The 60,948-nt window shown below is 47.8% G+C and overlaps 6 protein-coding genes across 12 annotated transcripts; 2 read left to right on the top strand and 4 right to left on the bottom strand.

The window, feature by feature from the left end:
• Positions 1-204: 204 nt before the first annotated feature.
• Positions 205-5,407, top strand: LOC130515828 (reticulon-4-interacting protein 1 homolog, mitochondrial-like). 3 transcript variants are annotated; one of them, XR_008947274.1, is made up of 10 exons: positions 205-834; positions 906-1,057; positions 1,451-1,519; positions 1,932-2,056; positions 2,175-2,223; positions 2,306-2,442; positions 2,907-3,090; positions 3,408-3,574; positions 3,960-4,055; positions 4,480-4,779. XR_008947274.1 is itself a non-coding variant. In XM_057016348.1 (9 exons), exons 1-9 carry the CDS (start codon positions 537-539, stop codon positions 4,492-4,494), a joined length of 1,125 nt encoding a protein of 374 aa, XP_056872328.1. In that variant the 5' UTR covers positions 207-536; the 3' UTR covers positions 4,495-4,779. The 3 variants fall into 3 exon arrangements, 2 of the variants coding, with proteins under 2 accessions (XP_056872328.1, XP_056872327.1); XM_057016348.1 differs by lacking the exon at positions 3,408-3,574 and having other exon boundaries at positions 207-834; XM_057016347.1 differs by lacking the exons at positions 3,408-3,574; positions 4,480-4,779 and adding an exon at positions 4,846-5,407 and having other exon boundaries at positions 209-834.
• Positions 5,328-14,835, bottom strand: LOC130515826 (beta/gamma crystallin domain-containing protein 1-like). The gene is made up of 20 exons (XM_057016344.1): positions 13,627-14,835; positions 13,329-13,493; positions 12,544-12,582; positions 12,101-12,219; positions 11,634-11,790; positions 11,366-11,505; positions 10,660-10,786; positions 10,379-10,414; positions 10,086-10,222; positions 9,872-9,995; positions 9,124-9,266; positions 8,345-8,471; positions 7,652-7,681; positions 7,467-7,579; positions 7,204-7,333; positions 6,986-7,125; positions 6,458-6,581; positions 6,184-6,342; positions 5,934-6,096; positions 5,328-5,753 (listed from the first exon to the last, which is right to left on the bottom strand). Exons 1-20 carry the CDS (start codon positions 14,833-14,835, stop codon positions 5,665-5,667), a joined length of 3,471 nt encoding a protein of 1,156 aa, XP_056872324.1. The 3' UTR covers positions 5,328-5,664.
• A 534-nt stretch (positions 14,836-15,369) lies between these two features.
• LOC130515827 (uncharacterized protein DDB_G0284459-like) lies at positions 15,370-20,336 on the bottom strand. 2 transcript variants are annotated; one of them, XM_057016345.1, is made up of 4 exons: positions 18,989-19,173; positions 18,801-18,872; positions 17,183-18,534; positions 15,370-16,757 (listed from the first exon to the last, which is right to left on the bottom strand). In XM_057016345.1, exons 2-4 carry the CDS (start codon positions 18,846-18,848, stop codon positions 15,371-15,373), a joined length of 2,787 nt encoding a protein of 928 aa, XP_056872325.1. In that variant the 5' UTR covers positions 18,849-18,872; positions 18,989-19,173; the 3' UTR covers position 15,370. The 2 variants fall into 2 exon arrangements, with proteins under 2 accessions (XP_056872325.1, XP_056872326.1); XM_057016346.1 differs by lacking the exons at positions 18,801-18,872; positions 18,989-19,173 and adding an exon at positions 20,095-20,336.
• Positions 20,337-21,650: 1,314 nt separating this feature from the next.
• Positions 21,651-23,781, bottom strand: LOC130515830 (melanocortin-2 receptor accessory protein 2B-like). The gene is made up of 3 exons (XM_057016349.1): positions 23,424-23,781; positions 22,981-23,080; positions 21,651-22,623 (listed from the first exon to the last, which is right to left on the bottom strand). Exons 1-3 carry the CDS (start codon positions 23,539-23,541, stop codon positions 22,155-22,157), a joined length of 687 nt encoding a protein of 228 aa, XP_056872329.1. The 5' UTR covers positions 23,542-23,781; the 3' UTR covers positions 21,651-22,154.
• Positions 23,782-31,468: 7,687 nt separating this feature from the next.
• On the top strand, positions 31,469-32,715 carry ripply2 (ripply transcriptional repressor 2). Its single transcript, XM_057016740.1, has 3 exons — positions 31,469-32,116; positions 32,201-32,271; positions 32,357-32,715. The coding sequence occupies exons 1-3, from the start codon at positions 31,994-31,996 to the stop codon at positions 32,517-32,519; spliced, it is 357 nt and encodes a 118-aa protein (XP_056872720.1). The 5' UTR covers positions 31,469-31,993; the 3' UTR covers positions 32,520-32,715.
• Positions 32,716-48,116: 15,401 nt separating this feature from the next.
• Positions 48,117-58,400, bottom strand: LOC130516387 (single-minded homolog 1-like). Of its 4 annotated transcripts, XM_057017436.1 has the most exons (12): positions 58,242-58,400; positions 57,204-57,615; positions 55,689-55,771; positions 55,518-55,607; positions 55,302-55,410; positions 54,894-54,979; positions 54,444-54,643; positions 54,261-54,367; positions 53,974-54,121; positions 51,889-52,045; positions 51,407-51,791; positions 48,117-50,950 (listed from the first exon to the last, which is right to left on the bottom strand). In XM_057017436.1, the coding sequence occupies exons 2-12, from the start codon at positions 57,376-57,378 to the stop codon at positions 50,208-50,210; spliced, it is 2,283 nt and encodes a 760-aa protein (XP_056873416.1). In that variant the 5' UTR covers positions 57,379-57,615; positions 58,242-58,400; the 3' UTR covers positions 48,117-50,207. The 4 variants fall into 4 exon arrangements, with proteins under 4 accessions (XP_056873416.1, XP_056873414.1, XP_056873415.1 ...); XM_057017434.1 differs by having other exon boundaries at positions 55,518-55,771; XM_057017435.1 differs by lacking the exon at positions 58,242-58,400 and adding an exon at positions 58,074-58,230 and having other exon boundaries at positions 55,518-55,771.
• Between the last annotated feature and the right edge of the window lie 2,548 nt (positions 58,401-60,948).

Here is a 60,948-nt window from a genome sequence, read left to right as displayed (position 1 = left end):
TGAGAGCAGAGCCCTCAAATTTTACCCAATAAATCTCAAACCTCTCAGAAATTTAGAAACAATTCCAAACAAATGAGTAAAAGGGAGAGAAATCAATCCAAACCACATTAAATGTCTCTTATAATCACAGGAAGTGACTGCAGGTCACGTGGAGACCACTCTCTTTTTCTATTGGCCAGAATATTTCAGTGCTGGACTCTAATTGGCTGTCGTGAAAGGTCAAAGGTTTGTTATGTATTCCTTCAGCTGTGTGCTGCTAGCTGTGCTATCTGCTCCTGTCACTGCGGTTGTTGTTTCCAGCCTAATATTACACTAGTGTTATCGTGCACAAAAGTGCTCATAGAAGGTAAACGTTCTGTTCATGTGCCAGGCTCTTCTGACGATCCTACCATGTTAGAATTTAAAGAACTCCGACGTTAGCGCAGTAGCCACTTAGCTAGGTAGCAGGTCCCATCGTTAGCAGTGAGCGGTGCGCTGCTAAATGTCACGTTTGATTTATAACTGACCTTGGGAAGCACAACAGTCGGCTTTACGAAATGGGTTCTGTTCGAGTCATATCGACGAGGCTGCTGTGTGCGACCAAGGCGAAAGCAGCAGCCGCAGGTCCCACCGGGACATTAGCCCGAGCATGGAGCGTGTGCCTGGGGAGAGGCGTGTGCAGCTCACCGTGGAGGCTGCAGAGCTCCATGTCAGCCTGGCTCGTTGATCAGTACGGTTCCAATGAAGTGCTGAAGTTCTCAGACGAAACCCCAGCCCCCACCGTCAACTCACCCAATGAAGTGATGGTTAAAGTGCACGCAACTAGCCTGAACCCTCTTGACATAGCCATGAGGGGTAAGTGGAAACGAAAAGAAATGCACTCTTCGAGATCTCTTGATACACCCCTGTGCCCTCCCTGGTTTTAGGTGGTTATGGTGCTAAGCTGCTGAATTTAAGAAGGGATCCGCTCTCTGTGGTGAATAGTGACCGTGAGTTCCCACTGATCCTGGGTCGGGATGTGTCGGGGGTCGTTGTAGACTGTGGTTCTGAGGTCACGCATTTTTTTCCAGGAGATGAGGTAGGACCTGCACTGAAATGTATCTTTACAGGCCGGCGGTAAATGCACGGCAACCTCTGCTGTCCACGGCGTCGGCCTTTTTGTCTTGACTGATGAATTAAGCTGGCAGGAAAATATATTTGTGGCGTCGTGCGGATAAAGAGTAACATCCAAACCCGGAGTGCTAATCTTGTCACGTAGAGGACAGTAAATCTAAACGTAAACGTCAGGCCAGGAAGCACAAGACTCATCAAAATTCATACCTCCCCACATTGATAATGAGCTTATTTTTCTGCTCGGTCATCCTGTTGTTGGGAGGTTTTCATCCCTGTCTTCAGCGCCATCACCTGGATGGTTCAGGTAACAGGCGTTTCACGGTGGATGCGCACGTTTACTGTCATGCATTCTTTCCAGGTGTGGGCTGCTGTGCCTCCATGGAAACAAGGCAGCCTGGCAGAGTTTGTTACTCTGACCGAGTTTGAGGTGAGCAGCGCCGTCGCATTCATGGTTTCGCCTCGTTTAATCCGTCACGATTTCTCTTTATCCCAGATGAAACCAAGGACAGAAATCATCATTGTGAACTAGCGTGACCGCCTTCTCAAACTTTGTTCTTAGTCACATTTATTGAGCGTTTCGCTGGGTAAACTGGGCGACCTGCATCACCAACGAATCAGAGTAGGGGCAATATGGGTGTCTTTGTTAGCTAAAGTGAACTGTCCCTTTAAAACAGTTTGTTTTTAGTAACTTGGAGCTCGGAAGACGCGCTCCGGTCCAGAAGTGTGGAGAAAGTCATAAGACCGTTAAGTCTTATGACAAATTAGCGTCTGGTTTGGCTGTTCTGACTCCGCTAACCAGTCTGAGCCTGTCATACTGGAGGTGTTTCATTCATTTCCAGGTATCTCATAAACCCAAATCCATAAGTCACACGGAGGCGGCGTCCATCCCTTACGTCGCCAGCACCGCTCTGTCGGCGCTCGTCAACGCTGCGGGTCTCTGCAAAGACCGCTGCGCTGACAAAAGGCAAGTGTGGTTAAACTAACAACCATCAGATGAACCTTAATGCTTTTGCAGTTCCTTCGGTTTGTCTCCAGGTTCCTTCCCCGTTTTCACCGGAGTTCTTTTTTTTTCCCGCCCTCAGAGTCCTGATCGCTGGAGGGTCGGGTGGGATTGGAACCTTCTCTATTCAGGTGAGCTGCAGGAGGACCTGAGTTAAACTCGGGAGTGTGAGGTTTCTCAGAGGTGAGTGTGTGTTTGTTTCTCTGCTGGCAGTTACTGAAAGCCTGGGGCGCGCACGTTACCGTGACCTGCTCCCAGAACGCCGAAGGCCTCGTGAGGGGGCTGGGCGCCGACGAGGTGGTCAACTACATGGCGGAGGATGCTGAGGAGCACCTGGAAACGATGGAGAAGTAGGTGCTGCTGCTAAAGAAAGACCGTTGCCTATAAAAACACCGACACCGGCAAACCATAGAGGGTGTCGGGCGTCTTGACGATGTGTGGGTTGAATTTAAAAACGAGCTTCCTCTAACGAGGTCCTGGAGTCTCTGCCAGTTAAGGTGCTCGTGAAAATGAATCATCCAGCAGTTTGTACAGTCTGTACTTCCAGCCAAACGTAGTTATCATCTTCCTGCCAGCGTGACACAGCTGCTCGTGGACTACCGCTCTAGTTTCCATGGAAACTGGGTCTTAAAGCCCGAGTGGACGCTGGTGCACTGTTCCTCTCACCTTGGTGCACAAACTGTTAAATCCTGGCTGTGGTTAGAAGACAAGATGTGACGCTAACACTCCCTCTTTAAATCACCTGACGAGACTTTGACTGGCTAACGTGCTCGTGTGTGTGTTCCCCACATCATCCTGTGTCGGCTCCCTCCAGGTTTGACGTGGTTTTGGACAGCGTGGGCGGGGACACGGAGCAGTGGGCCATGGGCCTGCTGAAGCCCTGGTCTGGAGCGAAGTACGTCACGCTGGTTACGCCGTTGCTCCACGACACAGATTCCCTGGGCCTGCTGAACGGAACATTTCATGCCGGACTCAGCCTGCACAACACGGCCTTCCAGGTAGTTCCGCTGCTGTTCAGGCTGCAAGCGCAGTCTGGGCCATTTTTAAGTTTAGGTTTCTTTTGAAAAACAACTCAGCACTGAGGCTGTGACACTTCCTGCAGATAGCGCTTTCAGAGCACGGTGAATAACAGCCGCTGGCGGGGCCGCTCTTTTCGAGATATCCTGAGCTTTGCAGCGGCTGCTGGGATCTCGGCTGCCAGCGTGGGTGGATGAGTGTGTGCTGCTGAACCAGCACTATGTGGTGTTTGTGCAGATTGTAGCCGACTGCCCCCCCTCCCCATCCAAATAGCCGTGTTTGTGTGTTTCTTGCCAAGCCTCTGGGGCCCTTTTGTCCAGGGCAGCAGACAGGTGGCCAGTCTGTCAGCAGTCACACCCTGTGTTGAAGAAGTCAGATGCGACTGAGCCCCCTAGTGGTCACACCCTGAAACTGCACCCCTATCAAATATCCGGCAGTGTTGAATTTCAAGATGAGTTTGTGGAGGTTCTTGTCTTTCTTTCTGTTCTTTCTCTGTGCACTTCACGTGCTTTGCATCAGCCTTTTATCGTGGGGTTCCTTTTTTAACTAACAACTGGGGAAAAAAACCCACCTTTTTCAGCAGTTTATATTCATCTTATCTGTTTTGGAAAGATAGACTAAGATAGTTGTAGTTAAATGTATATTTGTGTATGTCCATTTGAAGTTTAAGTAAAATAGGTTACCTAAAGTAGACTCCGCAAACTTTGGGATCCAATATAAATGCATGAACCACAATTTTCTTATTAAATAAATACTCCCGCAGCACTTATATGACGTTTTGTCTGGGCTCATCACTGTTCCTCACAGCTGTGAAACATAGATCGGCTCATTTTCTCACTGTGCTTCTCAGAGTGCGATATCGAGTGGAGTCTTCTACCGGTGGGGGTTTTATGCTCCAGACGGGCCTGCCCTGGATGAGGTCAGAGAGCTGGTGGATGCAGGGAAGGTAAGCGCCCCGCTCTGTTGCCGTTCTTGTCATTCAGAACCATTTGTGCTGACTAACTAGGGGAGAAACCTCTTGTACGCAGATCAGTCACAGCCTGGGGGGTGTGTGTGTGTGTGGGGGGGGGTGCTGCCATGAATTCCATACATGCCAAAACTCAATTATTTGTGAGGGGGTTAGCGCTCATGTGCTGGCTGGCTGGTTTGCTCAGGCACCAGGAGATGGTGAATGGAGCTTTAAACACATCGGCCCTTTTGTCTCGGGGCTTACAGTTAAGGTCAGACTCAGGATCAGTCAGCAGCAGCATCCACAACACACACACACACACTCACACACTCACACTCTCTGTCGCTAATCGTACCAATCTCAGCCCAAAGCGTGGCTGGTTTCCAGCGTGACGTGGTTGCGTTGCCCTTTCATTGTTAAGGACGAGAGATGCTGACCAGGATAACGAGCCCGGCGGCTGGTGCGGGACCAGCGCAGGATTGTCCAGCCTCATCACATTCTGTCCCCCTCCCACGGTTTTCACATGGCAGCTGTGAGAGCAGAGATGGGGGGCGTTAGCAGCCCGTGTGTTCAAAACTCACTAATCCCTCTGACATATCCTTTCCTGGTATTAAAAGTAGCGGAAGCAGCGTCCTAATGATGCTTTCGATTATCAGGCTGTCACTAATTCTGTTGAGTAAAAAAATGACCCAGCCCATTAAAGCAAATCACCAACGTCGGATATAGCGAAGGCTTCGTTTTCTCCAAATATTCCTGATGTTTTTCTGCTGGCTCATCGCCATCTTAGATCCTGCCAGTGGTGGAGGCCCAGTTCCCGTTCGCTCAGGTGCCCCAGGCTTTTCAGAAGCTAGAGGAGGGTCACGCCAGGGGGAAGACGGTGGTCAGGGTGGCGGAGGAGGACGAAGAGGGCCAGAGCGAAGAGATGGGCCAGTCTGACGGAGAATATCAGCAGGAGGCGGAACACAAGTAACAGTCGGGTGGTGGGAGTGGTCACAGGCGGCGAGGAGGCCTGGAGCTTTCACCGATGCCAAGATGCTGTCTCTTCTGGGCTCCCTTAATGATTTCCAAAGGTGCTGCAGACACGTCCCTGCATATTAATGTTATTAATCTGTGTTGAGGCCGTAGGAAGACGACGGCTCCCTCCTCACATTTGCACCGCCGTTTGTTGTGAACACGCGTTATTTCTGTCCCAGTGGAGATGTCACACATGGAGAGGAAACCAAATATTCCAAAAGATGCTTGCGGGTGTAAAAGAAATGTACATCAACATATTGACAAAAATACTTTTATTATACCGAAAAACGAGGAAGTTGGGTTCTGGGGTCTTGATTAAACAAATGACATATCAAGTGTTTGTCGCTTCCTGGTAGTTGATGGAGAGTGTTACGACGCAAGGTTGCATTTAAAAGCAGCACCTATTAATACTGTTTTTATTAAATTAAAACAAAAGAGCTAGAAATACTGAAAATCTAGAAACAACTGAAGCACTATGTTCAATCTGTAGGTATGTACACAGGAATCTGTCCAAGGATCTCTTGGGAATCTGTAGGTTTCCGCCTAATGTCAGTCTCATCTGGGGGGATCCAGTCCTGCTGATGGAATATTTTCATAAAACATCCACATCCCAAAGTTGCTGCTGTCTGGATGGATCCAGCGTGTTCAGAATCACCAGGTTTTTGTCATAGTGATGGCCCCCTGCACAAAAACACGGTAATAAGACCGTTATTACATATTAGAACGCTGGCACCATTTTGTCCACAAGGTGTCAGTAATGAGCAGCTCTGGAAAAATATCTCCCAATCAACAGCCGATCAGTATTCAGATGGAACAATGCTGCTAAATAATCTGATGCTTTCTTTAAAGAAGGATGGTCACCTTTAATATCCAGGACCAGGTTGTGGGTGGGGGTGTAGCGGAGGAAGCCCTCGGAGGTGAGGCTCCAGAGGTGGGCCTGGGCGTCCAGCTCTGGAGCGAGGCCGACGCGGCTTCCCGCCATGACCATGCTGCCGCTGGGACCCAGGCAGAACTCCTCCAGCAGCTGGAGGCAGAGATCGTTATTCAGGAAAAACGGTCCACTTGCGCTGTTTACGCCCAAACCCGACGAGGCGCCGGCGGCTCTGCTTACCTTGCTGTGAAGGGATCCGTTCTGGTAGAACCAGATCTGCTCCAACTCGCCGTTTTCCTCCATTTCCTGGATGCGCATCATTTTGATGTCGTCCAAGTCGCCCGCCAGCGCCATCACGAGCCCCGAGTGTCTGTTCCTCAGGCGGAAGTGGACCTGCTTCTGCTCAGGAAACACGGTTCAGACGCCAGCTCATGTCATCGGTCAGTACCCATCAGAACTAACAATAGAACATAAATAACTGATCAACAGGGGTACAGAGCCCCCCCACCCCTACCTGAGGAAGAGGGCGGAGCGATCCGATCTTCAGCCAGCTGCTGAACTTGTACCAGTCATGCACCTCCCCGGGCCTCAGCACAATCTGAGCCCCCCTGTAGTTGATTCCCTCATGCACCACCCAGCTGGGGACAAGGACACAGCAAACTGAGCCAGGGTTCAACAGCTCGGCCCCGGCACACAGGAAACGGGCCCGTGCTCGCGTCAAACATCCGCCTCTGTTGTAGCGGCGGTTCGCCGCCGCTCTGGTGTGAGCTCCCGCCTGTCCAGCAGGAATGTCCCACCTTGGAGACGGCTCCCACTCACTGTGGACCCTTTATTTCCTCCACACACACTCGCACTCCGACTCCGAATGTCACACATCAGCAGCTCCTCGTGGATCAGGGCTGAAGGCCTCAGCGGCTGCCGGTTACTCCCGGCAACCACCTTTCCCACAGGGATTACAGCCAGAACAACTGCATTTCCAATAATCCCAAACTCGGCCCGATTCCCGCCAGACGTTCACCCAATGACTCCGTGCTGTACTCACATGCCTCCTTCCACCAGCACAGACTGGACCCTGCTGCAGCCCCCTGTCAGCGGGAGGTTGACGCTCCCCTCGGTCAGGACCACCCTCTTGCCCCGCAGGCCGCAGCGCTCAAACAGAGTGAGGGAGGGCAGAGAGAACTCCTGGAAGAACCCAGACAGTTGCTCACTAAGCGGCAAAGAAATCTTACCTACATGAAGAGAGTATTCAAAGGCCCCTACAAAGCCGACGGTCTGCAGCGACTGGATGGACGCCCCGTGGACGCAGCCCATCGACTTCAGGTCGGGGTAGCTGCCCTCTTCCAGCACGTACAACCTGCTGCTGAAGTCTGCTCCCTCAAACGCCAGCCAGCTGGAAGCCAAGGACATAAAAAAGGCTGAGTCCTGTGTGCCGCGTGCATGACAATGGGAATTTATCCCGCTGAGTCATTTAGAGCCTCAACATGAGCTCTGCTGCCAGATTTAGAGAAGGCGGCCAACAGTACCTGCCACTCCAGACCTTGCAGGATGCCACACAGAAGCCGTCCTGCAGGGACGCCACGCTGTCCTCCAGAACCACGCTGGAGCCTTGAAAGCCCGGCTCGGAGAAAAGATGCACCTGAGGCACACAGATGAATTCTCAATCCTGGAATCTTCCTCACCGGCGACGGGACTGAAACTGGACACCTACCTTAAACTTGGCTGTGGTCTTGAAATCACTCTGGAAGGCAAGAAAAGCGCCATTAAACTCGCCAAATGACATCCAAACATGACTCACTGGTTTAAAACCCGCATTTTAATCCAAAAGCTGTATTTTCTAAATGACTCCTGATTAATTTCTGATGGCTTCAACAAAAATCCCTTTTTGTTTAATGAAAACGGGACTTTCAGTCTGTTCACCCCCACGTCTGTATCGTGTTTACCGTCTCGCTTTAGCTCCTTCCTGTTGTCCCGCCCCAATTTCCTGCGTTCCTCCGAAATGAGTCGGGGAAAATAAAATTTCACTGCCTTCAAAGTTGCCCATAGTTGCCTGACTGTTGTGCAACAAACTGTATTTCTTATAACTCCCACGTCTGTTTACCATCTTCTGCTTTGGAGGCGAAACGGGAATTCTTTGGTGATGACTCACGGTTGTGACTGAGTCTCATGACAAGCATTTTCCCAATGCTTTCATGCTGCCCGGTTATTACTGATCCGCCTTAAAAAGCCTCCTGTACCGTTTCAGCTAGCTGGCGTGATTAGCCAACCGCAGGCTAACACAGGAAGTGGGAATAAAAAGCACGACAATGTTGCACAACTATAAATCACCGCGCGCTGAAAGTAACGTGATGATGTTAAACTAGTTGGAGGCGTGGCGAGGTTCCGCCGCTCTCGCTGCTCTTACCAGCACCACAGGCATGGCTGAGGCAATTCTGGGCTGCAGCGCCCCCCAGTCCTCGGGGCATCCGTACAAGCCTCGCTCAATGACGTAGGATTCGCCGCAAAAGCCCGGCTCCTCAAATACCACCCAGCTGTGGGAGAGAAGAGACAGTAGAGACTCTTCACTTTTCTGCAGACGGCTGTGGATGCGCACACACACACACACACACACACACACACACACACACACACACTAACAACTGACTAACACATCTGTGCTTCCTTTAATTGTGGCTCGCTCGTGCGACCCGCTCACTACACTCTGACTCTACATGCTAACGCTACACTCGTGCTAATACGGGGGTGGCAGCCAGGCACGGGTGAGGCTCAGGCTGCAGCCAAAATACCTCCTCTGAGTCCTGCCCCCAGGGTGAAATGTTCCGCTTTGACACTACTCATCCGTCTCTCCCTCAGGTTGCATCAATGCGCCTGCTGTCGCTTTGCTATTCATTTTAGCTCTTTTTATTCCACTTTTGGGCCCCGACCTTTTGTCTGGACCTTTTAATTTTGGCGCGCAGTAGCACGTCAGACAGAACTCAGCTTATGTGTTTTAATTGCAAAGCTGTGAGGGACTGTGACGTAAGACGCCAGCAGACAGCCGTAGGGAGCAGCGGGCTGAATGTTAATCAACTTGGTCATTTGTCTTGATGTGTCAGGACGGGCGCGGCAGCTCTCGGCTCAGAATACTGATTTCAAAAGAAGAGATCTGAAATAGTGAGTCGCTGCTCCTTGTCGTTCACTCACACGCCACCGATGACATCGAGCGACTGCGTCTTCGTGCCGTAGCCGGTTTCCTCCATGTTCGGGACCGGCACCGTGATGTCGATGTCCATGCCGCCGAAATCTCTGTCTCTGAACATTTTGAGGTGCGGAGAGAAGAAATCCTGCTGCAGAAAATAATAAGAATTTAAAAAAATAAATGAAGTGAGCAGGTTCACGGTTATTCTGGCAAAAATAGGGCCAAGAGCTGGATGTAATGAGCAGGCTGTGACCCACTTGAGGACCAGTTAGGAACAGGAACTGAAACAACAGCTGCAGCCTTTGCTGAGCTGCAGCCACAGAGATTCAATAGATAAAGAGTTAAATATATTTTTGAACATGACCATATCATTTTCTGGCTTTATATTAAATAGTGGCCAAAAAAAAATCCATGTGGGCCTTTTAATTTGTGTTTGATGGAGAATCAGAGGGCTAACACCGGGCTAACACCAGGCTAACACCGGGCTATCACCGGGCTAACACCGGCTAACACCGGGCTAACACCGGGCTATCACCGGGCTAACACCGGGCTAACACCGCGACTCTGCTCTTCTCTGCTCCTCTCTGAGCTTGTATTTGGGTTCTTTTTCCATCCTGACATCCACCCTCCTTGAGCGGAAAATGCCAACCTCTTCTTTCCCTCTCGGAGCCCTTCATGAACCCTCAGCTGAAGCCGAAACACGGCCGATCACTTCTGCCACATCTCGTTTTACGAGCGTTCCGCCGTACTCACAGAAAGAACTGGCTGCAGCGACTTCAGCCCCTCCGAGCCTCCCCAGTCGCTGCCGTCCCAGTATTCTCCTTCCTCCAGGATGTGCTGCTGTCCCTCAAACCTGGGTTCGCTGTAGCCCACCCAGCTGGAAGCAACACAGAACGGCGGTTAGACCCACGTTTCCAAACTTCAAGTTCTCAAGTTCTCCCTCCTGGAACTTCAAGTAGAGACTCACAGTCCTCCGATGATCTTTAAGGATCCCGCTGACTTCGGTTTCTTTGGATCTGCATCGTTGCTTTCAGGAAAACTGAAAATGTTGCCATCGACCTCCATGCAGGAGCCCTGGAAGCCGGGCTTTTCATACACCACAGCCTGCAACACAGAAGAGCACATTCTCATTTGGCCAGAGGAACAAGTGGTTCAGGAAACGGCCCTAATGTGCTTTAGAAAGATGGTTTGGAAATGGAGCAACTACAAGACTTGATTTAATTTGAAGGGGTCATTTTCAAAGACAATTTTCAATCATACCTTGATTTCACTGGCGTTCTCCACTTTAAACCCCCCCTGCAACAGAGATAATTTTGCATCAGTTGGCAGCAAGATTGTGACTTATAGCTGATAAAGTTCTCGTATTTCCTGTAAAACAATAGCGGATGTACGTTGATAGGGGATAAACAAAGATTAGGGCAGCAAACGCAGTGCACGAAAGTCTATGGCGTCGCCTTTAACTCCGAATTTAAGCAGGCTGCGATGCTGATCTTTAGCAGATGCTATGCTAATGCACATTACTAAAAATGGTAAATTCTCACCATTTTAAGAGGTCTTAGAGATCCGACGAACGGTGAAGAGAAGCCCCAGGACTCTGGGAAAGGGTACTCTCCCTTCTCCAGCACAGCTAGCATGCCCTGGAAGCCGGGGTCACTGAACACCAGCCAGCTGAGGGAAGGAGAAACATCCACAGACTGAATTGAACTCCTTAACTCCGGTGGTTTAGTTTGAAATGCTGCAACGTGACCTTCAAAGCTTCACTGTTACATTAACCAAAACAAAGTTCAATCATCTTGAGAGCACGTCAGCCCAGAGAGCTTTCTCATTAACCTTCGCTTTTACTGTCTCGCTGCTTTTCTCGCCCTCATTTTTAGCTCAATTCCAATTACTATCAGGAAAAATGGGAGGAAGGAGCTGAAACATGTAGGGTTGGCGTCGCTGCAGGGCGCCGGCGGCGCTGCTGCTCGGCCATTATTGAGAATCCAGCTGGCGTTGGTGTGTGTGGCAGAAACAGGGACGGGGCTGGGAGCGGATGATTTACGGGTGATTCTCTCCCTTCCCAAAGGTGTTTCCCAACCTTTAACTGTCACCGTCTGATATCTGACCCTCCAGCTCTCTAAAGTCTGACGTGCACCAACAGGACAAACATTCCTGAACCTGATGACAGACAGAGGAACGCCGAGGAAGGGGCGAACGCTTCATCTTTGAGGCCCATTTAGAAAGAGAACTGCCTGGCGACACACTTACACCCCGGAATACACCTGGATCGAAGCAGTGCTCAGTGGGATGCCGAACGTGCCCGTCTCGATGGTGTCGTCGTGGTAGGACGTGATCCTGCCCCGGCCCTCCGGCTCGGTAAACAGATCCATGCAGGGGATGCTGTAATCCTGCAGAGAGGGCGGAACAAACACAGCGGTTGGTCTCCCATCATCCCTCTGCACGGCGACAGGTTCTGCGTTGTGCTCAGGACGGCTGCCGCCCGGTCGAGTCGCGGTAACGGCGGGTTTGTATTCACCCAGACGGCGAGGCGGATGGAGCCGATCAGCATCGGCGAGGCGTCCTGCGGCTCCGTCCCGGCGCCGCTCTCTGCCCACACGTTGTCCAGTTCGATGCCCCCCTCCTCCAAGGCAATGGTGCGTCCCTGGAAGTCTGGCTTCTCATAGAGCATCCAGCTGAAGTCAAAAGACAAATAAATCAAACACATCATCTTGCATCTTTTATTCATCCACGGCTAAAGATAAAAATCCCCCCTGTCTGCGCCCTGACTTCCAAGCCCCACTCGGAAAATCCAAATAATGGGATGAAAGTAGCTCGTTTAACCGTGTTGGAAGGAGCAGAACTCATTGAGAGAGGTGCGTTCAGAGTTTTAGGAGCACCGGGGTCACGAAAGCCTGGTTGTGTTTGGTTGTATTTTGCTACCCTCAGATGCATTCAGGAGCCTCTGGGGGGGAACACGAGAGCTTCCTATAGCGGGTCACTCACCATCCTCGGACCACCTTCACGGAGATGAGAGCGGAGAGCTGCAGGCAGGTGGCGTCGGCCATGTCTCGGTAGATCTCGTACGCCTGGCCGCTGAACTGAGCTCTCTCAAACAGGACGATCTGGAGGAGGACGCCGTAATGAGGAACACACACATAGAACTTCACTGTCATATAAAAGGGAAGAATTCTATCCGGGTTCTGGTCAAGACAGCAGAGCCCAGTCGGCACAAGACTGGGGACAAACTGAATAAAGTCCAGGAAAGAGGCGGCGAGACTTGAACAAGTACGTCTAATGAAGTTCGACAGTCTTGGAGAAACTGTTCAGGATGGTAAAAATAACTGCATCCAGCTGAGGGGCAGATCTGTTTGCCCCCAAGAGCAGCGTATGAGAAACAGATGTCTCCTCCTCCCGGGCCTCTCTGGGCCCAGACAGGCCAAACGTACCTTTCCAGGGCGCTTGTGAAATCCTCTGGCCGTCCTTTTCTGCAACAGAGAAGCACGGCGTTACGGTCTTTACACACACACACACACGCACACACACACACACACATTGTTGTTCTTCTTTTGTGAGGACTTTAATAGACTTAACCAACCCTCTAACCTTAACCCAAGCTTAAAACCATGACTTAACCCTAAAAATGTCCTCACAATGCTAGTAGAATGTAAATTTTGGTGCTCAATATGTAGCAGGTACAAGATCCCACCCACAAAAAACACAGATTAACAAGGGAATGAAAGAGAAACTGAAGAAAAGCACCACCAACAACAACAAAGGGCAGAGAAGAAAACCTGAAAAGATCATTAATGACCTTAAAAGCTTGTCAAATTAAGTCATTTACACTTGGACTAGAAAAGATTAAAGGTCTGTCTTTGTTGTCTGCAGAGACACGGCGCTAAGCTCCGCATATTTTGCTGTCTTATGAGGTTTCTCAGCGTTTAAGGCGCCATAAATATCTGAAATCTCAGGTTCCTCTGTCACGCAGAGCCAACAATCATCCATGTTGGATTCACTGCATCTTCAGCAGGTTCTTCTGGGTTCTGCTGTGGTTGTGAGTTCTGCAGATCAATCTCTTTGGATTTTGCCTAAATCATAATCCAAAATTTGAGCATCAGATGCATCCAGAAAGAACGGCACGCTTTGGTGTCGCGGTTCCCAAAAGAACAGATGCAGAACTTTAGATAACCAACAAATACCCTGCCCTTTAAAAGTGTGTGTGCTGCCCACTTACACTCTGAGTGAGTGTGTGCTGAGGCTGCCCCGCCGCAGGATCCTTCAGGTCGAGCGTGGCTTTCCCAGGAAAAGATGGCGGCTCGGCAGGATGAATCCCTGGACTTGTTCGTACAGGCGCTTCTGTCCCTGCAGCCGGGGGCTGAGTGGGCATGTTTCCAAGAACCTGGAGCAAAATTCCCCGTTCAGATGTTAAACAATCAGATCTCTTCATTTTTACTCGAATCTTTAGCGATTCACTCCACAGGACAGCTTCCTCAACGCTCGGCTTTTACCGGGAAGGCGTAGAAAAGACTGACCTTGTTGAGTTGCTCCTGTTCTCGCACGTCCGGGGCTGGTTTTGGAGCTTCCTGCGGGAGGTACTTCTCTAAATATTCGGGCAGCTTGATGTCAGTGAAGGAGGGAAGTGGAGGGCCTGTGTCATTAAGCAGAGCTGGGACTTCCTCTCTCTGGCTCAGGGCAGGGCTCTGCTGATCAGAGGTTGGACTCGGTGGGGGGGGCTGAGATAAAGGTGGAGATCTTGGCTGAGGCGCGTTGCTAGGTGACACCTCCCCAGAGTTCGTACCCTCCGCCTGTGGCTGAACCCCATTCTTCTTTCCTTTCATGAGAGAGGAAGTCAGGCTGCTTAAGACGCAGCTTCCCTCCAAGCGAGACTTCATTTTGACCTTTTCCTCCTTCTCTTCAGTAGCTTCCTCTTCATCTTTGATGGGGGTTTTAAGGCGAGACTGAGTATCCAAGCTACTGAGCAGGAAGCTTCTGTCTGACAGACTGGCCCTGAAAGGCTTCAGGCCCGATTTAGATTCCATATTATGTAATTTATTTAATGTGCTTGTTGCTGCCTCTAGGGTGTACTTCGGCTTCCTCAAGCCAAACTTAAACTCTTCTGGGTCAAAGGTCTTCTCATAGCGGTCCTCTTTGATGGCGGGCAGGGCAAAAGGTGGCTGTGGTGGCCCCAGAGGGTTGTGTTTACGTGGGGGGAGCGAGAAAGGTGCACAGAGCTTCTTGATTTTCTCAACAAAATCATCGTCGTCAAACTCGCCGGAAGTGTCGAGCAGATTGCTCTCGCTCCCCGAAGAGTTCAGTTTGGGCGCCGCCACCCTCAGCCTCTGTTTGGGGAGGTCCACGTCCAGCCAGCTGGAGGGGGCGTCCTGCCTGTCAGAATCCTCCTGGCTCTTCCCCCAAGAGAAACTGAGCTTCTTCTTCGGAGAAGGCTGCGCTGAGCCTGGGATTAGCTTGTTAGCCTGTGGAGAAGCGGCGAGGTTTGGAGTTTGCCTGGGCTTGCCCTGACTCACTTCTGCTTTTCCAGCGAAGGGCTGGGGTTGCTGGGAGATATCACCCCTGGCAACAGGTGAAAGTTCGACTGCTGTGGAATTTCCTGTCAGATTGCTATCAGCCGGCTGCGGCTCCATGCTCCCTACACCTTTGGGTGGCGTGGCGATGATGTCGCCCTTTTGCCCCTCTGCGTTTCTGGGCTGTCCCGGAGGAACAATCGCCCCCTCCCCAGGCATGTTGCTGTCTGAGGGCGCCGATTCGACGGCTGAAGTGATTTCCCCATCAGCACGGCCAGCTCCCCCGTTGCTCACAGACTCGGGGCAGAAATAAGAGCAGGCTCTTCAACAGATGAGTCCCCCTCCGCCGCACCGTCAGCTGGAGCCGTTATCAGCGGCAGAGCGACGTGATTAACTTCAACAGTCTCTTTCTCCACGGCCGAGGTTGCCCCGGCAGCAGGCTTTTCGGGGGATAACTCGGCATCATTAGCTCCATGTGGGCGTGAGTCACCGGGTGAATTATCCATTTGTTCCACATGTGCAGAATCCGTCTCTGCTTCTGCTGCTTTCCCCGCAGACTCTGGAGTTGTTCCAGTTCCTTCTCTCGTTGCACGTTTCTCTGCCTTTAAGAGCTTTCTATCACCTTTGGTCCCACCTACGGGCTCATTATTCCGCCCCCCAGCTTTACCTCCACGTGAATTTTCCATCTCTGTCTCTCCGTCATGCTGTGCGGGCAGCATCGATTTTGCACGTCCAGGGGATTTGGCAGTCAGTGCTATTTGGTCAGATTTTGTTCCTCTTTCATCCGACTCGCCGGCATTTTTGCCATCGCCGCCCTCGGCGCCGCCTCGTCTCTCTGACGAGCTCTTCCCCTCCTCTGAAAGTGACTGTGACAGCTTCTCCTCTGTCTCCTTCTGTGTCGTTCCAGTCTGATTGGCTTGATTGCTCGAGTCTGATTTGTCCTCTTCTTAGAGTGACAAATCTGCTTCGGGTTTTTGTGACGCTCCTGTGTGTTCCCTACATCATTTTTAGTCGTTTCCATTATTTCCCCTTTATGTTTTTCTTCTGAGGGAACTTTTTCACATCTGGAATGAACTGGTGGCTCCTGCTTCCTTTTAATGAGCGGCAAAGAGGAGGGGGGGGCTGGAGGTTCTCTGCTGCCCTTGGAGGCCTCTCCGTCTTCCTGCGTGACAAGAACCCTGTTCCCTCCAGCCTCCTTGTCAACACAGCTCTTTGTGCCATCACTGCAAGCAGCGGTATCAGGTTCACCTTTGTTGACAGATGGTTGAAGCTCCTGTCTGCTAGAGTTTTCCTTTCTGACTGAGGAATGTTCCTCTTGTTTTACTGGTACCTTGATGTTTTTGTGGGACTGTCCATCTAATGAACTTCCTTGTCCATCATCTGGAGGATGGAAGACAAACGCTGTATCTTGGTCTTGATTTATAGCGGTGGTTTCACCATTAGGTGTGGTGGAAGTTGTATGTTCTTTGCTTTTCCTTCGTTTAGAGCGGGAGGTTGCTCTGCTCGGACCTTTGGACTCTGGGCTGATGTTATTGATCATTTCTTCAGGCTCATCCGGCCCTTTAGCTGCAACAACAGCTTCCTTTTTCGAACTCTGGTCCACTGTTTGGACAGCTACGGTATTATCTACCCTTGCTGGTTGCTCCACAGGAATGGTAATTTCCCCCTCTGGGGGAACAGCATCCAGTCCATCTGGTTTCAACGCTATCTTTGACATTGTGTTTGTTCGTGTCTGTTCTTTAACATCCAGTTTGTCTAGTCCATGTGACTTAATGGCACCAGATGCCACCTGTGGGGGGGTTTGTGCAGACGTTCCTGTGACTGCTGGCTGTGGCGGCAGGGCTGCCATGAAGGTCCCCGCTCGCTCCTTGATGGTCTCCAGCCTGTCCCTGCAGGGCGATGCAGAACTAGACCTTGCCTTAAGCTGACGGTCAACAGGTCTGGAACTCTGGTCCGACTGCTCGAAACTGGCTTTCAGCCTCGTGTGGGCCTTCCTCACCGGAGAGGCATCGGCGCTCCTCGGGGTTTGAAAAGACCTTTTATCAACCCCCCCTGCTGGACGCTCAAACATGCTGATCTTATCTGCAATCCGGCCAGGAACTGGTTTAAAATCTTTACTTGTTTTCTTCAAGTCGTGGTGCCTGTGAGATAAAGGCGACATTAAGATACAACCCATCGCAATCTTTTCACATGTGGTTCATTACAGCTGTTCAACTGGCTGAATATCTGAACTGAGGACAGATAAACAGTCGCCATAGGGGTTCCCTCAACTTAAATCTGCTCAGTTCATCTTATCTCGACTCTGCAGAACCAATCGTGGAGCACAGAACTGCTCTTTGTGTTGTGACTCACTGCATTTTTCACTGTAAATTACCAATAATATTCCACCCACAGTGGTTCAACCACATTCTTCGCTGTGAATAGTCTGACAACGCAACATGTTGGAAAATTCAATGTAAAATATGTCATATTGATGATTGTAAAACAGTAATTTGCTATTTTATGGGATATGTCAAACATTAACCTGCCAAGTCACTTTTAGTAGGCACGTTTGGTCAGGTCTTACCTCGTGCTAGCCTCTGGTCCGGGCTTCTCCTTCGCTTCATCTGTCTTCAACACTGACTTGGTGGCCTGATTATCTCCTGGACTTTGTATGGAATTCAGACGCACATTCTTTGTGAAAAATTTCACCTCGCTTTGTGAAACCTTCATACTCCTGCGTTTGGACGCCGCCGTCTCTGTCTTCCTCTCCACCTTGTAAAGACTGTCTTCGTCCTCCATTTCTCCGGACCCATCAGTTGCGCACAGCGCAGATCCTTCGCTGACTGAGTTTGTGTCCTGGAAGTTGTCGTGCTCCTTGGACGTGTCGGGACAGGAAGTACCACCCTCCCCTAGTTCAAGTGAGGTTTTGGAGGAGGGGTTGTTCTGGGGGGAGGAGCTTGCAGAGGAGTCCTGGAGGGAGTTTGCAGTTTTGTCTCCAGGACTGGTCGCTTGTTTACCTGGTGCTGGTCCCTCTGGGACAGTTTCACCACTCTCTGATCTGTTCTCATGGGGGCTGTGTCCTCTGTCTCCGGCAGAGTTTTTTCTCAGTTTCCTCCTGGCTGCGTTCTTACGACCCATCGTGTCTGCTTCTGTTTGCTCTTTCTGAGGCTCAAACTGTGAGTCTTTGTGTGGTTTCAGTGACCCTCCTACCAAAGCCCTGCCTGTCCCAGGCGTGGGCCTCGCATTTGTCCTCTTGCTCTGCCCTCTTTTTGTAACCGATACCTCCTGTGAATTAGAGCTCAGTGACGGTTTTGTGGCACCGGCAACCTTCACGCTTTTGGGTAATTTCGTGCGGACAACTTCCTGTCCAGCACAGCTGTCTATGCCACATTGAACCAAGCTGGTTTCTTCCAGGTACACCTGAAGCTTCCTGCCTCCCTGTGCCTGTGTTTTACTCAATGCCTGAGGCTGAATGTGGGCAGGTGAGAGTTCTGTCACATGACCTGCCTTTTTCCCAGGATTCCCACTCACTAAATGACTGCTGCTGCTCTCCTCGCTCTCCTTGCCCTGCCCTACCCTCTTCTTCCTGATTTGCACAGACTCCGCCCCTCTTGGTGCTGCTTCAGCTGTCTTGGCGTTGACCACAATGACTGGCTGCGTGGCGTCCTCCCCTTCACTGGCAAAAACCACTCTGTGGAGGACTGGTGGATCCGGATTGGAGTGTAGTTCCTTTTGTTCCCCCTCTCTTTGTTGTGCCTTTCCCTGTGAGCTCACAGTCTCTTCACTCTCCCCTTCTAGCTCTAACTTCAGAGCCTGCTCACTAGTTGGAGAGACGTTTTCAGTGGGACTTGTCGGGCTCTTTGCTCTCCATGGCGACAACCAGCTCCCAATACGTCCTAAGACCCCAGCACCCGGCTGCTCCTGGGGGCTGTCAGACTACGAACAGAGAAATAACTCACATGAATGTCTGTTTAAACTTGTCCTGGATTAAGTAACATGCATAGACACATCCGCACAGTTTATGATCTGACAGCTGACATGTGGTCGTGCAAATATCGTAAAACTGTCGATGAACAACAAAAGCCAGAACAGACTTGTGACCTAAGTATGAGTTGTTCATCCTTAGGAATGTTGACAGTTTTTTCATGCATTCTTCGGCATAGCAAAAGCATGCAGAGGTGCTAAATAACCTGTAATCTTACCGTGGAAAATACCATATCATTCAGATTCTTTATGTAGGTTGTGAACATGATTTTGCTTTTAATCAAATACTCCTGAAGAGCATAAAACACAATCAGAAATCATTCCGCCATCACAGAAAATAATCAGAGAAGCCAAGAAGAAGCAGTCTTATCCAACTTTCCGCAGCTCTTCTGAATAGTAACCTCACCTTTAGTAAATAAACACTTTGTCCGAACCCAGACAGTCAGATGTAATCACAGATGAAGAGATTCCACAGCTAACTGACCAACATTGTGCATTTGCAGTCCTATAATGGCAGATAAAATCCAGCAACGGGAGGAGATGGAGTGGCAGAAGAGTTAGGCGCAGAACAAGTTCTGCCCATCCAGCGGAGCGCACGCAAACCAGCGGTTTGATGGTGCCTTTACAGACTGCTCGTAAACTTCTGACACAGCTGTCTTAGCTAGACTCTAACGACGTGATTTATAAAAAGTAAAAATGATTTTACCTGTAGTGTGTATCTATTACCATTGTATTGAAGATTAATACAGTATATGTAAATTAACCTTTATCTGGTGCAGTGTTTGATATAAGAATAATATTTTTTAAATTCCCATACTATTCCACACTATTTCACTAAAGATTTACACCATAAAATGACTGAAGCAAATAGACGGAATATTTCCGTTTGAAATTGGGCAACACATATGTGACTGGAATAGACTGTCCAGTCACATTAAGTACGAGAGCGCAAAGATTCCTACACTGGTTGAGCATTTGAACGCAGCAAAAAGGTTGTTTCTAAACAAACCATGCCAGGGGAAATGACGCACCGACTGTGTGGCGTTTCAGAGCATGTTGAATTCAGTTTTTTTTACTTTTCCAACCGGCGAGCCCTGTTATAATTGGCGCGCAACTCAAGTCAGTATTTCCATGCGCCTGAGACGAGGAATTTAACCCTTCATTCAACTCTTCGTTTGCTCTTAGTGTACTTAACATTGTTAATCATTCAACAGGAGCAAAAACCAGTCAAGTTTGAGCATTTATCCCCCAACGCACACACACACGCACGTTCCGCGCTGCCTCCAGGTGTGGGTGCGACGCTGGTAGCAGTTGTTTCAACACATAACTAATGAGCAGTTTTGGCAGCCCTGCGTTTCGGCCTATTTATCCTGTCAAAGCAATTTATTCCGAAACTTAATGACCTGCAGACCGAAGTGTTGCACGGACTAAAGCGCAAATAGAAAAAATTGCGCAAACTCTGTCAACAACAAACCTAAACTCCTCCTGTTCAAATCTAAAAGAGGGACTTACCATGTTTTGCTCTTCTCTCTCAGAAAAATACAGCAGAAGTCCTGTGAAGACTGAAAATAAAGGCTCCGTCTCTCCTCTCCGACGTCTCCAGAGTCAGCACTTAATTTATATTTTGAGGGCTGCGTTCCCTGCGTAATGCCAGCTGTCATGCTAAATACACTAACTGTGCATTTTCTCCCCCGTCATGGCAATGAGTGCTGTGACGCTTGAAGAATCTGCCCGGGCCAGGTAACACACCCGAGAATTTCACCGCGGTGACGCAGCAGCCAGGAACTACAGGTAAGGTTGGGTTGCGCAACACCGAGGGAAGATCTAATAGAAAGCCTTCAGTTGCTTTAGCTTTTTAAAACTTCTGCACGTTTCTACAACTGCAGTGCAGGTAAAATGAAAATAAAATGGTGCGTGGCCCAGCAGCTATATGAGAAAACACCGGCTCTCATTCTGGCGGCCGTTTCATGACTAATTAATTCACCGCTGTAGCCGAAACCCATGAAAAATTTACATTGCATTCATTTTCTAATGACAGAAACCACTCGGGGAGCATTTCTCCAGCTGGTCCCTACAGGTCCACCCACCTCTGGATGTTTCCCCTCCCACTCCCCCCTCTCTCCATGTTCGGTGGTGTCATTGCCAACTGAAAACATGCTTGCTGGAGACTTTGTAGAACCTTCTTGGACCTGTTCAGACTAAGGAGCAAACGTCTCTTCTGCATGGTAGTAACTCTACAGCCCCACCCACTGGATGTGGCCTCTCACTACACCCCTTGACTGACCATTTAACCCTCTGGAGATCTGCAGCCACCATGAACTCTAAATCTGCTTTCAAATTTGACAGACACAGATAATTCTGACCTTTTCCAGGCTTTTGGCCATTTTGGCTGCTCTTTATTTCTTTGACTGAAACGACTGATGCCGCCTGTCTGTCATCAGAGCGTTTGGCGTGTCTGAGGCTGACAAGAGTGACTTGAAGCTTTGTTCCTGTTGGCATTACATACAGACGCGTGTCTGTTGGGTGTTTCCCACGCTTATCCTCTCCCAGGGATAGGAGGACGCAGGCTAGCCATCCCGAACGAAGGACAGGTTATTACCACTCGTCTTTGTCGTTTATGTCATGCTAAAGATGCAGCAAAAAGTAGGTTTATAGGAGATGAAGGAATTGGTGCCTCCACTGCCTGTTAGCACATTAAACATCAAATGAAACCCCAGACTTGCTTGCTAAAGAATGAGCAATTTTAGCCAAAGCTGTCCTGCAGAGAGGTTCTTCCTGACTGAGCGGCTGATATTTTATCCCAAGATCATCGTCATTAATGTTGCCATCTACTAGTTTTCTAATTATCATGCGAAGGAGCAACAGCCGCCAGCAGTAGCGATAATTAAAGGTCACAAATGAATCATTTTCTGTTGCATTCCCAACACCAAATGCTGCATCTGTGGCAACAGGGCCAATTAAAGACTTGACTTCCACTGAATCTAAGGTAAACTTGTCTTTTAACAATAATTATGATTGGCCACTTATGAACACGTCTGAGGCCGCAATTGATGTCTGTTGATGACAAATGCCTTCACAAGCAGCTTTTTAATCACGGGTACCCGAGCAACATCGGCCTGTAATTACATGTAAGCGTATCACACAAACCTGTGCTACAAAACGATGACGCGGTTCTTTTGGGAGCAAAGCACAAAGCTTACATTTGCATGGCTTCAAATTGTTTTTAAAGGTGAAGTTAGTGGGGAAAAAAATCAGTTTTGAATGAGTTCATATGAGGTTCCGGCAAACATTGTCTCTGATATTCAGCTCACTGCAGTAGAAGCCTCCATTTGAGGCCGCAGCATATTTGTTTAACTGTCCTTAAGGACGCAGAACAAGTCAGGAATCTGTGAGAAGGAAGCGGAACGCATCATTCAGCTCACAGAGACAGGCCATGGAACGCGTATGGCTCATGAGTTTGGCTCCTTTTCAAGGAACTTGCTGGTCTCTTCTGGCCTCCCCTGCTTGTTCCTATGAAAGAAAAGAAGAACCTTGTTATGGTGCAGATTTATCCAGCTGTGTCCCGGTTGCTGTTAGTGGATGTCGCAGTGAGCCTCCCGCCGCTCCAGCACCGCCGAAGGCTCGTACAGCAGCTCTTCCTCTCCCAGTTCTGAGCTCTGCTCCAGGCTCACAAAGTTGGGGATGTTGAACTGAGTAAAGAAGACGTAGTCGTCCTCTGCCGTAACGTCCCCCGCACCTCCGTGGAGAGGCTGTTTGCTGACGACCCCCTCCAGATCTACTTCCACAGTGTCCCTCCTGGGTGAACTCCCGCCTCCGAGGTGGTGACAGGACACCTGTGGGACCAGGTTTTGCTCTCCAAACCTGCTGTCCTCAGACGTCTTCTTCCCAGAATCCTGACTGTTCTGAATACAGAAATGGGAATACGCCCGGGACACCGATAATAAAGGATGGGTGAATGACGGGGCGTTTTCGTCCTGCAGAGAATCGATGTCGACCGGGTAGCCGTCAGGTCGGTGGTGCTTGTCAGCAGATTCTGGGTTCCTGTCGAGAAACAACACAAGGATGAAGAACTACAGTTGGAGGACTATAGCAGAGAGCTTCAGGTGTTCGGATGACAGCTTCAGGTACTTTGATTTCCTCCCACAGACCAAAAGATGCTTGTTAGGGTGTCAGATAATCTCAATTGATAGCTGCGTTGGATAAGACAGTGACCCTTTGACCCCACGAAGCATTACCACGACTGCATCTCTGTGCAGCCTTGGCGCTGAGAACCCCTCTGTCACAGGAAGTGTGGGAGCTGACTCACGAGCACTCTCTTTGGAACTGAAAAGCGTCCCTACGCAACAGACAGAAATGAAAGGAAGCGAGCGCAGGGCTGTAGGTGCCTAATGTACTCACTCCTGACGCGGCGCTCTGGTCTTTGAGAGCAGCGCGAGCACGAAGAACATGAAAATAACAAACACAGCCAGTCCAACCCAGAATCCGATGACGATGGAGTCTGAAATGAAAGAGGAGAATTCTTTGATGTTTACCGCCTCATAGATGGATGCTCTGCTTCCCCTCTGTTGCTGTGATTAGAGCCTTTATTTAGTGTAATGAAATGGGCAACTGTCCAATTATGGAGCTTTCTGTGTTCCAAAAAGGTCATTTATCATCTTTTCCCTGGTTGAAAAAGACTTTTCACTAGTCAGCAGCACAGACAGGGCAGGAGAGGCATCAGAACTGAGCTGAAGAATCCTAAAAAGACTGATTGAGCTAATATAATAGTAAAGCAGAAGCAGGTGTGTAACCTGGACCAGACTCAAACGAACGTTAAATCTATCAACATCGGTTCTCCTCACATCTGTGCGCTCTGAGTCCTTCGAACGACACCGGCTCATCGTAGTCATAGTACTCATACTGCCAGATGTAGTCTCCGCGACGTGCGCTGCTCTGGCTGCGGTTACCGAGGGCGGACATGATCCCGCACCTTCTCCTGTCCCGGCAGAAGCCCCTTAAGCTGGTCCCGAAGCGGCGCGGTGCGTCCTGGGCGGTCACGGACCAGGAAATTTGGACACACTCGCCCCGATTTCCCGAGCTGGGAAGCCTCTGCGCGATGCTGAAGCGGCTTCGGGGTTTCCCTGGAAAGGTCAGATGCTGTGCGCCTTTGGTAGAATGTAAGCATCCGTGTTTGTATCGCCCCCGTTCACGCGTTCGAGCTCCTCGGTGCGCGACGCCGCCTCTGTCTCTCTCTCTCTCTCTGGCACACACACACACACCACACACACACACACACACACACACACACACACACACATGCACCGAAATAGGTTCTATAAAAACAATTTTGACATTTTTTTATCAGATGCGTTTTGCATTTTAATGATCATTAATGATCCGATGCCCCGAGTGTAAAGAAAACATCTGGATTTAGTTTATTTACATGTTTTACTGCCCGAACCTACTTAATAACAGACCTCAGGCATCGTGTGACCACAGTTTATTTCAACGTTTTGGCGTGAAGTGGTTGAAAACAAGGACCTTCCTCTTTCTCGCAGCGCCACCTGGTGGCCAGTGACAATAGACTGCACTGGTCGGTCGAGGATCTGATTTAAAATGACGTTTCAAGTATAAAGAGCTGGTTAATTCTTTTATAGCACATTAAAAATGGCCACAATGACTTGGCTGGTTACCCACACACACTCGTGGGAGTGTACTTTAATTATTCCAGTGAAGAACTTGTTGAACCGGACCGGATGGCATCAGCCCACGAGTGCTGAAGAACTGCTCCAGGCAGCTGTGTGGAACACTGCAGCACCTGTTCTTCAGAGGATCCCAGTGCTTTGGAAGACATCCTGCCTGGTCCCGGTGCCGAAGAAGACCCATCCTGTGGCACCGAGTGACTACAGGCCAATAGCAATGACCTCCCACATTATGAAGGTCATGGAGCGGCTGGTGCTGACACCCCTCAGACCTCTGGTGAGCCCCTTTCAGGACCCTCTGCAGTTTGCCTATCAGCCCAAGGTGGGGGTTGATGACGCAGTGATATACCTGCTGCAGAGGGCTTACTCCTCCTTGGACAGACTAAACACCACAGTGCGGGTCATGTTCTTTGACTTCTCTTTTGCCTTCAACACCATCCAGCCAAGACTGCTGAGGGCTAAGTTGGAGAACATGCAGATGGATGCTCCCCTTGTTTCTTGGATCGAGGACTACCTGACAGGTTGGCCACAGTTTGTGAGACTGCGGAGCTGTGTGTCCGACCCCCTGATGAGCGACACAGGAGGTGCGACCTTTTCTGGATAGGATTTTGCAAGGCTGCAGGTCTCAGACTCGGCCTGAATGTGTATCGATCGATGAACAGATGATTCCTTTCACAGGAGCCTGTCCATGTAGGCAGTATTTGCCAATGAAGCCGAACCCTGTTGGCATAAAGAACTTTGTTTGTGCCACAACAGATGGCATTGTGCTGGACTTTGATCTGTATCAAGGTTCGGCTGCATTGCGTGAGCAGGTCGAAGAACCAGAGGGTCTGGGTTTGGGAAGTTTAGTCATGGCTCGTCTGTGTCAAACTCTGCATCGTGGCACAAAAGTGTATTGTGACCGGCTCTTCACAAGCATCCAAGGTGCGGAGCAAATGCTGAAGAAGGAGCTGTACATGACTGGTACAGTAATGAAGAACCGGGTCACTGCAGCAGTGCAGAAGTTACCTGCTGATAAAATCATGCAAAATGCAGGAAGAGGTACTTCAAAAGAAGTTTCTACTGAAGATGGACAGTTGTGTGTCGTGAAGTGGTTTGACAACAAACCAGTTCTCATGATATCTGCTGTTCATGGTACACAACCTGAAGACACCTGCCGGCGCTGGGACAAGAAACAGAAAAAATATGTGTCTGTCTCCCGACCAAGCATTGTCCGGGAGTACATCCTCAAGATGGGTGGAGTTGACTTGACCGACAGAATGATCAGTTATTATCGCCTGAGCAGCCGTACTAAGAAGTGGACAATGAGGATGCTAATGCACTTCACAGATCTGGCTTTAGCCAACAGCTGGCTACTCTATCGCAAAGATCTGACAACGTGTGGGGCACCAAGGAAGAGCATCATGCAGTTCCTGGAGTTTCGCATGGAAGTGGCCAGGACCTTCTTGGCCCAGCATCACAGTCAAGAAGATGATGCAGACTTTCCAGAGCTGTCAGAGGGAGAAGATGCATCATTACAAGGGAAAAAACGTCCAGTGATGGCAGTGCCCCATGTGTCTGTCCGCAGGAGGGCTAATGCACATCTCCCAGAGATGATCAGCATGAAGAATGCAGCACGATGCAGAGCAGCAGGCTGCACAGGGAGAACCCGAGTGCGTTGTGTGACCTGCAAGGTGTTCAAACCGAGCGCAACTGTTACGTAGAATTTCATACATAGATGTGACAGACATATGACGTGTTATTTTGTTTTGTTTTTTGGGCTGTGATGTTTAAAACATGTTCAAAACTATGTTTGTATGTGTTATTAATAATGTGTTATTATTGTCATTACAGTCTAACCTGTATTCAGGATTCAAATAAAGAGTTTTTCATTCTATTACACAAAAACTTTATTATTGATTTTATTGTGCTTTATGGTAATTCAGACCGAGTGTACACATATGTGGCCATCATTTTTCTCTAAAACTACATCATGTCAAAAGATGATGCTTAGTTTTTATACTTATCGGGTTCCAATAAGTCCAAATAGCAAAGAGAAATAAAAATTGCATATCAAACAAGAGCTCGTGTCTTAAGAGGTTGGATGCCAACAGACTTAACAAACTCATCAAAAAGGCAGGGTCTGTTGTTGGCTGTAATCTTGCAAACTTGGACGAGGTGGTGAGGGACAGGATGGTGTTGAAACTGCGGACAATCATGGACAGTCCCCCCCCCCCCCCCATAACACAGTGGACAAACTGAGAAGCAGCTTCAGCAGCAGACTCCTGCAGCCTCGCTGCTCTAAGGAACGGGACAGGAAGTCCTTCCTGCCGTCCACCATTAAACTCTATAATTCATCCAAACCCACTCAATAACAATAATTGTCTAATGTTTATGTTGTCATTTTATTTCTATTTTATTCTATATTTATGTATATATGCTTATAATGCTTATAATATGTATATATTATATTGTGTATATATTATATATATTCTTATAATATATGCTGTATATATGCTTATAACGTTCTAATCTTATTTGTATTTATTTATTCTATTTCTATACTTTGTAAATACAAAACCTAGACTACAGTTATATTAATCCACGTTAGGCTGCTACTACAATTCAATTTCCCTACGGGATGAATAAAGTACATCTTGAATCTTGAATCTTGAATGAGTGCAAAAAAAGAGCAATCAGTCAGGATAAAGACAAGGATCTGTAAACTCAGGAGGATTTAACAGTGCACGTTGCCATGGAGACTGCTTGTCCACATCTTAACTCATCAAAGCACCTTTTCAATGGGGCCGATGCTGCCTTGGTTCCCAAGGAACCTCACTCAAGGCACCTTTGCTTTTGTCAACAAATGCAGAATTTTCCACTTTAGAGGAAGCAGCAAGTTCAAATAATGATGTTCTGATGGTCCTTACCCCAGAACGGAGGGGGCGGAGCCTGTAAGTGGTTAGTTCTGCCATCAACCATGATATAAATCTCATCCCACAAAGGGTCTCTCATATTGATCAGATGCTTTCTTCCGTACTGCTCTAAACACACATGCCGGAAATGCTGACATTTTCCTTTAATCTGGTGGGAAGGGAATTTAAAAAGCATGTGTCTACATTTCTGGAATAATCCACACAATGTGAACATTCCCAAGTAACTTTAATGTCATATTTTGAGGCTGTTTGAGAAGCGTCCACGTTCAAATTCATCCCCCCGGTTCTTTTAAAAACAGGATTCTGCTGGACAACTATAGCAAAATATCTGCATTTTTAGGTAATACCGTTGCCAATTATAGTATTTTTTTATAACTCAGTGATGTAGCCCCCCCCCATGTTGTTTTCATCAGAGCTTTTCTTTTCCACGTGCTTCTCTCCCTCTCTCTGTCTGAAGGACTCCTGCAACATTCAGGGCTGTTAGACAACCGACTCACCTGACAGGATGGCTCTGTGCATCACCAGGAGCATTTAAAAGATCTCCCACCTTGTTGCTCTCAGGACATCGGTGTGCTAACGCCTGTTATCTACATTTTCTCACAAGGAAAAGAAAAGAAGAGAGGAAATGAGGATTAAGTTCCCTTTGTGTGTCTGGTTCTGGTTTCAGAGTCTCTGGGATTTTATTTCATCTCAGACGTCTTGCAACATCAGTCCCAGCAGCTCTCTCATGTCTTTGTCATCCAAAGCGACGCTTGCGGGAGGGTTTTTGCTGGGTTTTTTTCTCGGCTGGGATGGATCAGACTCACAAATATATTTGCACAACACTGTCAGATTTGGATCAGTCACTGACAGCAGGAAAAAAATATAATCCGCGATTCTGTCGCGGCTGTTGTGCCCCAGGTGTGCCCCTTTCTTAATCCCCGGAGGCACACCAGCTCCCGGCCAGAGCGTTAATCGTGTTCCGATGACTTTCCAGCGTTTTCCTGTTTGCCTGCCTGCCCGGTTCCGACCTTGCCTGTTCCTGACCATTCTGTTCTCCCTGCTCCCCGGTAAATTCTGTCTGTTGTCGGTGTCTGACAATAAAGCCGCGTTCAGCCTAAATCTGGGTTCTCGTCTGGTCCGTGACACGATTCCACAAGTAGGAAATGATTTATATATCCCATTTGCTGCACCGAAGTTGGTGTTGCTTCATGTATTTTATTGTCATTGAACTTAAGAGTTGCCCTGTTAATAATATCAGTCTCTGAACTCTTCTGCTCATCATGAAGACTACCGCCATGCATCATGGTAACCAGGGAAACACGCAGGACTTCAATTAAACCCGATCCAAGATCAGTCTGACCTTTCCTGCAGCCGTTCTGAGAACATAGCTCTGTACACAGAGGCTACAGTAAACATGCTCAGAGTAATGAGTTTATCATGGCCTCACATGAGGACCAGCAGGACGGGTTCAAGCTCACGACTCACATGCAGATTCGGCCCGGTGAGGATGAAGTGGAGGACTGGGGGGGCTGCTGTCAGACTGCTTTTTGATCAAATTTGCTGCTGTAATCACCTTTAATCGGCACTAATAGAAGGCTCACGTTTTCAAATCAAGCAGTCGGCACCTCCATATCTGGAATTCAGCTTTGCCCCCCCAGACTGCCCCCATGTGAGTTCAGCCAACGCGTTCTGTTAATGAAGGATTAAATTAGGCAAATGCAGGAGAGATCAAGTCCATTTGTTGCTGTAGTGAAGCCGCAGGGCTCCCAAACTGCTCTGTGTTTAGACGAAACAGCTGGAGTATGTGTGTGTGTGTGTTTATGTGTGTGTGTGTGTCTATGTGTGTGTTTATGTGTGTGTGTCCATGGAGCCTGTCTACGTCAGCGGCTCCACGTCCTTTTTTTCAAACCGTAACGCCGTGCGTCTCTGTTGCAGAAAAGGACGGCCAGAGGATTTCAGTAGCAGCAGCACAGTAGCAGCACAGCAGCAGCACAATAGTAGCAGTAGTAGCAGCAGTAGCACAGCAGCAGCAGCACAGTAGTAGCAGCAGTAGCACGGTAGCAGCAGCAGTAGCACAGTAGCAGCAGCACAGTAGCAGCAGCAGTAGCACAGTAGTAGCAGCAGTAGCACGTAGCAGCAGCAGTAGCACAGTAGCAGCAGCAGTAGCACAGTAGCAGCAGCAGTAGCACAGCAGCAGCAGCAGCACAGTAGTAGCAGCAGTAGCACGGTAGCAGCAGCAGTAGCACAGTAGCAGCAGCAGCAGCAGCACAGTAGCAGCAGCACAGTAGCAGCAGCAGTAGCACAGCAGCAGCAGCACAGTAGCAGCAGCAGTAGCACAGCAGCAGCAGCACAGCAGTAGCACGGCAGCAGCAGCACAGTAGCAGCAGTAGCACAGTAGCAGCAGTAGCACAGTAGCAGCAGCGCAGTAGCAGCAGCAGTAGCACAGCAGTAGCACAGTAGCAGCAGCAGTAGCACAGCAGTAGCACAGCAGCAGCAGCACAGTAGCAGCAGCGCAGTAGCAGCAGCAGTAGCACAGTAGCAGCAGCACAGTAGCAGCAGCAGTAGCACACAGCAGTAGCACAGCAGCCGCAGCAGCACAGTAGCAGCAGCACAGTAGCAGCAGTAGCAGCAGCGCAGTAGTAGCAGCAGTAGCACAGTAGCAGCAGCAGCACAGTAGCAGCAGCAGCAGTAGCAGTAGCAGCAGCGCAGTAGCAGCAGCAGTAGCAGCACAGTAGCAGCAGCACAGTAGCAGCAGTAGCACAGTAGCAGCAGCAGCAGCAGCGCAGTAGCAGCAGCGCAGCAGCAGCAGTAGCAGCAGCAGCAGCGCAGTAGCAGCAGCGCAGCAGCAGCAGCAGCAGCAGCAGCAGCAGTAGCAGCACAGTAGCAGCAGCACAGTAGCAGCAGCACAGTAGCAGCAGTAGCACAGCAGCAGCAGCACAGTAGCAGCAGCAGCGCAGTAGCAGCAGCAGCAGCAGCAGTAGCAGTAGCAGCAGCAGCAGCAGCAGCAGTAGCACAGTAGTAGTAGAACAAGTTTTCAAGTGCAGCTGAAAATCACCATGTTTATATCATCATCATCATCATCATCATCATCATGATCATCATCATCAACAACAACAACAGGCTCATCATAGATGTAATATCCTGAGTCATGTCACGAGCGCCAGAGGCAACGACCTCCACGTGTTTCATGTCTTGGCTCTTTAGCTTTGGGTGTTTAAGCTAGTTTAAAGGACGCCACGTCTGGATTGGCTCGGCTCTTTTCCCGGTGACGACAGATGACACAACCGCCCTCGCACCCACCATTTTGGCCCAAAACTTCCTCCGTTTCCGCTTGAGGCGACGCTTCCCTGCTGCCTTCATGTGTTTATTCCCAATTCTGAAGAGAAGCACCGGAAGGAACATTTCCAGGTCTATTGGCTGTGGGAATAAGCTGAATCATCAATTATTAGCAGATTTACCCACGTTTCTGTTTTTTTAAGCTGCAAATGTGAGTGAGGGGCATCTAAAATTGGAGGTATTTTAAAATATGATGTGCTCATCGGAGGGGTTCTGGGCCCGATTCGAACTTTCCAGAGGACGGACATCTTGGGAATAGGTTGATCACGATGCCTTCGTCAGCTCACTTCTCTTCCTCAGAACACGTCCGTTTGCTCAGGCTTTAGTTTCTCACTGGGGGACTTTTTTTGTCCATTTGCATGGGGACGTGCTGCATTCTCCGGGGCATTGACATGAAACCTGAATTTCTGCTGCATTCAGAGAGCGGACATGTGCTCTTTTCTGTCCTTTTGTGTTCTTTCATTCCCTCCGAGATCCCTCCAAATACCCATTATGGGGGGAAAAAAACGAAACCAAAACGCGCCATTTATGACACAAAAGATGTCGTTCTAATGGAGGAACAGGCAGAGGATGAAGACACGAAATTGGTCCTAATACAAACCCCTATTTTTCTACGCAAATTAGCACCTCACACTGTTCAAATCCTGCCGATTTTAAAGTGCTACTTTAACTAATTAAATAAATAAAACAGAACCTATGAGCTGGAGAGAAAAAAACTCCACAATTATAAATCCATTATAAAAGACCAGACCAGCACTGCTCCCTACTGGCGCGCACTGGGAGGTAGGACGGGACTGATTAAATTCACACTTTGTGTAGCCACTTGTATGAAAGCCGCAAATTGCTGATATAATTCCTCATTCCCGAGCGCGTGAACGATGCGCTCACGTTTCCCGTCATCTGCTGAGGCGCAGCACCCGCTGTTGACTCGTGCACATGACTGACGCGTGGCCAGCCCGCTCCGCACACGCACACGAGCCTTCTGCGACGACCCCCCGCCGCGGGTCACGACAGCGGGCCACGTGTTTGTTCACACCTCTCACACAAATGGCGCCGCATGGAGACGCCGAAAGGTTGAAGAGTTCAGCACACGTATCAGATCTGTTAATACACAAATATACACAAATGTCTGGGCACGTAAACGCATCACGTGTCTGCACAGGAGCCACGAGAGGCTGCTCATGCACGTCATCGTCTTTCAAAACCCAATATACTTAGTGACGCACCCACAGGCGCTGCTGATTGAAATGTATGTTGTGTTGTGATGAAAATATACCGTCTCACAAATCGAAGGTCCCAGGGGACTCACGGAGATGGGGAGCGAACATGTGGCTCGGGTTTGCTCAAGTGTGATCTCGCACCTCGACACTGTGCCGCGTTGAGGGGCGTCACATGCGCAATTTGGCACCGGCGCGCAGGGCCCTGATAAATACGAGGCTCCTGCCATCGCACAAGCATTCTCTCAGGACGTTCAGAGGCTGACGGCTGCAAGGAACTATGGCGACATTCACAGGCACCAGTGGATTACCTTCAGCGTTTAATGGAAGCGGCGGGACCCGGCAGCCCGGTGGTTTGTGGAGACCGTGGACGAGGGGAGAGGACAGTCCCGGTGTGGACAGAGTGAGTTTTGGGAAGGTTTCCGCCCTGGTGTCCGTTTGTGGTTCACAGAAGCCTAAAAAGGTCTTTCTGACTTTTAACCCTCAGGCTCGTTCTTCTCACGGTGACCAACCTTTGGCGAAGCAGCCCAAAACCCCGCCCTTTGTGCATCCCGTCAGGTAAGCGGCAGCATCTGGAACCAGGCTCTGCTCGTTGGGTTAGGGGATCGGGGATCTTGAGTTAATGCTGATCTGCTTCGTTAAGGTTGTTCTGGCCCAAGTCCAAGTGCTTCGACTACCTGTACCGGGACGCAGAGACGCTGCTGCGCAACTATCCGGTCCAAGCGACCATCTGTGTGTATGAAGACTCCAGCAGTGATGAAGACAGCGACGAGGAGGAAGAGGAGATGGAAAAAGAACTGAATTAACCGTTTCTGCCCAGAGCCTTTAAAGTCTCTGCGGCGTAACGTGATAATATATTCCTCTTAACTTATTTACTGTAAATATCTGTAAATAGACTTTTTTACCCGCGAACGAAACAAAAAATGTTAATTCTAAATTATTCGTTTTATGCGTTTACTGTATCAAATGTGCTGAAATTCTCAATAAAATCACCGAAACCGATGTTATTGGGGTTTTAATCATTGAGAATCAAACTTTGACCCTTTTATACTTAAAAACAGAGCTGGAAAGTTCTCTGTGCTTCGCATCTCAATAATCCATATTATTGACACAATCTTGAGATTTCTGGGGTGTATTTGAAGACACATCCGCCTGCTGTTCCCACGGAAACAGTCCCGGAAACCAGCGCGTCATTTTCTGCGCCTGCGGACGCGCGGGGGCAGCGTGACACGTGAGAGGTGTCGAGATCTGCAGAAGGTCGTGGCTGGATGGAGGGACGAGAGGCGTTTGACAGAATTAAAGAATTATAAAAACCCAAATAAAAGCTGACCCTGTCTGAACCAAAACGCGGATTTTGTCCACCTGGGAAAATAAGCAAACATCGATTTAAGTACCAGCAGACACGCTCTAATTAGCTGCAGCTCATCTTGGCTGCAATGATGCATTTTTGGTTTTTAGTCCAGTGTATTAAAGAAGAATCCTTGTTGTTTTTATTCATTTAATCCACAGGATTCAGTCCAAACATTCCTGTTCTGATGAACTTCATCGCCATTCTTGAAACATCCGTGGGAACCTTTGCAGCAGCCTTCGGGTGTTTTATGGGGTGCAACGTTTGCACACGTTGCCCTGACGCACGGTGGGCTCGTCACCTTGGAGTCAGTCCATTTTGTTTCTAACGTGCGCTTCAGAACCCGGATTAGATTAGATTCCACAACAGCTTTAGCGTGAAGCTAATCATCACCATAATCCCAAAACCCCGATGACACCTTCAATAATCAAGAAGTCCAAAGGAAACACACACTCCTTTATTTACATCTTTGTAAGGACTTTTATAGGCATAATACATAATAGAACACACACACACACTCATTTATTTACATCCTTGTGAGGACCTTTATAGGCATAACACATAATAGAAACCAAATTGTGAACACAGCCTTAAAGCCACATCTTAACTCTCAGTGTGAGGACCAGCCAAAATGTCCTCATTTCATAAAAACGCCCTCACTTTTAATAGAATGAGGATTTTGTTATTCAATATGTAGACATTACAAGAGCAGGCACGCATGCACACACACAGAGTGGTGTAATGAATGTTTCATGTTGCTGGATAAGCGTATGCAAGGCAGCGACGGCGGTGTTGGCCCGATAACCTCTTCAACTTCGTGCTGCTGCAGACTTTCCCAGGCCCGGGTGTCAGAGCTGCTGCGTTCAGGAGCGTCACTTATTCAGGTGTGAAATCTGTTCACCCCGGGCGTTAATATAAAACCAGCACCCGAAGCCTTGTCTGATGAACCTCTGACCTTTTCCTGAATGTTTAAGCCGGTTGAAGCACTTTCATGACATAAACTGGAGCAATAAATCATCTTTTTTGCTGTTTCTGGGTGGAGGAAGTTGATTAAACAGTGTGTATGTAGACGAATGTGAAGGTTTTCTTTTTCGCTTCCATAGAAAATGACGCAGATGAAGCTGAGAAATGAGCAGAAAGACAGTCGCACGTGAAGAAATGCTTCTATCAGAGTGGAGACGTGCAACTACAAATGAGAGGTAATGAGAGATTTTGATTAATCTGGTGGTTGACATGAACAGTGTTGATGAGTATTTTGAACTTTGATGAACTTTTGCACATTTTGTGCATGAACATGTGCTGAACTTTCCCAGGGGCTGGTGTGAATGAGAGTGTGAAGACACACCTAAAGGGGTGAAAACCATTCAAAAGCCCTCCCTCAGCCTCTGCCGCGGGGAACCGGTGACATCACTTCTCAACAGGTTTGATGTGTCCTCACATTTATCTATGTGCAAAAAAATAACAAGTTTGCTGTCAGGTTCCCAAACTATTGCCCTAATATGATTTAAGCCAGTCTGCTGACATTGCACTTTTCACACCACTGATTTTGTGGCCTTGTGTGATTTTTGCCAGTTATCTGTGGTTGTGGGCAAGTGTGTGCTGCGGTGTGATCACACACACCAGCAGAGGTGACGGAGTGTGACTCGTCAGAGCAAACTCCGCTCTCTTCCCACAGTCACACTTCCAGCTGTCACTGGTCGACTAAGATTGGAGATGACCTGATGGACTGGAAAAGGTCGTTCATATCTGAGCCAGCAGGGGGCACTGTGCGATCGCTTCTGTTGACGGTTCTGTGGAGGGGGCACCTGGATAGGTGGCGGTAGTGCACCCTGAAGTCTGTTGCAAGCCGCCAATCAAATCAAACGAAGAAGAAGAAAGAGGCACCTGAAAACGTGGAAGATATACAGTTAATTGGGTGCACTGTGTTGCTGGTCTGTGTCATTAAGCAACACATTATTTTTATTGGTTCCTGACTCTGGACACAAACACAGCAAGTATACTGCTATGTTCCTTACCTTTAATAATATTACCCATTGGGAGATGTTATTGTAGATGGTGTTCAAAACACACGATTTTTGGTGCTGTTTGAACTGTGGGCACCGCCAATCAGAACCAACGGTGCTTTAAGAAGACATATCCTCAAGTCATTTAACCACGGCCCCATATTTTATTTAACTTGACGATGCAAAACACTGCAGTCGTGCTGGTTCAGGCCCCAACTGGTGTTTTCAGCCAAGTCGCCTTTGCAGGAAATGATTAGGTCGTTCGGGACCGTCTCCAGCAGGTGGCAGTGTTGCGCTTGGACAATTTTCCCAGATCGGAGTGACTGCAGGAAAACCAATGACGGAGCCCGAAACCCATGAACAAATGGGTTGTTTACACGAGTTAACCGTGAAGACTTAAAATGAGATGGTTAACTAGATTTTTGTAATCTCAAATGGAGGAAAAGTTGCATAAATGTAGAGAGATTAAGTAAATGAAAACATAAGGGATGACACATAACACACATCTTTCTTAAAACTTTTTATCTTGCTAGTTCTTTCCACTATAAAGCATAGCATTGTCTTAAAGATAAAGTAAATACACCCTAAAATAATATTTAAAAAACAACAGTTATTTAATGTATTTTCCCTTTTTTTATTTTATAAATTGACTGTTTAATGTACATTTGAACTATCTTGTTCTAATCATCTCTGTAAACCACTTAGGGGAAAAATGATCTCTGCATCATTTTGACACAAACAAAAATGCCACGAGGCAACGACGCAGCCGTCCTGCAGCAAAAAGGCGGCATAAATTCGGCATACGTGTGCGACTGTTGGGCTGCAGACACCGCGGCGTTGTTGACGCATAAACATTCTCCCTCACGCTGCTGCCTAAGAGATATAGCTGTTGTGCTTTTCTCCACCGCCTGATCACAACCTCCACTTAAGTAGTTAGTTTGGGCTCCTCTCTCCGAGACATGTGCAGTGGAGATAATTACAATTTCAGCAACGTTTGCCAGGTGATTACCTCATAATCCCCTATTTCATTTGATAAGTCACGCATTGATTTAACTCAGAGTTGGACCTAATGGAGTATCTTTCCCGCCGCCACAGTGATTTGTATGCTGGGGCGAAAGGACAACGGCGGATTGGAGGCAGAAAAACAGCCGCTCGCTTTCTCCCGGTGGCTGTTGAGAGATGAGCAACAAGAAGGCAGCTTTAATCACAGCAACCTGAATGTGAACAGTAAATCACTGCAGCAGCTGATACAGTAACGTGTGGTGGCGGTTAAAGTGACCCCCCCCCCCCCCACACACACACACATAAATGCTCCTGTGTGTTTTCTCTCCTCGCGGTACCGAAGGGGGATGGGGGGGGGGTGGAGGGACGGAAAAACAAGAGGAACTAAGAGCAGAGCGGCCTGTTTGGTATTCACCTGTCTCTCCGGATCAATAAAGGTAATTTGGGCTGATTCCTCCCTGTAGCCCTCTTAGCAGACAGATGGGGAGAGGGGTCAGACACTGCTGAGCTGCAGGGAGCTGGAATAACTTTGAAACACACTCTGCAAATTACTGCCCTTGTCTGAGATTCTCTCGCTCGGCCCGCGCGTCCAGAGACCCAAAGTGATGCAACACGGGTCCTCGACACCCATGCGGAAGGAGGCTGCGGAAGGTGGCGTTGGGAACCACGGGTCAGGTTCACGCATCGCCATGGAAACAGCGTTCACATTCAGCAACGCTGGCGTGAGTTTGTGGAAAGAGTTCCGACTTGTCTCCCCTTTGATCGTTCCGGCTTTGTTTTAAATATCACGCGCTCTTAACGTCACCCCTTTGATCCTTCTGCTCTGTCTTTCGTTCCCATCTTGAGGTTCTTTTCCCTCCCCCCTCTCATTTTTTACATTCCTGATCCCCAAACGCGCCTTCTCGGGCCTCGCGGGGGCCGCGGCCAGTCGCGTCGGCTGATTACGAGCATGAGGACGCCGTCCGTCACGCGAGGTCACCAGTCTGAGAGGAATGCTCCACATTAGGGAGGAAGGACGGGGGTCCCAGGGGGGGCCAAACCCACAAATACGGAACAGCACCTCCCCGTAAATCCTGCTTGAGTAAAGTACACAGGTGTGTAGCACACCTGTGTAGCGTCCTTGTTAGTGGTTCTGCATCACATGACCCACACGGACACGCTCATAAATAATGCAAAATTCCCGATTCCTTCCCATCACCTCTAACTTAAAGTTGACTGGTCACATGCAGAACCAGTTTCCTGGATGTTTGGGAACAGAGGCGAGGGGGGGGCTGATGGCACAGGTGACGGCAGGGCGTCACTGTCAGGAGGGTTCGGGGGGGGGGGGCACGTGGGAAAAAGGCTGAAAATAAAACACCTGTTTGCAGCATTTCATTATAACGTGGTCGTGCACAAAGCGGCCGTCCCTCGGAGGGAAGGGATTCGCCATTTTGACGCTGAAAATGGAACGTTGCCATTTTAACCCTCATCAGCTTTCACCAGTAAACATGTTTGTTCCAGGGTCACTTTGCACCTGCAAGTGTCAGAAATATTAATAAAATACTATTTTCCATCCATAATTTAAAAGCAAAAGCATGTTACTGGAAACAGAATTCATTTATTTTTTCCGCCAAGTGTCAGTAGCGCCCATGTTTGTTATGGATTTGTTTTGACTTTTCCACCAATCAGAAGCGAGCGCGCTCATTATAACCTGCTCTCGTTGCATATTTTATCCCGGTTAAAGTAATAGGCGCCTTGTAAGTAGAAGCACAAGAATTTTTTACACCGATGCAAATTTAACTTGTTAATAATTTAGTAATATTTTAACCCACAAACTCAAACCAGACCTTAAAAGCAGCACAAAATGAGGAGAAATGTCTTTAAAACATTTTGGTGATCGTTTCTTAGGAAACCCAAAATGTGAAATTTAACATTCGAACTTTATTTTGAGCATCTTCAGACCTCTTTGAGAGATGCAATGATCACACCGTCCAAGTCCAGATATCTTTCGACACGATTGATCGCATCCTGAAAGCGGCCGTATTGATCGTATTTGTTGCGTGCCGAACAATTCCCGGCCAACTCGGTGGACAACTAATTTCAGCTCTAGTACCCTGAACTTATCACCATATCTTATTATCTTTTACATGAAAACATTAATTACGCAGGCAGGGTGAACCTGATTTATGCTAATGGAAACGTGAATATGCGACGGCAGCATTAATCTAGAGTATAGGACCCTGCGCTGGTGTTAACTGTGATTAGCATGCGATTACCATAGCGAGGGTTTTGTCGACTGAAAGCTTCTGCTCATGAAAATCTCTCCTCTTGCTGGCACGAAAATGAGACTGTGACTCTTGGCGGTGTGAGGGAATAATGTCAGTAAATCAAAATGAACAGTTTTGATTGTTTCCCCCTAAACAAAAATATCGTATTGTTGAAGGTTCATTTGAACAATTTTAATTTGTGACACAGCTGAAATGTGATGCGTCTGCTCAAGAAGAAATCAAAAAGGGGTAGTTTGCCCGTGACGGGTGGGTTTTACTCAGTTTAGAGACGACGTCTCACGCCAAGAGACGGTTTTTAGCTGATGTTGCTCAGCAAGAGGCCGTCCATTTGTTGGGCGCTATTTTTAGAAGGGATTAGTGGATCGTGAATATGTATGTTTGCTTGATGGCGCTCGCAGCTCTAACTCAAATGTTGCTGTCCATGATGGAATCAACGGTGAGAGAATTTACCAGCACGTCAGTTTTAGTTGGGCGTGTGTTGGATGCAGGAGCCCCCCAGCGGTCGTCCCCATTACCATCTGTTCCTCGGGGTGGACCACCTTCACGAGGCTTCCATCAGAAAGGAGGATGCGTTTGTTTTAGGAGACACAAGAGCACAAAGAGAAGGGGCCCGTTCCTCAATCCCCACGTTGATCCCCTCCTTTAAGGGGAACCAGCCACTGGGTTCCCCCTCCACCGTCGGCTGAGCGTTAGCGTAGCCGCTGCTTTGCACTCCAGCAGAATGAGCCCATTGACGAGGCAACAGATTGGCTTTGAGTGTACCTGATGGTTATCCCACCCCACCACAGCCCCCCCACCTCCCCCGGACCCCCCCTTTCCTCTCTCCTCCTGTGTTTCAAACAAACAAAGGCCATCTTCACATTTCCAATCAAATTGCCTGTGTCTAGTGGATTTGAGAGAGTGGCGGGGGCCATTGTTTGGTAATCTGTAGCAAAAAAGAGAAGTGATGTTGAGTCTGGCTCTTTTCTCCATCAGGATTAAGCTTGTATTTTTCCTGTTTGCTCTCTTTTTTTTTAGTCCTTGCCTGGCAGAGAGAGAGAACAGCTCTGCGACGGCTTTGGCAACAATGTTCCGGGTTGGGGTCTCCGGTAGCCGTGCACGGTGCTGTGCGTCTTTAAGGCGTACCCGGGTTGGGTCTGAAGCCTGTCGCACTGGTGTTGTTTGCTGTTGGGAATCACATCTCAGCTCCCCCCCGCCCCCCCTGCCCTCTTTCTGCCCTGCCCCGGTCCCTGTGCACCCCAGCTAATACCAGGCTCATTACAGCGCTATCGATCGGCCCTCGCTTCGCACCAAAGGACCAAGTGCTCTCCTCCCCTTGTTGCTTGTCAATCTTTTCCCCCTCTTATAGGCCTCTACAATCTGCTATCATTTCTTTCTTTCCTTCATTTTCCTTTGTTGATTTCGTTCCTTCTCTTTTTTTATTTTTCAAACCTTGGATTTTTAGACATGTTAAGAAGAGTTGAGACCCTTATCGAGCCAGCGCGCCCTGATTTGTCTGTTGTTAAAAAAAAAAAAAGAGGTGTGATTTTCAGCGTGTCTGAAAATGCGCTCAGGAAGCACCGCGGGATGGACGCACCCGTTCAGATGTTTGTGCACGGTAATTGCACATGTGCTAGCAGCAAAACACAAAACTGGAGAAATTTAGCGGTCGACGCTGCAAGGGTAATCGTTTCGAAGAAAGGAAAGAGGGTAGAACGTCACTGCGCCTAAGTTTTTATTCGTTTTACAAATCGATACGGTGCGTGCTTTTGCTCTGAACAAAGGGAGAGACTTTGGACTTGGACCCTAACACAGATTGGGAGGTACTGAAATAGGATATTGCGCAATACTATGGCTGCAACGCATTTCCATACTCATCAAAAATAATGTCGTCCCATCGAGAGAGAGAAACGGAAACTTTAAAGCTTGATCAAAAAAACGCGGCCACCTTTATTCGGGTGGGGATTGCTTCCTTTTTTGAAAGTATAAATAAGGTTGTCTTCTCAAAAGAGAATTGATTTGCATTTATTCAGCTACAGTACCTCAGCAAGGGGTTGTCTGCCCTTTGACCCCACAACTCACAAGCTGCATCGCCTCTTTACCCATAATTGCTTACATACCATGTGACACCATGCTTCTTCACTCCCTTATATGCGGCTGGGGCTGCGAGTAGCCCTCTGGTTTACAGTACGACACCGGTAATCGAGTATGCCGTTGAGCGCGGCATTGCCGCGGTGACGCCCAGGTCTCCTGTTGCTGCCCAGGTTAGCTACCTCTGACCTCCCGCTACCTCTATGTCTTTATTTCACGGCTGACAGAAGAAGTGCCAGAGCTGCTCCAGCCCGGGTGATTTATGACCAGCAGCTGCTCGTGCAGCTCATGACCCTCACAGCTGGGTGTCAGATGTGGTCTCCCTGTAAGGAGAAACATATCGGCAGCCCAACATCAGTGGAGGGCCGGACAGGGAGGGGGGGGTAGAGCAGCGAGGACAAAGATGGAGTAGCCAGCAGAAAGAGAAGGAGCGGACGAGAACATGTGAGCGCAGGAAAGAGGGAAAGAGGTTAAACTGCGTGGAATTAGCAACAGCCGCAGAAGCAAAGCGCGGCATGCGGTCCAGGACAATTGATTTGAATGCAGGGGCCGAGCTCGCCATTGATTTCTGCTGCTGTGGAGAAAGCAAAATGTTTGTATTATTTCATAAGCCAATTATCTGCAAGGAGACTCCTTCCCCTGTGTGCCTATTGACCCGCAGTCTGTGGCTAAAGCTTTATTGTCGCTAGGCGCTCTATAAAAGATCAATAACAGGCGGGTGATTGGATTATGGAGTAATCAATGCATCGTACTAATATATCTCCAGTGATTACAGAGCACTGGCTAATAGGAGGCCTTAGAGGGCCGTAATGACATCACACTCTTGCTGGAGGACGGGGGAGGGCGCCTTAGGCAAGTGTGGCCCAGACGCAGCGACGCGCACGCAGGTGGTTTTCACGTGCGAACACGTGAGTGCAGCCCTACGCTTTGGTGGAGGATGATGGGTTGATTCCTCAGTGCTGAGGAACAGCACTTCCAGATGCGCGCACAAGCTCGCTCAGAGGAGGCCATCATCATCATCATCATCAACCTCATCATCACTGTCATCAGGAACCGGCTGCGTCGGAGTGACCGTGCGCCCTGATCTGTGTTCACTATGGCAACGTGTGGAGACGGAGCTGATCCCCTCACGGCCTTTAGCCCGTCTGTCGCGTTAAATAATCCTGGAGATGCATTTAAATTTCTTATCTGTACAAGAGTGTTTACTTTCGGTATCAAAAGACTCTCGGGTTGATTTTTGGATTGTGGTTCATTATTAAAAGTGCTGTCTTTAGCAGTTAAATGCTATAATGTCAGCAAGAGACAAATCCTTTATATCTGTCAATTCTTCAATGTCTGAGAGGAATTGGAATGTAGAAAAGAAGAAAAAAAAAGGGAGCCAGCGTGTAAAGTTGCCCATTGTCTGCGTGACAGAGGGGGAACGTGACTGGCAGACTAATCCTGTTAATGTCGAAAAGTAATGATGTAATGACAGCGATGAACCTTTTCAAAACTAATTACGTGTGTTTAGCAACACGCGTCAAGTCATTTACTGTAATTAAATGACTGATAGCAGGAAATCTCCCCACTGACCTTTGCTATTTCTTTCTGCTTTCAAAGTCTCTGAAACCGGCCCTCTCTCACTTCAGCAGCCATTTTTTTTACCTCCCTAAAGAGGAGAGAAAGTCAAATGAATGAGACGTGATTTAACGCTTTAAATCCTTTGTAAGGTGCCTTTGTTTGGTTTCTTCTTAGCTGCTTTGTCCCGTCTCCCCTGCTCAAATACGAGGCAGAGACATCATCTGGTCTCGCAAGGGGGGTGGGGGGGGGCGCCTGCAGCAAAGACTGTGTTTGCTCAAGAGTTTAGGAGGTTTTTGTGTGACAAATTGTAAGAGAACCATCATGGGATGTAGAAAGGCAATAGAAACGGCGCGACGGTGGCCTATTTTCATGTTTTCTACTTTAGTTTTGTTGTAGGTTTCCTAAAACTCGACTACTTGTCAGCTAATTTTGTAATAAATAGAATCCCAGGTATTATCCTGATATAACTGACTGTGACCTCATCCCCATCTCTGCGCTAAACCCTTCTGTTCCTCACTCCTGTCACTTTTCTGGTTGTTTAAGTGTCCGTTTAAAAGCTGCTCTGTCCCGGGGGGGGCTCCCGTTTTTACCCATCAGCCCCATCCAAAGCGCTAATCAGCTCACAAAGCGGAGGCGGCGCTCCATGTGCTTATTAGCCATCGTCCCAATCTACCACCATGTCCTGCTCTGACATCTACACGGGCACTTAATTCCCATCCTATTGTGTTCTTACGGTTCTATAGCCTTCTAATGAGAGGAGAGAGGGGAGTATCGGGTTGTGTCCATTGATGCGGCAGGACCGGCGTGCGTGGCATGCGTGTGAATGCATGTGCCAGCGCTCTGAGCCATCTGCCCATCACAGGAACACGCCGCGTAATAACAGAATCATGACCGTGGAGATCAGGGCCCCAGCAGGGAGTCTTGTATTCATGGAGCTTTAGAGGCAGTCATCCAACGCTGCTCAGACACGCCCAGCTCGTACCCCCCTCCACCGCCCCTCTTTGCCGTTGCATACCCACTGATTTTCTCCTCCCAGCAGCCACAGGCTCCGGGCCCATTGTTGCCACGGGTGACGTGGCCGCTGAGGTCAGGGGTGCTTGTTGGAGGTGAGGTTCAGACAGCGGGCCCATCTGATAGGACCATCTGGACGAGTGACCTGACATAATTAGTTATTAATTCTTCTGGAGGAGGGAGGAAAGGAGGGAGGGGTGAGCGTGGGGTTGGGGGGGGGGGTAATTATACACGCCTAACACTTGTACAGCTGCTGAAGACCGCAGTTTCAGATGGCGAAGGAGAACCTTGTGCGGATCCAGCGGATCCTTGTGCGCTGGCCAGCCATGTTGTGTACTGGGCACATACGGGATACTGGCAGCATCACGGTGGGAAGCTGCATGAAAATTTGTCCCCCGGAAACGTTGTTGAGCTGCAGCGTCCTCGATAGACCGAGGACGACCGCGTTAAAATTCTCCACACCCTGACGATTGTTGTTTAGATTAACATTTAAACATTTCAGTATTGTAAAAAGAATCTATCTTGAGCTCTCCTGGGGAAGGATAAGGTGAATTACGGCGGTGCAGTGGCGGCGCCGCCTCTGTTGCGCCCGGCTCCGCCACCTCCGGCTCCGCCGCCGCCGCCGCTGCTGCAGGGGAATCTTCTCATTGGCATGCAGGAGGCGACTCTGTGCTGTGGAGCACTGGCACCCTCTCCCAGGGGACCTGCTCCTCGCTCTCGCCTTTCTCCTTCTCTCTCCTTGTCTGTCTGCCGCGCTCACCCCCCCCCCCCCACACACACACACACACCACACACACACACACACACACACAGCTGTCACAAATATCTGCTCGCCACGAGTGCTGCGGGGATCGTAGGAGTGGAAGAGCGGGGCTGATCTGCCACTTTAGAAGTAGAAGATTTCAAAACAGGACGCCTGAAAGGCCTCTCCTGAGAGCGGCTGAAGGTACCTGAAGATTTGCGAGCGGTGCGAGGCGTGCCTATAGTGCGTTTGCCCGTGCACGCGGGGATTTCACTTCCAGCAAATCATTTAATAAAGACACACATTCAATTGACTTGTTGGACTTGCGTATGGGTTTAATGAAATTATTAAAGCGTCACGATAAACGGTGTGAAACGCGAGTCCGGTCTGGCCTTGGCAGATCTCTGGCGTGTTTACAGCACAGGAGCAGCGAGTTGCAAACAAACACGAGTCCTTGGCATGGGCCTGAGGAGGAGGACGACACTTTGGGAGGAACAAAGAGGTAGGAGAGAGAGGCGGCGTGGTTCCTGCACGGCTCTGTGCTTTTGGCAGGAATGAAAGCAGCCAGGACAGCGCTGATACCAGCCAGACTCAAGCTGTGGCCAAATCAAGCGTGAAATCAGGAACAAAGGGATTCACGGGATTGGAGGGCATTAGACTCACACCGTCTGAACCCTGGTGGTGTGCGCGCACGTGTGCGGTGTGTTTGTACAACACAGCTTAGGATATTGTACAAGTCTTTTTATAAAAGCCTTATTACTGAGGGATTAGTAGGAGTAGAAGAAGTTGAATGAATCTTTATTTCCAACAAGCAAAAACTAAAACGGCTGAAAAACCCGGGAAAGAAGGTGAACGACACAATAAAAACCAAATCTAACGACGCCGCTACAGGATGTGCTCTTACCTCGCTCACAACTTTAGATAAAAACTTACGATCTCAACAACAAACAAACATAAAAGCCTCCCCACCCACGAAACAACAGTCCTATCGGCCACTTTCATCATTCATGTCGGCAGACGCGCCTGACTTCTAATCGTCGATGTGGTCATAATCTACAACACATTTATTATTCTGATGACTCTCTCCTGAAGTATGTATAGCCGCTGTACGTTGCTTCAGTATTACCCCAGATCTCCAAATATGACCAAACAAAGGGAATAATGCAGAGTTTGAAAGGATCCATGGTCCAACAGCAAGGCTACACGCTAGCTTTGCTATATATTTAATATGGGGCTTCTAGTCGTACCGATACCACACCTAGAAATTTGATTTCCTTTAGTCTTCATTTGTATTTTTGTGAGCAAACGTGAGTTCCGCTTTGTTCAAATTCAAAGATAGTTTCCTAAAAAAGGAGCTTTAAGTTTTGATATTTTTCAAATGTTATGCTGAGGTCCTATTGCAAAAACACTCCTGTCATCTGCAATGCCAATAATAATCGAATACCTTTAGTACCTAGAACAGGTCTTTGGGGTGCTCCACAGGTGATTTCCAAGCAGGATTAACAAGTTGTCTTTCAATGACTCCTGACCCAGTTCAATGTGACCCCTCAGGCACCACAACTTTCTAACTTAATTAATTGTGCGTGATGGTATTGAATCGAAGGATTATTTTTAGGGTCAATAAAGGCTAAAGTTCTTTTATCTATACATTTGCTAATTCTCCTGTTAACCCTGGCAGAGAGGTTGAGAGTTGTTCTGAATCCCTCCTGGCTCGCAGAGATTTTCTCAGAATGAATCTCGTCTTTACATCGAGAATGTTTCCAGAATCTTGGAGGGTCGAGGAAGTGGCAAAACAAGTCTATAATGAAGAACATGCTGTCAAAACCTGGATTTATATTGTGGAATTTTCCCCTGTAGGCCAGGATTTTTAGCCACATTCAAATTCATTCAGTCAAAATCAAATTTTTACTGATGCTTTTTTAGTACATTTCACAAACCTTTAATATATATTTTCTAATAATCTCCAATAACTGTTTATAATATTCCCTTTTCCATTTCATTTTCACGTGTTTCATTTTTGATTTCAGCTTCTGTGATTCTCAGCCTCGTAAATTCTTCACATCAGGGATTTTTCTTTCTACCCACTTCCAGTAAACACTTATTTATCACGCTGCAAGTTTCTTCCTGGAATATTTCATTTGGCAATTTTACAGTTAGTTGAATTTAATTAGAAATAGACGTCCTCAGGATCTTCATGAACTATACTCTAATTATGTTTTGGTAAATCGTTTTTGAATGTCTTGATGGGCTCATTTACTGGTACTGCAGTTGAAATGGGCATTTTTAAATTTTTCAACGGACAGATGAATTCTCCACATGACCAGACTTGTTTCCCACCCCTTTAAAACTGAAACATTAATCAATAAACAGGGTCACACCCACCCCATCAGGTTATTCTTTTTGTTTGTACATCTTACATTGTATCCACCTAATTAAACGTCCATTCAGGGTTGATTTAAGTGCTGTTACATTGAATGATATTTCAAAATGGCTTATTTATATACAATTTATTCTTTATTAGATTGGAAGTTAGCATACTGGCTCCTGCTGTCCAGGTGGATGATTAAAAGTTATTTTCTAGCCCAGTGTCATTTATAATGCCTTGTGCTCGTGGGGTTCTATTTATTCTTTAATCATCGATTAAAGCTGATCACAATTTTCTCTTGTTGGTTGTCGTGGATACCCTGCGTCTTTTGCCGTTTGCCAAGTTTTTCTTTGTGCGGTGTCCCTTCATCCTCACGTTTGAGCTTCTTTAGTTTCACTTTTCTTCCTAATAACATGTTATCAGCAAAGGAATGATCACAAATGTATTTCCAGGTTTAGGAGGCCAGCTTTATCGAGAGACAGTCTTGTGGTGTAAACCTACAGAGATCATTTTAATTAAAAAAATAAATTGTATAAATTTTAAATGTAGTTACTGTGTTTTTGTATTCATTTAATGCTTTATTGAATTATGCAAATAGAAACCATTTTTGATGAGCACGTAAATCTTGACATCATCAATATTTTTACTGTTACCTCGCTGCTCTAAATACTTTTTTTTTCAACAACACCACTTGAATTTTTTCTGAAGTTTTTGAAAGTGGGAAAAAAAACACGGTAAGAGTTTATATCCAAGCAGAAATTGCAATACCGATTTATAAATTTCCGGCAATTAGCTGCCTGTTTTCGAAGCAGCATTCTCCGCCCGAGTGCCACGACACAAAGAGAGACCTTATTTCCTCTCCTCTCTGCAAAATGACCTCAGTCTCCCAGCTCAGCCAATCAGATCGACCGGCTGACCTCAATATCCTGGTCCAGCCGATCAGAACATCTAAATGTGTTCTGGTGCAATAATGAGGTCTGGTGCAGACGTGTCACTAAATGCCCCGGTTCAACGATTTTCCCAGGTCCGGCGCTGTTTGTCCTTGGCTGACTCATTAGCAGACAGCTCACCAGTGGAAATGCACGGTTTTATTGCTGTGTGAGACGTTCGGTGCACGGTGAAGAATCTGTTGTTACACTGTTGCTGTGCATTGGAGGGGGTGTTTCCCGTTCATCTCGAATTAAAACGATTATAAGATGCCAGGTCTCTCTCAGGGGCCGTAAAGCGGGCAGGAACAGGGAACATGTTGAAACGTTTTCCCCCGCGCCGCTCTGAAGCGGCTCCATAAGGATGACTCTTTACTATATGCCAGGTTGAATTATAGAGGCACTAGTGGGGGAACACTTTAATTGATGTATGAATATGCAATTGTGCCTCATTCCAGGGCCTGAAATCAATCAAGTAGACGTTCAGGGGCTATTCTCAGCCTTCGCCACCTGCACTCTCGCATTCTGTGGTTGTTTGCGCCACTAGGATCTGTTTCTCCTTCCCTGCGAAAGACAGGAATCGGGCCCCCGCAGTTCTGGAGTGTACCTCCACCTCGCGTCGACCACACGACAGGGACCCTCTGGAGCTTCTGCAAATGTCTCACAAGGAGAATAAAGCAGCGAGTGTGTTGATTTTATGCCGTGAGTTTCGTTACCGGGGGCCCTTCAACAGGACATCTGTGGGTTTTTTTAAAAAGCAAAGTTGGTGATATATATTTTCACCTTTTTGTTTCTTAAACTACTGAAAGCTGCCTTTGATTCATAGCTGCTTTAAATAAACACAGTACTGGATAGCTGTACATATAATGGACAGGTCTGATTTACTGCACCATAAAAGAAAAGACAAACGTGATCCGGGTGCAGCTGGATTTTCACTTTTGGCACAAAGGTAGATATCTGGAGCTGGTTGGAGTTTCATCACTCAGTCCGATTTCATTGTCACACAGTTGGAGCTTTTGTTTAAACCAGAATAAAAAGAAATCCCATAGCGGCAACAAAAACATGCAGGTATTTATCTGGTGTTGGATTTCACACTGAATTGGAGTCACTTGTTAAGTTCCATCGATTTTAATAACTGAAGAACTTCCCGAAACGTTCCAACGTTATTTCTAAGCTTTCTAGAATTCCTATTATTTCTCAACCCATGGATGGATGGACGGACAGACGGATGGATGGATGCATGGATGTGATTTTCTATAAGCTCTGGGGGGGGGGGGGGGGGGGGCAGAGAGGATCTCGGCCTGGGTGGACGTGAGTGTAAATCTGGGCAGCAGGCCCAGTATTTGTCCACATTCGTATCCAGCGCTGCATGTGAAAGCCTTCTGGGCACATCACGCAAAATCCCCCCATGTGTGGAAGTGGAAAAGAAAATGTGATTATGAAAGTATCCCAACAGTAAACACACTCCTTCACACATGCAGCTTTACTTAAGGCAGGCTGATGTCAGCAGCGCAGCTCCTCCGCCTTCCGAAATGACAGCGGCGCAGATATCTGGCACGCCATCACATGGAGGTGTCAGCCGTGACTGATGGGGGAGCTCTGTATCCAGGCCCCGGACTGTTTCCAGGTTGCTCCCAGCACAGACAACCAGAACAAGGCAGGGAGACAGGCAGGTCGGCTCAGCGATACATGCGAATACATTAAAATACATGGCAGGGAAATTACCGCCGAGCAGAGGTCAGATAGGCTGAACGTGTCGGCTCAACTGCTCCGAACGGTGGAAACGTGCGGCCATTCGCTGTTCTACTCAGGTCTAAATGTACGCACTTACAACATGATCTGTTAAACATGGAGGCCTAATTTACCCAACTATAGGCATTTTAATGGATTAGCCTTTAATTAACACTAAAACTTGATGCTTTATCTCAAATGATCTTCTTTTTATGAATGACACAAGTTCAAAAATGTATTATTATTATTATTATTATTATGTTTAAAAAAAAATCATTAACTTCCAGTTGCTTTGGCCTGTCTCGGGGGACGATCGGCAGGCTGCAGAGGACAAGGATTTCCCCAGTTGATGAAATCAGTAGAGACACAGCTTGTTTGCAATGGTATTGAGATTTACTGTAAGGCTGTAATTTTTGTTTGTTTTCAAACCAATTGATAAATAATCATTTGCTGTTCAAAAAGGTCATTGCTCGATGACATTTACATCATAAATTAAATACTAAAACAGACTTCCTCCAAATTTTTTTTTTTTAAGATAGAAAATTTGTTTCAATTATTTTAAACCGTTAGACTGCCAGGACACACACTCACACCCACCCACACACACACACGCACACAGAAACAGATGTGGCAACAGCTGCATGTGCAGCAGAAGTTACAGATCTCAGAGCATAGCCTACATATGCTAATAAGTCAGTTGAGTGAGGTAAAAACCAAAAAAAGCAATGCCTTGATATGAAAAGGTATCGTTAAGCAGCTGCAGGTTGATGCATGCGATGCTGATGTGTGTAAAGAAAATGCAAATGCGCTGGATTGTTTCCTGAATTCTGCTCACGTTAAAACAGCTGACCTGCATATATTACACTGTGACTTAGAGGCATTTCTTCCCCTCCATTTTTCCCTCTGTCTGTTAAAATGTGTGCCCTTCATATGGATCAAAAACGGAGGGGGCCGGCAAAAACATCATATTAAAAATAGACACCTACAGAAAAACAGCCCACTGACAAATAAATACCAGGAAACACTGACATCTTACAATAATGAAATGTTTCTTTCCCTAGCTGCACCTTGTGTGCTAGTTTTTAGGTAAAGGGACAGTGGAAAAAAAGTTTTTTCCTCCTTTTGGAAACCCTGTCCGAGACAGATTAACCCACGTGGCCACTGATGCGTGGGGGCGTTGGAACAGCACGGCTTGATGTTTAACCACACTCTTCTACCTCGCCTCTACGGACGAGTGACTCAGGCCCCCGCCAGTGGGACAACGCCGTATTCGGGGCGAAGTGAGAAAAGAAATCAGTTTTTAAACGGTAGTCCGTGTCGTCTAGTGTCTGTGACGGAGGAATAGGTCCACTGTTCTGCCCAATAGCCCCCAAGGACCAATCAGTCCTGTCGGGGTGCAACAGTCAGCGTTTGCGTGTGTGTAAAACGCCACCGTTCCGGAGACCAGGACCAGTTTGCACCAGATAGTGTCAACTCCCGTTGGTTATGATGACTGAGGTGGCCTTGTGTCCCTGCATCTGCTCTGTCTGCAGCCTCACGTGGGACGCCACGTCGTACTGTACCCCCCCACAAGCCAGGCCCGAGTAACTCCGCAGGCTCTCTGCGTCGTACAGGTGTTCCAGGGAGTAGCCAGTCAAAGCGTAAGCTGCCTGTCTGTCCAGGTGCTGCCTCTCCTGGGGTGGGTAGATCAGCGGGCTCCCCTGAGGCTGCGGAGGATGGGGCGACAGATCCGTTTGCATGTAGTCTTTGGTGAGGGAATGGCTTGACCTGGGAATCCCGTCCGAGCTGGGGCTGCTGAGGCGGGACAGAGACGCCGGGCTATTTGTGTTCTCGTCGTTGTCGTGTGAACCGAGCACTTTGATGACGTCCCGATGATGCAGGCGTTCGGAGGGGATGTCGATGCTCGGAGCGCCAGGGCCACGGCAGACCACGCTCGGCATGATGAGCTGGGATTGGTGGGCCAGCGAGGAGCCGAAGCACGGGCTGTGTGCTTTAGAGAGTCCCGAGATGCCCACCGGCTCCTTGTGCTGCTGCAGGCGGGTCTCTTCCTCCTTGATCATCTGCTGTGTGGCTCGGATCAAGGTCTCCATCTTGCTTGGCTCTCGAGGGGTTGCCCGGAAGTGGTCTGCGTGGTAACGGTCACCAGAATCGCTAGTCGAGCCACCGCCATCGGGGGAACTCACCACACTGTCTTCATCCCAGTGGCCCCGCCCTGTGGGAAGAGTTCAATGGTCTCATTTGAAAACAGTGAAATCAGTGGCCAAGAGTTTGTAAATAAGTAATTTGGTTTTCCCTGTCAACTATCACAGTTATAATATAGACAAATACTCCGAACATGATTTGCATCACATGTTTGTTCTCACGAGTGTCAGTTGTGAATTTTGCTTTAAAAGTACACAAACACACAATTGCGGTCTGTTAGATTGACCAGCTTGGCAGAAGCCCAGTCGGGGGCTGTTTTCTTGTTTGAAGACGTGAAATGTAAAATAAGTTGGCTTTGAATTGCAGGCAATTTTGAAACAGATGGTTGCAATTGGCACGCTGGCACGAGATGGCGTAAACAACTTAGCATGTCACATAATAACGTTTGGAAAACAACTAGCAGGAGAGGCTGGACCACAGCTATTTTAGGAGACAGATGGTCGTGGTCTCGACCCCAACGCCTCACCATGAATGGCTCCGTGGTAGGACGTGATTTCGTAGCCCCCACTGCTCTCCATGGATGATTTTGGCAATGAAAGCACAGATCGTGTGGCATCCCACCAGACCTCTCTTCCTGACTGGGGGGTTCCCAGGAAGTAGCGGCTACTTTGGCATCTCACTCGGTCACAGGTAGTGGTGTGGGGATGTGTTGACGTATGGGAGAGTTCGTCCTCGGACAGCCCCAGGCTGTAGCACAGAGAACCCGAGTCGGGATACACCCGATAGGCACAAGACGTCTCCGGAGCCTCGACGGGATCCATGAGCTGAGGAGACGCAGATTCTGTCAGTGGACTCCCTCCCCATTGGCTGTCTTGGTCCGACTCTGAGCGCTCCGGATTGAAAGCTGAAAACTGGACATAACCGGAAAGCTCTGAGCACGGCCCGACATATACATTTGAGTGAGTCTTGTTTCTTTAGTTAGCTCCATAAACACAGGCTGCCTGTTACCTGTGGGTAGGGCGACACTCTGACTTTAGCCTTGGCCGGGGTCAGACGTGATTTGGTGCTTTTTCGGTCTTCCGCGTGACTGTCAGCATATGGAAAAGCTGGCTTGGTAGGGCTCATTTGGTCCAAGGAGAGCTGCATTCCCTTATACTCCGTATCCCTTTTGATTGAAACACAACATCCACACAGGTTTCATCTCTCTCGTACCAAGGTTTCCCTTGTGTGGCCGACATTTTTTTTACTTCAATAAATTGTCCAGAAAACATTTTGCAGGGTTTGTTATAAAATCATAGATTCCAACAAAACTGCGGAACTACTGATGAAGTCAGCATATAAGTATTCATTTTAGAGCTCTTCAAACCTTCAGGTTTGTGTTTTCCTCAACCAATCTGGACCCGTCTTTTAAATAAACAGCCCGTTGATAGTACATCAGGTCATGTAATCAGTGCTGGGTCTTCCACAGACATATTGGCCAAAACACGTAATAGATTGCTGAATGTCTGCGACGAGAGTCCAGCAGGCAGTGAAAACATTTAAGGTAAAGAGATTAACCGCTGCACTCGCCAGAAAAATGCCACCACGGGAAAGTTAATGATTGTTTTCTGCTGTAGTGCCGTTGCCAGGGTCCTGCAATAGCTGCACACCTCACGCACACACCTGTGCCAGATCTCTGCACCCCCCCGTGTTGAAGCCTGATCTATGCTAACAATAACAACAAGCATCCGTCTTTTTTCTTGCTGCAGTTTGTGCTCCGTCTCTGACATTTTAACCCACTGTCCCGCCGCTGAACTCAAACCCAGCGCTACTGTCGAGGGAATGAAAAGGCTCCTGTGTCAAGTGTTCAGCAAATATGAGCCTATTCTTAACTTATCACATCAACAGTATGTAATAGCAGCTGCCAGGCATTTTAAACCTTGTGGCCCATCCCTGACCCCACACAGCCAGCCTCTCCAGTATGACTCTAAACATGACCCATTCTTTATGTGCGACACCTTGGGGGAGAGGCTGTGTTTGGACTGTCGGTACACAGTGTGAGCCTTGTTTGTTCTTGCAGGTATAGTTGCGCCGGGCCGGTTCTGCATCCTATCTGTGCTCTGGCTGACTTATGTCTGAGCCAATAATGTTGGGCCTTTGTGCAAACTCAGCTGCGTTATCCGAATTCCACCTCAGGGTCAATGTCGGAGCACCTCGCGTCTGAAATACGCCACCAGACAACCTCCAGGCATGATTTATTAATGTTTTCTTGTTGGGTTAAAACGTGATTGAATTCCTGTTTGTTTTTCTTAATACTTGTTGGCTTTTATTGCTCCATGTGCTAGAGATACTGATTTTACAACAGCTAAGTATCCGTTTGGAAATTCGCTCCCATTTTAATATAGTTACTTTGTGTTCTTCTTACTGCATTGAAGGAATCGATACCTGGAGTTTAGCCATGTGCATACACAGCCAAATGGAAACTCAAGAGAAGGACACCCCCCCCCCCCCCCCCCCCCCCCCTTCCACACACACACACACACACGACGTGTGGATCAACCAAACGTAACAAGGAAAATCCAACATATGCCCCGGCTATGAGATAGCTATTGATTCCTAGTTCACCGTTTGATTGATTTTGCTTTCCTCAGACTGCGGATCGATGCGACAGTAGAGGGTTTTTGGGGTTTTTTGATGGGGTTGAACCCTGGTGTTTGTCTTGCTGTCTCAAAGGGCCTCGGTGTGCTCTCATAACACACAAACGCCAGCGCCCTGTAGCCACGGCATTTGCCGGATTTTGCGGAGAGGCTGCGGTGGGATAAAGGGAGGGATTTCTCAGAGAGACAACAGAGCCATCGTAGCCAAGAGCGAGCTTCACGCCGGGATCATAAAAGTGTATGATATGATTTTCCTTAATCTAGTCAAATATTCAACGTCATTCCTTCAGCACACAGCATTAAAATGTAGCCGTCCCGCTACTTTCATAATCTCAGTCAAAATGCGTCGACTAATTGTAAAAGAACCAACCCTGGTGAATAAAACTGCACTTTTCGTTCACAAGAGTGGGTTGTTTTTTTTTTGCTATTTTCTAGATCGCTATTAGCTGGAACTCACGTGAGGACGTAGTTGACACTGACGATGCAGTGAGGTCTGGACGAGCGGCTGTTGTGGACGATCGTGGCGTAACTCTGGACCCAGACCCAGCCCCCTTGCTTCGCGAGGAAACGGTAATACTTAGTGGTGACTTGGCCTTTTACCAGCACTGGAGGGGATGAAAGGGGGGAGAGATTAAAGCTGTTAACAACATAACAGCAGCGGGTCAGCCGAGCTTTCGCCGTCTGACAAAAGAAAGTCGGCCGGCCTGTGGTTAAAGCGTAATGGAGGGCAGGCGTGTGACTCACAGAGGTGGTGTGCACAGCGGAGGTGGAAGATGTCACAGCCGTGGACGTGGTGGTACAGGGTTTTCTCGATCAGGTCCTGGGGCTCGTAACCCGTGAGCTCCGCTACCCTACAGGGGAATTAAAACTTGTGCAGCCATTCGTGGAAAACAAGGCAGATTTGCTCCTCATCTGAGCACAAATTACCTGGAGTCCAGGAAGATGAGCTTCATGTCCAGGCTGGCTCGGAACATGAACATGTTGCTGTGCAGCTTGATCTCGGTCACGGCGCTCGGCGGCAGGGAGTGACCCACGGCCACCAGGCCCACGTTCTGGTAGCAGCCCTCGAAGGGCGACATGTCCAGACTGTACTGACGGATCTTCAGGTAGCCGCTGCAATGGATCACCTGTGAAGCAACAGGTGTGGACATGAGACTGATGGGGATTAAACCCTGACGTCTAAAAACAAACCGAAACAGCATCTTATAGGCGTGCTGCTCACATGCCTGCATAAAAATACCACAATTTTATATGACACAAATATACAAATTCATTTTTAATAGTAATTTAAAATACGTATAAAAAGAATGCAATCATCTATTATTTCTGACTAATAGATAATAATAATAATATATGTTTTATTTATTTATTTATTACCTTATAGCCGCCGCTGGTGAGGCCTGCATTTCTTTTCGCCAGCACGCATTTCATCCGTAAAAAGAAGGAGCGTTCCATCTCATATTCTGCAGAGACCAAGACGACTGTAACCGGGTTGTTCCGAAATAAGAGAGAAATGATCCTGTCGCTTCATAAAGACGGTGCAATTAACGAGAGGTAACGCTTTCACATTCTGCAGTTAAACGCGTTTGCGAGGCTAATCGGGAAGAAATAAGCAAATGCATGAATAGGAAAAAAAAGCAATCTTGTGTTGGAGAAGAACAATTCAGGCTGCGCATATCTGATTACACCGGCGCATCTGTTGCGACGGCCTGGCTCACGCGCACCCCGGACGTATTATTTAATTGCAAACGCAGTGCACATATCGGCCTTTAAAAATGGAACAACCTTGGACGAAGTGTGAGTGGTAGGGCTGGTGTGGCGTGAGCACAGCTGTCATCTCGTCATGGTCGGCGGGATGGACGTATTCATAAATACTGTTCCCGGTCAACTCTACCTGTTGAGAATAGCTCAGGTAACGAACAGACACACGGATTCTGCTGCTACTTTTTATATTTGCAATTTGGTTGGATTATAAAAACAGTCCGAGCGCTGCAGGCGGACCTGAGACAGTCCCAGATGCACCGACGCCGTCTCTGAAATGTACATGATTTTTCCATCGGGGGCCACAACGAAGATGAATCCGTCCAACGTCTGCAGAGAAACACAGTGATCAGCAGTTCCGATGATTAATGCTTCATCAGAGCGATGAAGAGGAGGAGGAGGATGGAATACCTGCAGTAAATGAGACCCCAGCTCTCTCCCAATGTTGTCCAAAGGTCTGGTTCGACTTGTGTGGCCCCAGGCCTCACCCAGACCTGAAATCATGATATAGCCAACTGAAACTTTCTTTCTTCCACATTATTATTATTATTATTATTATTATTATTATTATATTATTATTATTATTATTGCTGTTGTTGTTGTTGATGTTATTATTATTGTTGTTGATGTTATTATTATTATTATTATTCTCATCATAATCAGCGGCCCTTACTATAGTAAAATTACACGCGTACAGTTCGATATAAATTCATTGGTGTTATTAATATATCCATAATGAGGGGGACAAGACGGTAATTGTTATTATTAGCGGTAGATTTATTTTTCAAGCCGTGAATTTTACTTTAAGAGTCATATCTCAGTCGTATCACAGCAGAACCTGAAGCAAACTGTTCCCTCCGCCGAGGAGGTGACGTGACAGCCGGCCTTTGCTTTTCTGCAAAATAACTCAAAGTTATGAACGGATTTCTTGAAATCTTAAGGAATGTTGATAATGGACCAAGGGAGAGCTCGCTTGGATCGTAAAGCAACCTATTGTTACGTAACGTTGCATCACGACTATGCAACATATACGGGTGTAAATCACAATATGTGGGGAAACGATCGGCTTGTTTTTACGTGGAACAACCTCCAATAAAGTGAGACAACTCAGATCTCTCTCCAAGTGACTTGATTCTCTAATCGGAATCATAATTTGCCCCCTCGATCAGCGATCCGTTGCCCGAGGCTAAATACACGAGCAATAAACGGAAGCAGACAGTCATGAAGTATTAGTTAAGTTAATAACACACAATATGTTTAAGGAAATTAGCTGCTTCGTGGAGGTCTGTACTCTGAGTGCTTTGGTTCCAATGTATTATTATTATTATTATTATATTATTATTATTATATTATTATTATTATTATTATTAGTAGTAGTAGTAGTAGTAGTAGTAGTAGTAGTAGTTGTTGTAGTAGTAGTAGTGGTGTGCGTGTTATCGGTGACAGAACCCTCCATAGGTGAACCTCCACACTGTAAAAGGCATTTTAGTAATTAAAAGGATGGTCATTAACGTGGGCAAAGAGAGATAACAGGTAATCGTAATAATCTGCTAGATTCTTTTTAATATTTCCATCATCTATTTCAAAGGTTTTTAGCCTCCATTTGAAAGACAAATCGGAGTAAGTAAATTAGGTAAAACGAAATTCTGATTTCATTTTTTAGATTAGTGAATTACGTTAATTAAAAAATTACAAAAATGTATTTTCTGCTATTTCTCTCATCACCTAAATTTTCCAATTTTAATTATTTAAAAAAAAATTAAAATCGTGTTTTGCTTTAGTGTTTTTGTTCCATTTTAGCATTTTTAAATGATCTGTTATGACACTTTGGCCTCACGCTCCAACATAAAATCGGGGCCGTATCCGACCTTAAAAAATAAAAAAAATAAAAAATCACTAAAAGCATGAAAGGAACTAGTTGCTCACCCTGAGGGAAAACGATCCTCATCTTCAGGTAACTGGTGGTCAGTCGTATGATGGAGGCTTTATCCAGCTGGGAGGTGATGGCCGACGGTAGAGGCAACATTTTCGCCAGTTCATAAAATTCACTGTTCTCCTTTTCCCGTCTAGTCCTTGCGGCCGTTTTGGATTTCTCCTTCATGTCGGCGCTGTTTTACACTGTATCCTTCCTCTCTGAGACGGTGGGGCTGTCACATCAGCAGCGGGGTCGCTTCTTCGCTCCTGCGGCTCGTTTTCATGGTAAACGCGCAATCGCCGCTGAAAGATTGCACAGAAAAAGCTGGAATCCTCCCAAAACAGCGTTAATATCCTGGTGGCAGGCAGTCAGGCTTCAGCTTGCGAGGCGTTCCCGGTGCTGCTGTGGAGATTCATCCATGACCTGGAAAACATGAGGGAAAAACAGATGCTGCCATGTTGTAGTTTGACATTGGCTGGCCTGCAGTGAAATGACAGCGATGCCGTCTGCTTTCACGCGTTGGAGCGGCGTGTTGGCGTGCACGCTACTAAAAACACACGAATAAAAAAAAAACTCGAAGCATTTTTTTTAAATAAACATATGCAAAATGAACAAATCAAAACTTTACCAATGGTAACTGTTTAATAGCACATTAATTACGCGCAAAAAGGGAGGGGGGGCGCGCGCAGGGTCTTCGACGTGGCCTCCTTTTTTACATGTGATCATCAAAATAAATTCCACATTGCAATCACGTCAACCTGAAATATTCACCGCAAATTACCAAAATATTCTGCCAACATTTTCTGTCTGGGGGCGCCGCGCTCATTCCGGCCGCAGAGACGCGTCCGCTTCCGGCGCAAATATCTCTGACATCATCTCACCTCTAAGATCATTTTTATAGGATGATAAGATCATTTCACGCCTTGCGGAAATTGACGGGTTTTGTTACGGTAGACCTCATTTGGAAATCGCCCGCGCCCAGATGCGATCTATTTTCTTGCAACTCAATCGATCGTGTGGCCCTACTGGCAGCCTGCTGGGAATTTCACCTGTCCTAAAACGGGTTCACCAGTCGTCCCAGTTAAGTTTGGTCTCGGCTCCTCCTGGATTTCCACCTGGAAGGCGAACGGGTCGTGCGCTGCATACACCTCTCCAAATTATAAGGACGCGCAACGAGTGGCATTCGTTCCCAACAAGCCTCCTTTCCTCAACAATCTCAATGTCCCTCTTCGGAACCCTTCGGGAACCTCCCAGCGCGTGCCCGCCTCGCTCTGGTTGGAGGAGAGGCCCGAATGCCTCTCTGTGATTGGTGGGTTGCGGTGGGCGTCACCTTGATGGCAGGTCTGCCCGCAGACATGCGCCCGTTGCGTCTTGGCGATATGCGTGGATATGACGGATCAAGCTTAAATAAATGAATGAATCCCCATAAAAACAGCATTGGGGAGCCAGGTTGTGCAGGTTGTGAGACTAAATAAAGTGCTCCAATCACCCCGCCTTTGAGAGAGGCATCCAAAGCGGAAGACACGATTCCCTCTCACAAACAATGCGTTCAGAACACAAACTCTGTCCCAAAAATATGTTTGAGGCGTGATTTATGATGGATTTGTGTAAATGAGAAGGGTTTTTGTACTGTTAATTGAAAAGTGAAAAGTTTGAATAATTCGAGCGAATGATCCTTTTCATCCTTTTCTCTTATTTCGCTGACAGTGCTTCGGTGTCATGTGGTGATAAATGCAGTCATGGAAGCGTGTCAGTGTAAAATAAATAAAGATCTGATTGCTGAACTCATTAACCGAAGCTGCTCGCTGTAAACAGGCCTCAAAACCTTCTCGTCTCTCTATTATTTTATGTTCGGCTCTCCTCTTTAATTAGCTGTAATTATACTGAGCTGCAGGTGACCAAAATTACTGATTAGTAATTACAATTTATGCTATTTATACTTTATTGTACAGGTCGAGGTGTGAGAAGAAGCTTTTGTATTTGATTTGGCACAAAATGAATGATGTGGGCCCAGTTACATATTTTATCTATTCCTCTGAAATAAATAATCTCTTTATATTGCATTGGATATTTTTACTTCTTAGCTTTTGTGGTCATTCGCTTTTATCATTCTTTCTTTCTTTCTTTCTTTCTTTCTTCTTTCTTTCTTTCTTTCTTTCTTTTTTCTTTCTTATATTATTATTATTATTATTATTATTATTATTATTATTATTATTATTATTATTATTATTATTATTATTATTAAAGCCTGTTATCCAGAGCCCAGATTGTCCCTCGGACACGTTTTTGTGGGGATTAATTTTCGGTTTGTGAATCAGATGAGAGCGCCGCGGCGCATGTAGTTTTTTAATTAGGTGGCGGGTGTTGTGATGGAGGTGGAAGACGGGGTATGTTCGGAGGGGGGTTGCTGCAGGAACGGCGGGCGCGGGGGCGCGGACGCATGAACGGTGAGCTCATTACGCACATAATTAGCCCTTAAATTGATGCTGCATCTCGCCATAATTGGAGATTCTCCCGCTGTCTGCGAGCGGATGTCTCAATTCCCGTCTTCTGCCCGTTATTGGTGTGCGGGCGCCGTGCGCGAGAGACGGTGGGGGGTATTGTGGGAGAGGTGTTTAAATTGCTTCTGCTGTGGCCTCAAAATAAGACGGTGCCTTTTTAAAAATCTTATATTGTGGCAGTTAAAGCAGGAGTGAGCCGGTAACTCGTCATTATCAGATCGCTTCTTCCTAACGAGCCACTCATCAGTCAGATGTCACTGATTGTCCCTTTCTGTGGAAATGATCTGTGGCACAGCCTCGATTTTCCTCCCGAAAAATCCATATCTGGGGCCCAGTTTGCGAACGCAAGCATGCCTCCATACAGATGCAGCAGGGATCTGCGACGGAGCCTCGGGTCAGGCTGGAGGCGGCCTGGAATCATCAGATCCGCCCTCCGCAGGCCGACAGGAATCGGGAAGACCTCTGAGGTTATGAGCTCCGAGAAGATTTTCCTTGCCTACAACCACGGGCTGTCGCCCGGGGGAGCTCCCGGCCCTCCCATCCCTCCTTCTCCGAAGTCTTGCCCATCTTTCCATTTTTATTGTCCCCCCCACCACCACCACCTTTTTTTTTTTTTCACAAATCACACCTCTCTGTGGGAAACCAGGCCTGAAAATCTCTCCAGCGTGGAAGAACAGCAATGGGGGGGGCAGGTTAGTGGAAGGTTATTTAGGGAAAGGAGTCAAGCAAAGGGCGGAACGGAGGATATAGACGTCTCCACAGATATCTTCTTTATGGATCTCGTAATCCTGCTTGGACAGAAGCAAATAACTTAATTTTATATCTTCGATGATTTCAACCCACCCCTCTTCCTTTGGTTATAATAATTTCAAAATAATATTTCAATACCATTTTCATATGTGCGTTTTTATGCGCGCGGCGGTTTTGACTTGAATATTTGGCGAGCGGGCAGCTCCTCTTCTTTGATTTGTCTCTTCCTGGCGAGGAGCTTCCCCCTCTGTGGGACGGATCTTCTGCTCGGCTCGCTCCTCGGTCCACGCGCTGCAGATAATTTCATCAGGGCCTATTGTAGGACCCTGCTGCAGACTCAGATAGCTCTGTTAGACGCGAGCTACGCCGTAAATAGACACTGATCAGCGGAGACATTTTTTTAAATAGCAACGCCGCGTTAGCAAGAAAGAAGAGGGGAGATGGGGAGGGGAAAAAGCCGATTCTGAAACGTGTGTGAAAAGGCAATGAGCCCGCGGCACCATGT

Source organism: Takifugu flavidus, chromosome 19 (assembly GCF_003711565.1).
Source record: "Takifugu flavidus isolate HTHZ2018 chromosome 19, ASM371156v2, whole genome shotgun sequence".
NCBI classification, from domain to species: domain Eukaryota; kingdom Metazoa; phylum Chordata; class Actinopteri; order Tetraodontiformes; family Tetraodontidae; genus Takifugu; species Takifugu flavidus.
This window is presented reverse-complemented; position numbering and strand designations above follow the sequence as displayed.

Coding starts and splice junctions, on each gene's coding strand:
- LOC130515828 (XM_057016347.1), top strand. CDS start 537: ATGGGTTCTGTTCGAGTCATATCGACGAGGCTGCTGTGTGCGACCAAG. Junction 1,520..1,931: donor TTACTCTGACCGAGTTTGAG/GTGAGCAGCGCC, acceptor ATTCATTTCCAG/GTATCTCATAAACCCAAATC. Junction 2,443..2,906: donor CACCTGGAAACGATGGAGAA/GTAGGTGCTGCT, acceptor GGCTCCCTCCAG/GTTTGACGTGGTTTTGGACA.
- LOC130515826 (XM_057016344.1), bottom strand. CDS start 14,835: ATGCCTGGGGAGGGGGCGATTGTTCCTCCGGGACAGCCCAGAAACGCA. Junction 7,580..7,651: donor AGACCACAGCCAAGTTTAAG/GTAGGTGTCCAG, acceptor TGTGTGCCTCAG/GTGCATCTTTTCTCCGAGCC. Junction 6,097..6,183: donor ACGGATCCCTTCACAGCAAG/GTAAGCAGAGCC, acceptor CTCTGCCTCCAG/CTGCTGGAGGAGTTCTGCCT.
- LOC130515827 (XM_057016345.1), bottom strand. CDS start 18,848: ATGTTCACAACCTACATAAAGAATCTGAATGATATGGTATTTTCCACG. Junction 18,535..18,800: donor ATGATATGGTATTTTCCACG/GTAAGATTACAG, acceptor CTCTGTTCGTAG/TCTGACAGCCCCCAGGAGCA. Junction 16,758..17,182: donor GGACCAGAGGCTAGCACGAG/GTAAGACCTGAC, acceptor TTTATCTCACAG/GCACCACGACTTGAAGAAAA.
- LOC130515830 (XM_057016349.1), bottom strand. CDS start 23,541: ATGTCCGCCCTCGGTAACCGCAGCCAGAGCAGCGCACGTCGCGGAGAC. Junction 23,081..23,423: donor AGGACTCAGAGCGCACAGAT/GTGAGGAGAACC, acceptor CTTTCATTTCAG/ACTCCATCGTCATCGGATTC. Junction 22,624..22,980: donor ACCAGAGCGCCGCGTCAGGA/GTGAGTACATTA, acceptor GTTTCTCGACAG/GAACCCAGAATCTGCTGACA.
- ripply2 (XM_057016740.1), top strand. CDS start 31,994: ATGGCGACATTCACAGGCACCAGTGGATTACCTTCAGCGTTTAATGGA. Junction 32,117..32,200: donor ACAGTCCCGGTGTGGACAGA/GTGAGTTTTGGG, acceptor TTTAACCCTCAG/GCTCGTTCTTCTCACGGTGA. Junction 32,272..32,356: donor CCCTTTGTGCATCCCGTCAG/GTAAGCGGCAGC, acceptor TGCTTCGTTAAG/GTTGTTCTGGCCCAAGTCCA.
- LOC130516387 (XM_057017434.1), bottom strand. CDS start 57,378: ATGAAGGAGAAATCCAAAACGGCCGCAAGGACTAGACGGGAAAAGGAG. Junction 55,772..57,203: donor GAGGATCGTTTTCCCTCAGG/GTGAGCAACTAG, acceptor TCATGATTTCAG/GTCTGGGTGAGGCCTGGGGC. Junction 54,368..54,443: donor CTCATCTTCCTGGACTCCAG/GTAATTTGTGCT, acceptor ATTCCCCTGTAG/GGTAGCGGAGCTCACGGGTT.